Source organism: Brachycentrus maculatus, unplaced genomic scaffold (genome assembly GCF_059751285.1).
Source record: "Brachycentrus maculatus isolate JH-2025_06_01 unplaced genomic scaffold, ASM5975128v1 h1tg000026l, whole genome shotgun sequence".
Lineage (NCBI taxonomy): Eukaryota > Metazoa > Arthropoda > Insecta > Trichoptera > Brachycentridae > Brachycentrus > Brachycentrus maculatus.
This window is the reverse complement of record NW_028280780.1, coordinates 2,441,697-2,507,500: the sequence shown is the minus strand read 5'-3', so window position 1 is coordinate 2,507,500 and position 65,804 is coordinate 2,441,697. Positions and strand designations below refer to the sequence as shown.

The window sequence follows — 65,804 nt, the reverse complement described above, 5'->3', positions numbered from 1 at the left end:
CTAGGAAAAACTAAGGCCATTGTTAACTTTGGTTGCCTCGAGATAGTACAAAGTATTGAAAAATCTGATATTAATTTATTTCCGAGAAGAATACACATTTAAACGCTTGTTACTACTTTCACCTAATTTAACTTTTACTTTCTACGTATATCGTAAAATTTTCTTTATTAAGTTTATTCAGACTTAATAATAATAATAATAATTATGATTTGTATCTGACATTATTTCTATGAGATAGTTTCATATATAGGGTCAACCATGGTTGAATCAATTTAAATAAATATATTTACAACATTTTGAGTGTGTCCAAATACTTGTTCACAAAATCTGGATTATCTCCAATTACAGGAGTTATTTATTTATTAATAACTCCTGTAATTGGAGATAATCCAGATTTTGTGAACAAGTATTTGGACACACTCAAAATGTTGTAAATAAATTATCTGGTCAAATTGTAGGCTTAAATAATAAAAATGAAAATGGTATTTTCTGGCGTTTCTCATGTGTGTGATTATAATCCAGAATTCGGACCTCACATACTAATATAAGAGTTTCTGCTTAGTAAAAAAAAAGCTTCTTTACATCTCACCAATAGATGTCTCTAGTGAAGTTCTAGTGATTCAAGAACAAGGTTTCTAAATTGGTTCATGTATAAAGAACTTCCAAGAATTTGAGTAGTGTGGTTGTCTATAATGGGTAGAATTGGTGAATGTTACACGTGTGTAAAGTGATCACTTAAACCAGCCGATAACGGTCGTCAGCCCCGTAAATGCCCAGTATTCCATATTCTTCTTCATCTTTGATGAGATGTCAAATTTTTTTTTTAAAAATAAATATGTTGTTATATACTAAGTTCGTGAAAGATGTTTTGACTTTGGTTTGTTATTCTTCTTATCCTTATCCTCACCCAATGGTGCGTAAATCACTACCTCATATTGACGCAGTGTTATCTTGATCGTTACTTATCCTGGCAATCGAGTCAGGGACCTCCAGCCATAACGGAGGCGGACTTATTACGGATTGGTTTATTATAATCAAGCATTTCTAGGTTGCTCTAAGTAAGTGACTGGTTTCTAGGAGATACAAATCTACAATCCGCTTGCTAGACTATGCTGGTTGCGACATTGCTTAGCACTGGACTGATCAGTTTTACTTTATGGAATTAACGAGCAAGATAATACTGCATCAATGGGTGTAAATAAGGGTTTGAAGAAAATCTTTCTAGTTCTATTGTAACATAAAGTATACTTACCAACTTAAATTTTTACAAACCCAGTTATTCATGAGTTCTTAACAAGTATTTTTTGTTTATGTTTTTTTTTTTATAAAAATAGTATTTAATTTACATACTTTTTTACGTAAGAGCATCAGTGTCTTGCGTGCATTGTGGATAAGGGTTAGAATAAAAAAAGAATAATACGTTTTTTTCCTTATGCATTCTCTGATAAAAAATACTATGGACGCCAATGACTGCGGGATGTGTTGATAAATACTGATGACGATTTCATGTGCATTATAATACTTGAATCGTTTTATAAACTTATTTAAAAAAATCATTCAAAATAATGATCATTTGTGGTAAAGAAATGAAGTCTCACTTCTTTGGGCTAATTAATCCGGATTTTAATTTCCGGTTCCGTCTGCAATCATCTCCAAAATGGCAAAAGTCGTGTGCGGTGTATAAATTGAAGGGTCACAATAATCATTAAAGCCTGATCATGATGATGTGCTGATTCCATTAAATTTCCAACCTTGAGCGATCGGTAAACTCAACAAAGATCAGGCAAAAAAGGCGAGATGTGTAATAGTTTGTTTAATATAACATATGAACTATACGTATATAACAATACCCGGATAAGCTCGCTAAAGTTATCATTAATAACGTTTATACAGAGCGATTACAAGGAAAAATCAGACAAGTAATTATAGATCAGTTTACTGCGTTCAAGCACGTATTATAGGTTTTTAAGGAGTTTATCTATTTAAAAGGAATCCTATTATCTTTTCATTACTATTATTCAAGTTCCTATATTGTTTAAAGTGCAATTATGTGTAAGCTTCAAAACACAAACGGTGAACATAATTTCATACAAAAAATATTATATTTATTAATATTGTAGTAGAGATTCTGGGTTCGAACCCACTCTATCACAATTAAATACAAAATATTAATAATGAGCCGCTTAGGCTCACAAAAATAGTATTAAATTCAGGTATTTTTGTGAATAATAAAAAAACAACAAATATTTCTCTTTTATAAAAAGTAATATAATAATAATTATTTTTAATATAATTATAATTACAATTAAATGCCTGTTTTTTTTATAATGAGCCACTTAGGCTCACAAAAATAGTACGAAATTGATGTAATTTTGCATATAATAAAAACACAAATATCTCTCTTTTGTAAAAATATTTAATTTTTATTTATATAATTATAATTACAATTGAATACTAGTTTTTAATAATGAGCCGCTTCGGCTCACAAAAATAGTACGAAATTGATGTAATTTTGTATATAGTAAAAACACATATATCTCTCTTTTGTAAAAATATTAAATTATTATTTATATAATTATAATTACAATTGAACACCAGTTTTTAATAATGAGCCACTTAGGCTCACAAAAATAGTACGAAATTGATGTAATTTTGCATATAATAAAAACACATATATCTCTCTTTTGTAAAAATATTAAATTATTATTTATATAATTATAATTACAATTGAATACCAGTTTTAATAATGAGCCACTTAGGCTCACAAAAATAGTACGAAATTGATGTAATTTTGTATATAATAAAAACACATATATCACTCTTTTGTATAAATATTAAATTGTTATTTATGTAATTATAATTACAATTGAATACCAGTTTTTAATAATGAGCCGCTTAGGCTCACAAAAATAGTACGAAATTGATGTAATTTTATAAATAATAAAAACACAAATATCTCTCTTTTGTAAAAATATTAAATTATTATTTATAATATTATTTTTTGACATCTTATCAAAGATGAAGAAGAATATGGAAGTCTGGGCATTTACGGGGCTTACGACCGTCATAGAATGGGTAGAATTGGTGAATGTTACACGTGTGAAAAGTGATCACTTAAACCAGCCTATGACGGTCGTAAGCCCCGTAAATGCCCAGACTTCCATATTCTTCTTCATCTTTGATAAGATGTCAAAAAATAATATGAAAATAACTCCTGTAATTAAAGATAATCCAGATTTTGTGAACAAGTATTTGTACACACTCAAAATGTTGTATTATTTATAAAATTATAATTACAATTGAATACCAGTTTTTAATAATGAGCCACTTAGGCTCACAAAAATAGTACGAAATTGTTGTAATTTTGTATATAATAAAAACAAATATCTCTCTTTTGTTAAAATATTAAATTATTATTTATATAATTATAATTACAATTGAATACCAGTTTTTAATAATGAGCCACTTAGGCTCACAAAAATAGTACGAAATTGTTGTAATTTTGTAAATAATAAAAACACAAATATCTCTCTTTTATTAAAAAAATTTATTACATATAATTTATATAATGTGTGTATCATTCTATTCATGATTAAAACCACACTACCGAAATTTTGTGAAAAATACACTAATGAAGTCATAGATATATGACATGACGTTCCATGATTGAGTTCACATCATCCATCTTTCATAAGATATAGAGAGCCTTATGAAGTAGAGACCCTTTAATTTGTATTCATCTTTGTTGAGATGCAAAAAAAGATTTTTGAATTAAGAAATATTTGGATACACTCAAAATGTTGAGAATATTATTTACTTTTCATTATTATTATTCAAGTTTCCACATTCCTCGAAGCGTTATTTGCAGGCTTCAAACCACAAACGATGTATTTATATACATATGTTATCATATTTTACAATGATTCAATTCATATTGTAGGCGTCTCAATTCGAGACGATGCATCAATAGTTTTAAGGAGCTTAAAACGTGACCTGTTATCTTTTCATTACTAGTATTTAAGTTCTTAATTGTTATGCTTTGTTGAGATGTCGAATTATTAAATTCTCACTTTTATATAAAATTATTTTTTATCAGTAATAAATACAAATGATAACACATTATGACGTATTATAAATTCAAAAATACTAGTATATCAATCATTATAACAATGACCGTTCACTACCGATTATTTACCGCCCACTAAATGTTTTTTTCCGATGTTGTTACGACATGCTTCATTTTTTGAATGGACCAAAAACGTAACTCGGACGAAAAAAGGTGTGATTATCTCATAGATTGAATAAAACGTAGTTTTCTTTGTTTCTACGTAAGTTTGAGGTCATTGTCTAAGTCAAACCTAATTATTTACGTATCTTTTTACACATTTCGTTCTCAGGCTTTTTGGCTGAAAACAGCAAGGCCGTGTAGTGAGACCCTTATATTGAGGTTAAATATTTAATTTAAGAAAATAATATTTACTTATGAATTTTTTTACAAAAATGTTAATAGTATTAGTAGATAACCACTCACTGATATTTTTATGCCCACCGGTTTCGAGATGTAACCGTCTCTTCGTCAGGACAATCACTACCACAGCATGCAAACAATACCACCCTTCATCACCAGAGCACCATTTACACACTTAAAAGTACACAAAATGTTTATCACATGCGATTTTCGGTCGACCCGAAGACCAACATGCACTAAATGTTTCAGCACAAATAAGCGATACGAGCCGAGGTTAAACATGCACTATACTAAAATTATTAATATTTTTGTAAAAAAAAAATTACTAACCACAAAGTAAATGCTTTTAATATTAATAATATTTAGAATGAAATCATATTTTTTATTTAAAATTTCAAACATAAATTTAAAAAAATATTTTTTTTTAATAAAAAAAAATTCAAAAGAACTATTTGACAAATATGTACATATACCACGTTCACCTCATGAATTTCTTTTACCGTTCTTTCTTCACTCGATCGATGCACATGACCAAACCATCTTGTATCAGCAATCGAACATCTATCATGCATAGTTTTAACGCACATTAGTATGAGAGATCGCATATCAACTACAATTCAATCTGCTTTATCTTTCTTTTGCCAAATCCATGCTTCATATCCATGTATAAGGGTTGGAATCAGGACTCCATTGTGAACTGCCAGTTTAGTTTTCGCAGAAAGATTTGCTATAATTGATTTCAGTTTAAGGTACCCCTTTTATGTATTCTTATAGTGAAATTTAAATTATATTATTTTTCTTATAACCCTTATCTCTAATCACCCAATGGTTAATCACCCAATGGTGCATAACGCACTCATCGTTTTGACGTAGTGTTATCTTAATCGTTTCTTATATGAAGGCAAGGTGATCTTTCCTGTGCTCCAGATATCAGTCCAGGGTCAAGAAAAAAACTATATAAAAATTAACTTGCGTAATAAAAAACTTCTTTTCATCTCACCAATAGATGTCTCTAGTGAAGTTCTAGTGATTCAAGAATAATGTTTCAATGTTGGTTTATATACAATATATATAGAATTTCCAAGAATTTGAGTAGTATGGTTGTTATTAATGGGTGGAATTGGTGATTGTTAAAGTGATCACATAAACCAGCCTATGACGGTCGTCAGCTCCGTAAATGCCCAGACTTCTATATTCTTTTTCATCTTTGATTAGATGTCAAAAAATAATATGAAAATAACTCCTGTAATTGGAGACTATCCAGATTTTGTAAGTTGTAAGGACACACTCAAAATGTGGTAAAGAAAAAAACGCTTATTTTTATTTTAACCCCCCTAGGAATCGAACTAAACGCGCTCATCACTACACCACAGAGGCGGACTGTATAAATTTATATTAGCAGTCAAATAAATCACGTACGTAGAAAAGATATTAACGCATGGGTAGGCATGAAAATAATGAATCAAATAATTAAAAGTATTATCACAAACGGAATTGGATTTCTTTCCGTATAATTATGAGAAAATTCATATTTATTTATGTATTTCTCCAATTTATGTGCTTTTACAAATAATTATTAATCAGAAACTAAAACTTCGTATTTACAACATTTTTAGTGAAGGTCTAGTGATTCAAGAACAAGGTTTCTAAATTGGTTCATTTATATATATAGAGCTTTGTTAAACTTTGAACTTTGTTTTTTAAATTGGTTCATATATATGAGGAATTCGAGTAGTGTATTTGTGAATAATGGAAAGAATTGGTGAATGTTACACGTGTGTAAAGTGATCACTTAAACCAGCTTATGACGGTCGTCAGCCCCGTAAATGCCCAAACTTCCATATTCTTCTTCATTTTTGATGAGATGTCAAAAAATAATATTATGAGTGTGTTCAAATACTTGTTGAAAAAATCTGGATTATCTCCAATCACAGGAGTTATTTTCATACTATTTTTTGAAAAAAAAAAGTGTAAATTGATCACTTAAACCAGGTTATGACGGTCGTCAGCCCTGTAAATGTCCAGACTTTCATATTCTTCTTTATCTTTGATGAGATGTCAAAAAATAATATAAAACTTCGTATTTTGGTCACATAATGAGTGGTGAAAAGTATTCCTACAACTGGTCATAAAAGGGACAATTTAGGGTCGCAGAGGCGTTGGAAGCAGGCAGCTTTCTTGGCTTCGGAACATCCCACAGTGGACCGGGATGAGAGGTCTGGAGGAGCTGTTTCCAGCTGCCCAGGACAGACAAGGTTTCTCCCGAGTGATCAACGTCGGGGGGAACCGGCAGGATACATGAAGAAGAATACAATGTCTTTATAAAATCAATTAACTTTGTTTTCACCACTTTTTTTATTAATTCAATTCAACCTACCGGTTTCAACAATAAATTGTCATTATAATATAAAAAAATAAACTCATTGTATAATTTAGAGATTTTGGAAATTAAAAAAGCCATAAAATAAAATTTAAATATTATTTATTTTTTTAAACAAGTTAACCGTTACTTCAATGTTGTGAACGCGTACAAAAAATAAATTTAATGTATTGGGTATTTAAGGTTCTATACAGATAATTTTAAAGAGCACGTTCTGAGACTATTCGATTTGAAAAAATCTACATCGCAGATACGAGAAGCACGATTAGTGCAAAAAAATAATATTTATTTAAAATTGAGACCAGGAGATCATAAGACTAATAGGGTGACCCTAAAAAGATGGGTAGCTGATGTAATTCCAGTCATAGGAATGAATTTGTCAAGAAAAGGGCAAGATAAGAAGGAATGGATAAGATCGGAAGAGGCATATAACGAACAGTGGTGAGATGACTGAAGAAGAAAATTCAGAAGAAAACTATTTTAACATCTCAACATACATGATGAATATTATAGAGGTCTGAGTATTTACATGGTTTATTAAGCTGGTTAAGTTATCATTTTACATACGGGCGACATTCACCATTGTACCCGTAATTGACAACTACACTAATCAAATTTTCGGAACGCCTATATGTATTGATCAATCTCATGACACAGTACATACGAGTTCACAACTGCCATCTATGTTGACTGAAGAAAAGCATATATTTAGCAGAGATTCTTTCATTTGTATGCAAAATCCGAACCTTGGATTATTTTTAGATACCTACTGGGAAAGGCCTAAAACCCGAAAGGTCATAAGCATAAGAAAGTACATAACCCAGACTTTCCTTTTTCATCTATGGAGAGATGTAAAAATGTTAAAATAAGTACGATGTGGAGAAAACCCAGATTTGTAAATAAGTATTAGGGAATACTCAAAAAAGTTCAGAAGAAAAAAACTGAAAAAAAACGATGGATCCGTTCAGAGCTATCAAGATTATGTAGTACTTTGTAAATAAATACAAACATGCAACATGTAAGACATGGAATGTATGTGAGTATGAAATAGTAATCACATTAGCCTTGAAATATAGAGAAAAATATTTCTCATATTACGAGGCATTACTCAAGACACAATTACCTTTAAAAGAAATAGTCTATATTCTTATATTCCTCTCAATCCATCACCGAAAGCATGATATTTAGTGTCCATAATATGTGTTTACCTATTGCGAGAGTTCTCACAGAATCAAAGTGCACAGGCGATGAGAAAAAATGCCGTAATGTTTTATTCGTAAAAAGACAATCACCAGTGTTGAGCTGTGGAGTATCTGAAAGTTCTCCAAAACGCATGCACAAATTATTCGCAATATTCTGCTTACAGAAAAATATGACCAATATTAATATTAATACAAAAATAAAGCCTTTTATTTTTGTATTAATATTAATATTTTTACAATTATTAATATTTTTAACGAATTCATGTCATGATTGTAATTATGAATTCTATACAGTACTTTACAAAAATGGCACCATATAAAGTAAGCAAATTTATAATTATTATTATTATTAAATAAAATTACAAATGTATAGTTTTTACACATACCTATACTTTATTTGACCAGTTACCCGGTTCAGTTGTTAGCGATAACATTAGACTTAAGGGATAGATAAAATTAAAACAATGTTTAAAACCATGATTTTACATGAATTTTCTGACAAAATTAAATAAATTGAATGAATATAAGCAGTTTATCAAAAAAATAATAATTGCATATACGTATAAGTAATGGCGAAGGTTTGATTTTTTATAATTTTATTTGTAGAAATAGATTTTTGTATGTAAATTATATATGGGTGATTCTTGAACCGTTGGTTTACAGCTCTTTCTACCACCCATTGTTATAGGGAATCCTGTAAACATTTATATATACATATATACATAAAAAATATATATATATATATATATATATATATATATATATATATATATATATATATATATATATATATATATATATATATATATATATATATATATATATATATATATATATATATATATATATATATATATATATATATATATATATATATATAAATTTACATATATAAATGTAAATAAATGTCTACATTTGTATATTATTTTTGACATCTCATCAAAGGTGAAAAAGAATATGGAAGTCTGGGTATTTACGGGGCTGACGACCGTCTTAGGCTGGTTTAAGTGATCACTTTACACACGTGTAACGTTTACCAATTCTTAACATTATTGACAACCACACTACTATATTCTTGGAAGTTCAATTTCTATTCACCTATTTTGAAACATTATTCTTGAATTACTAGAACTTCACTAGAGACATCTATTAGTGAAAAAGGAAGCTTTTTATTGATGATATGTCAAAAATAATGTGAAAAATAACTCTTATAATTGGAGGTAATCCAGATTTGTATTTGGACACACTCAAAATGTTGTAAAAAAGTTTACATTTGTACTTATAAATCAGATTTAGTAGGGTTTTTCATAGTGCTTTATTTATTACATGTCATAATTCTATGGTTTAGAATCACACAAAAGTAATTGTACATAGTTTACTCAATATTTTAATGGATCTAGCATCCGAAGACCTTGAACAGTATTCCACTTCAGTTATAAGGTAGTCTTTATTCTATGCCACAGTTAACGCCAATATAGGAACGGTATGAAAGGTATAAACTGATCGTTATCCTGTTTCTCAAAATGTGAGTCGTGTAATTAATACAAAGTATTCCAATAAGTACTGATTGGTGCGGATCTGGAGAAAAATGCGAGGTATTTATTGCGAAAGTATCGAATATGATAACTAGTAATTTTCGTGAAGTAAAACTTCAGAGCAGATTAATTTTTTCATTCCATTGTAATGCTGTGTTAAAATTAGGTCATATATTTCCCAAAGAGGTGGTCTTATTTCGAGAAAGAGATTCGTTAAGAATTTTTCTTGTTGTTATGTCACAATTTCATAAATTATTGAATAAAAACATATCACGTCTTGTGCTTTGGAAATATTATAATGTTACGAACTTTCTTTAAATATGTAATGTTTTAATTGTTTGTTAAATGATGATGGTCGATACAAATTTAAATCAGCTAGTTTACTGTATTAAAAAAAAACTTTATTTTCCTTTCAGTTTATTTTTTTAATGTATGGATTTACGCTTGGATGGCTTGACTCTGGCCAATACCTGTACCCGACGGATTCTCCAGTTCTTTGGACACGTTGCGCATGGCAACGAGGATAGCCTGGAATGACTAGTTGTGATCGGTAGTCTGGAGGGAAAGAGAGGGAGAGGAAGATCCCCACACGATGGACCGATCAAATTAAGGCAGCAGCAGGCACCTAAGTGGTTGTAGCGCTACGTGCAGCGCAGTCAAGGGATAACTGGAGAAGAGTCATTGCTTCTGGAAGGGCCACAACCCTCAGCAATGAGGAAGAAGACGGAGAAGAAGAATGGATTTAATACTAGTAAAAAACCTGTTGATAAGTTAAGTTAAGTTTTAAGAACTCATTTTGTCGTTGTCGTGTTTACATTAATAAACTCAAAATTTGGTATTTTGTAATATTGAAATCTTAATGTGTTTTTCCACAAATTAGATATTTACTTAAAAATAATATTATTGTAGATATATTCTATCATCTTTTATCTTCTGCTTTTAATTGAATTCGAAAAAGGTTAAATTTTCCAACACTGTTTAAAATCTCCTTGCTTGTCGTTAGTGAATATAAACACAAATGTATGATTTTTTTTTGTAAAATACATATTTAATTTCAGTGGCGACTACTTATTTGAAACATGATAGGCATACAAGAGACAGACGATGAAAATGAAAACGAAGTTTAAAAATATATACGAGGAAAAAAACCGTTAAGACTGTAAAAAAATTAGAGTTTATGAAAAGAGAAAAAAAATCTTATCACAAAATTTGCCTTTCGCTTAACGAGATGATTTTAGTTTTAAAAATGTGTATTTGTGTGTCCGCCTCCATAGTGAAATGGTCAGCACACTCGGCTACCGTTCTGGGTGTCCCGGGTTCAATTCCCAGGGGGGGTCATATAATATAAGTGATTTTTTCACTGTAATATTTATTTAATATTACCCTGGACTGGTACCTGAAGCGGAGGGCTGATCACCTTTCCTTAATGTGTAAACGATCAAGATAACACTGCGTTTATATAAAACAGTGCCCTATGTACCATTGTGGTTTTATTATTATTGTATTTAGTAAATTTTAGTTTATACACATACAATTTGAAGTACACTATATCGCTTACATTAGTGATGGTCGCCTTACAACCACTTTCCCGAATTGATATTCAAAGTCGCTATTATGCTTTCCTGTCTATCATCTGAAGGTGTTAAATAAACATTGAATTATTTCAATTTAAAATCCATATATTTAAATCGTTTCCGTTACAAAAAAAAACATTATTTAGTTCATTAGTAAAATGAAATCGATTTTCCATAAGATAGTATTATTCATAGTTTCAATCTGCAGTTTATAGCACGCACTACAGTTTCGTGTTCTGTAGCGGTCAATGTAGAATATCCGCTTCGTACTTTGTCTTCTTTGTATATGAAATTCAGAAAATACCAGCAAAGTAATATGCAATTAATATATGTATATTAACCCTTAAAAATCTAAGTCACTCGTAAACGCTAAGAAAAGGCTTAGTAAAGTAAAAAAATCCTTAATTGTATTTTTGAAAATAATTATCAAAGTAAGTTTAAAATTTATGCAGGTTTTATAGGGTTTCACAGAAAAGCGGTATTTTGAAGGCATTTTTTAGGAATTTCGGAAACTCCTCATATTTGGTTCAATTGTATTTGAGTGAGTAAAATATAGGATTGTAACATTTTTATGATTATAAATTACATGTACACGTAAAACATTTTTTTAATTCCATGTCATAAAAAAGTACTGAAACTACAACATTTTGAGTGTGTCCAAATACTTGTTAACAAAATCTGGATTATCTCCAATTACAGGAGTTATTTTCATATTATTTTTTCACCAATAGATGTCTCTAGTGAAGTTCTAGTGATTCAAGAACAAGGTTTCTAAATTGGTTCATATATATAGAGCTTCCAAGAATTTAAGTAGTGTGGTTGTCAATAATGGGTAGAATTGGTGAATGTTACACGTGTGTAAAGTGATCACTTAAACCAGCCTATGACGGTCGTCAGCCCCGTAAATGCCCAGACTCCCATATTCTTCTTCATCTTTGATGAGATGTCAAAAAATAATATAGTAATTAAACTAGTGTTTCTCACATAAATGTATATAATGATAAATAATATATGTGGAAAAACTATATCGTTGTTATTGTATTACATAAAATGCCCTTCTACTAAATAATATCATTATAGAACTTGAATTTCTTTATTCCGATATGACAAAACAGTGCAATGAATATAAATAGTATTTTAATTTAATGAACGAATAATAAAACTAATAGAAACAAACAGGTTTTAAAACAAAATTTTTTAAAGGAAAATTTTAAAACACTCTGGGCACAATGGTACTTCGTTATATCGTTTGAAAACGTAACGAGTTGCATTCGGATCAAGCAACTTTTAAAGCAATTATTTTTCTGTCAACAAATTTGTGAGATAAGTACTTTTTAAAAACAATAAAATGGCATTAAAACTAGAATCTGAATCCTATGCTTTAGTTCAGGCAGGGCTATTAGTTTATTAAATTGATTTAAACGGGAGCTAAATTAAAATTATATAAATTTTTATCCCTCTAAGAATCGAACCCGGGACCTCCGGCGTGGTAACTAATGCATGCTAACAACTATACTTTGGAGGCGGATAAATAAATAAAACAGTCATAATAATGGATAAATTATATTGCGTTTTAGTGAAAAATCATGGGGCTTCACAATTTCAAGTAATTTTAATCATTAAAATGATATACATGCGGAACTATTTTTTACGTCTATTAACATAAACATTTCATATCATGATTTTTTAATCCTTTACTCGTTTTGGTTATAAAAGTACAAAAAGACATAAGACGAGGTAAAAACGGTAACAATAAGTAACCGATAGAGGAAAATATTAATGAAATTGATCGATCTACATTAATCAAATCCTATTAAAATGTGGTCAACAAAAGTAATTAAAAAGTAAGTACCTAAAATGTAGCCATTAAGTGAGGATCGTTTATACGTTTACATATTTTATTTATTGTTTCAGCATTAACTTTGTGGTAAGACATGTTACAATGATTAAAGAAAACACTTATTTTTTACCACTTGAGTTTTATTATAGACTACATGTTTCAGAAGTTAAACTTCCATCATTCAGGTCTGTATAGTAACAAATAAATAAATAAATGTTAAATAATAAATAATAAATTTGTAAATAATAAATGTATAAATGTTATTATACAGACCTGAATGATGGAAGTTTAACTTCTGAAACATGTAGTCTATAATAAAACTCAAGTGGTAAATAACAAGTGTTTTCTTTTATCATTATACGTTTACATTTAATTACATACATATTTTATTAAAATTAAACACTTGAATTTACAACTTTAATGAGTTTTATTTTTATTTACGACTAGTTTCGAAAACGACAGATGTTTTCATCTTCTGGTACAAATTAAAACTCTCAATTGTATTTTTCTCTCAGTTTTAATTTGTACCAGAAGATGAAAACATCTGTCGTTTTCGAAACTAGTCGTAAATAAAAATAAAACTCACTAAATTGGTATATTCAAGTGTTTAATTTTAATACAATAATCATGTCATTCCACAAAGTAAATGCCGAATCAATAAATAATATAATAACATACATATAAACATACACACAAACATAAACAAAAAATTAACTCTTAGCAAATAAAAATTAAATTATATAAATTTATGTAAATGTATTAAAATATAAGCTCACAAAATAAACAAAAATTCATTATATTATTATTTTTAAAGTCGGTAAAGGTTCCAGTTAAGGCGTTTATTCACAATACACAGCACCTACTCCCCTTTCTCTTGTATAAAATTGGAGGGGGCACACGAGTGATATAGCCTTAAAAGCTTTTCACAACTACGGAACTATTCATAAATGGTTGGATATTTGCCGGCCGCACATAGCCGACACATAAAAATGTAAATATACCTCACAAATGCATGCATGCCTTAAAATTCATAATATTTGAGCTTAAAATTGAGAGTGTTAGAAATTGGTATATTTTGTGTTGGTTAAAAATGTGATGGTTCATTTTAAAATCAGTGCCATCGGCAGTAATTATTAATTCATTATTTTTCTGTTGCAGTTCGAATAATTCTTTGGCGAAGGGTAGTGTTCAAAAAAGTGCATCTTGTGATTTTAATACGGAATTAAAATGAAATTTTTACTTGGGGCGTGTATTATACTTGGTAAGTATTTTTTTGTTGTTGATATGTGTAAGGTTATAATTGAATAATATAGTACCACATGAAAATTCCATAATATAAGATGAATAAAGATATTCATAAAAGATACAACCCTTGAAATCTTCTAAATTTTCTCCATGAGATATAAGAACCACAAAAATATAAAAATTTTAATAAGTTATTTTTTAACTTTTTTACTATTGTAATTTCTGAACAACGATAAAATAATGGATGTCATAGTGAATTTATTTTGTATGTCAAAAGCATTGTTAACTTCGTGGTATGGTAATATATCATTCACTCATCTTATCATTTATAGTTTACTTTGTGTAAAACTACTAAAAACACTACTTTATGACTACCGGTTTCAGAGTAATCATTCCATCATCAGGTCAAATGCAGACTTATCTAGATTTGACCTGACGATAGAATGATAATATTGACACCGGTAGTCATGGAGCAGTATTTTTTAGCGGTGTTACACAAAGTGAACAATGAATGATTAGCAGAGTGTTGATAATTAATTTCTTATATTATTTACTGATTTGGTAATAACATTGTAGAATAACACGATCATTTGAAAATAAAATTAAAATACTTGTAAAAGACCACCTTAACTTTATTAATGTAACGACTAGTTTCGAGAACTACAGATGTTCTCATCAACATGTGAAAATAAAAACTCGAACTGATTTTATTTATATTTTTGACATCTCAACATAGACGGAGAAGAAAATGGAAGCCTGGGTATTTGCAGGGCTTCTCTTTACATAGGCTGTTTTTGTGCACACTTTACACACGTGTAACATTCCCCATACTACCCATGATTGACAACAACTACTTATTGTTTTTAAACTCATACATACCATATATCATAAATCTAATGGCGCTTTATGTGTGAGTTCACTGGAGCTATCTACCGTCAGATTGAAAAAGCTTTGTAAAATTTAAACCCCGGATTATTTTACATACCGAAAACATGATTTAATTTTTTTATACAGCTTATAATTTGACCAGTTATTTTATCCTTAGTGGATCTGTGAACAAGTACTTGGACACACTAAAAAATATTAAGATTGTACTAATGTTTTTGTTATCATTTGAAGTTCTCGATACTAGTCGTGTTGTATTAATAATCTCAAAAGTGGTCTTAAATAAGCATTTTATTTTTATATTTACATTTATTCTGATAAACTTAGATAGAAGGATGTATTGTGTAAAAAAAAGTGTTACACAAAATTAAAATCAATTATAATTAATTCGATGAAAAATAATAATTTGCACTCATTCAAGTTTTTTATACATATGTAAATCTATACGATTTAGTCATTTGTCCTTGTGCTTGTAGTTTAATATTCAGGCAACTATCATGAATGTTAATAAAACTAAAGTAAATCAATTTTGATTATAGGTGTATGCACATGTTTAATACATAAAGGGAATTAGTATTTTATCAGTACACTTAAAAAAATACCTTCAAAACAGAACAATGTCACAAATTCAAACGTTAATATTCAATTTGAGCTGCAGAAAAATAAATTGACAAATTATAAAACGTAAGAAAACGTAATTTTTTTTTATTAATTTGGTAATTTTATTAATTTTATACTGTTATTGACCTAATATTGCATAAGGGACTTCTTGCTGTACCAAGCGTTGCTGTGGCCCAGTCTGGTTAAATAAAAAATAAAGAAAACAAATGGCACACACTTTTAAAAACGTTTTTCATCACAATGCTTGTGAAGAAATGGAAATAATAAAAATCTATAAAACAATTTGATCAAATATTTGAAATAACATTGAAAATGCTAAATGAGAGAATCAGTCAAGAAGCACGTTGTCGCCATGAACAATGTTTTTTTTTTAATATAGTTTGTTGATGTTACGTTTAACAGATGGTGCTACCACTAAGGTATCAACATTAAATAAAACTGTTTTAAAAATAAATAACTTGTTTGTCACAGGTATATTACCTCATTATACGTTCGTTCCACGTGGCCATACCTTCAAGACACATCAAGAAATTTAATATTTTCAACTATGATTCCTTTCTTAAATCTTCAATTTTAATTCTATAATACAAACATTTTCCATACATTCGTCTGAGGGAACAAGTTAACTCTGCTTTCATCCTTTTTTGACTATTCCATGTTTCGCTTACATACATCAGTGTCAGTACTAGCTCAAAGCTTTTATTTTTAGTATCTATGTATTATGAAAAAAAAAAAATAATAATAATAAAAAAATAAAAAAATAAATAAAATAAAAAATTTTAAAGAAAAGAATTTGAGTAGTGTGGTTGGTTGTCAATCACAGATAGAATTGTTGAATGTTACATGTGTGTAAAGCAATCACTTAAACCAGCATATGACGGTCGTAAGACCCGTAAAAGCCTAGTCTTCTAGTATTCTTCTTCATCTTTGTTGAGATATCGAAAAATACTGCATTAATCTATCGCTCATAGTCCATTCCAAAATTTGACAATGATAATACATAAATACATTTCATTAAAATTTACTATGAATATGTATTATTATTTATTTATTCAATCCTGTATTATAAAATACTCTATCTCAATTTAGTCTTAAAGGATTATTTTGTTTCAGTAATAATCCATAGAGAATAATTGAAAGAGGGAAAGATCTTTGTTGAGATGTCAAAAAATAATATTAAATATAAATCGTAATTAGAGATAATCCAGATTTGTGAAGAAGTATTTAGAACCACTAAAAATTTTAAAAGTTCTAAAACCCACCAGTTAGGTAAATATAGTTTTTTTTTAATACGTTTACTCAAAATGAGTAAACGTATTAAAAAAAACTATATTTACCTAACTGGTGGGTTTTATTGCCGCCTCTGCCGCCTCCGTAGTGTAATGGTCAGCACGCTCGGCTACCGTTCTGGAGGTCCCGGGTTCGATTCCCAGGGGGGGTCAAATAAATATAAGTGATTTTTTCACTGTCATATTTATTCAATATTACCCTGGACTGGTGCCTGAAGCGGAAGGCTGATCACCTTTCTTCCTTCGTGTGTAAACGATCAAGATAACACTGTGTTCAAATTAAGCAGTGCCCTATGCACCATTGGGGCGCGGATGAGGGTTTTATTATTATTATATTATTTATTACTCAAAATAATCTAAATCTCAAATGCATAAACGTGCCTTAGGTAAACAGGAACATAATATCTTACAAAATGGCCTTCATCATGTAATCGACTAGAGATTGCCTACCATAATCGCCGGCGGATACAATATTGCAAATCTAGTTTATACGGAGTTTATACATTTATCAATAGAATTATCTAAAGGTACAGTCAACGTTACAAACAAATCGATAGAAATTTAATCATATATTTGATTTTAATAGCTGTATTGATTAGCACTGAAAATCAAGAGAGCCAACAGTCTTTAAATAAATTATTTTATTGAATATAAATAGTTCTATAAACTCAACAGTGTGAGGTATTTTTACCTATGAAACGTACATATTGTTTTATTTTTAAATACACTTTTTTTTAATATATTTGAGCTCGCAATGGCAGCGCCGTCTGTTGTATGTATCAAAAACACATCCAAAATTAAACATTGATTTTAGCGGACAGCGTGCTTCTTGACAGCTACTGTCACTCAGCATTTTCAATGTTTTCGATTGAATTGTTTTTGCATAGATTTTTAATATTTATTTTAAATATTGAATAAGTATTACAAAAAAATCATTGAAAATATTGAAAAAATCAGTTTATTTATTTTACATTTATTTGACCCCCCTTGGGAATTGAACCCGGGACCTCCAGAACCGTAGTTGAGCGTGCTGACCATTACACTACGGAGGCGGACATTTTCTGGGTTAACAGATGTAAATATATAAATACATATTACAATAATTAAAGAAAACACTTCGTTTTTTACCACTTGAGTTTAATTATAGACTACATGTTTCAGAAGCTAAACTTCCATCATTCAGGTCTGTATAATAACTAGTGTTTTCTTTAATTATTGTAATGATGGAAGTTTAGCTTCTGAAACATGTAGTCTATAATTAAACTCAAGTGGTAAAAAACGAAGTGTTTTCTTTAATTATTGTAACATGTCTTACCACAAAGTTAATGCCGAAACAATAAATAAAATATCAGTTATTATACAGACCTGAATGATGGAAGTTTAGCTTCTGAAACATGTAGTCTATAATTAAACTCAAGTGGTAAAAAACGAAGTGTTTTCTTTAATTATTGTAACATGTCTTACCACAAAGTTAATGCCGAAACAATAAATAAAATAAATACATATTTATAAAAAAATAAAAGTTTCTCAATAACTAAGGTTATGCTTGATGTATCCATAAAACTCTTATATTAATATGAAACAAACGATACGAGTGTGGGAGAACAATGACCATTAATCTAAAGTTTTACAATATCCAAGTATGAGAAAATCATTTGTCATAATTTTTTCAAATAACAATCGGTGCTTTGGACAAAAGTAACATTGATATTGTGTTACCCGGCCATAATAACTGCGGTAACATTACCTTTATATGTCGTTTTTTACAAGTTTGTTAACATGGTCATTGCGCAAAGTAATCAGTCACACACCGCTGTAACGAAAATAAATATGGAAAAGTGAAAACGATTTCGAAATACATTTTTCCAATGTCAATGGAATTTGAAGAGAGAATATTAAAGAAATACATATTAATCCAATAAAATAGCTTTCGAGATGTGCAGGTTTAACCTAGCCAGATTTAATAGGGGGATTGACATCCCCCATACATAAATTTTAATTTGATAACTTTAGTATAATATAATAAGAGCTACTTGCTCCATATTTTTAACAATCGTATAAATAATATTAAGACAAGTTTGTCCGTTTTAATTTTATTATAAAATCATTAAATGTTTCAAAATACTGTTTTTGATAAAATGCACAATCAGTGCTGCGAGATTTATGTACTTATAAATCAGAACGTTTGTTTTGTCTGCTAGCGACATGTAATTTCCTTCACTCTAATAAATATGGTACTACCATAACGAGAGAGCGAGATAACTAAATTACTCGGCTTTCGTTAGATTAAGTGACCTGCTTCCTGCACTCAGTCGCCGCATGACGGCACGTTAGCACGGACGTGGTTTCCTAAGACTCAGATGTGTACTACGATTTCCATACAAATATGAATTGGGTACTCCCAATACCCCCATTCGGATCACGTGTATTGTATGCTCAGAAAGGAAAAGGTTAAATAACATGTATACAGATTAATGGCATTGCAGACAAATTACTGCAGCATTTGATTAATTATAAAAAAGCTATTATCCTTAGTTCCATTAGTGTATGCATGTACTGTATGAATTTCATGATTATGTTGGATGAAAACCTGATTTATTTTACAAAATGAGATGCAATCATAATTAAAACATTCCCACGAGAAAGGAAAATTGAATGCAGTTGATGAACAATAATTGCATATTGCGATGCACTTTATCGTGTACAGTGTTGTATGCACTTCGTTATATATTAAAGTTATTTAAAATAACAGTACCCTACTATTGCGGAGATCATCGGATTAAATTATTTGTACAGGAACAGCTCATAAAACTGGATACAAAATTTAACCATTTTTTCATCCGATTTTCAGTGATATCATTTTTGACATTGAAAATCACAATTTGTTTTTTCTATATTTTTGCATACTCATATACGGAAAATAAAATCAATACAAATTTTATAATCCAGTTTTTTTTACTAAACTTTCTAGTTGAAACTGCATTTTATACAATAAAAAACAACAACCATGTAATTTTTCCACCTTCATTTTATTTAATAAGTGACCGGTTTCATCGTTACCGATATCTGATGTCCAATGATGTCAGTAACGATTCATTAAGTTTAAAGTCGGTAACTGGTCAAATCAAATAAAAGTGAAATAAGCTCTATAGGTACTTGTTGTTGAATTACATATATAATCTAGAAATACCGATAGCAACAAAAAAAAAACCCTTTGTGTAAAGTGATTTACGTGGACATCTTTGCACTTAACTATTGATAGCTGCCATGTTTAAATGTCGTTGTCATTCAGATCATATTTTTGAAAAATCATTAATCATCAACAAAACTTAAATATCAGTTTATCATACAACAATTAATTGTTTGTCGTAATCAACCTGCAATGCATTAAAAACTAAGCGTTTTGTCGTTTTAAGTATGTATTACGTCAAAGCTGTTTGTAAGTATAATTTATATATAGGCTGACAGATGCCAGTCTATCAAACTATCACCGTGGATATTCAAACGAAACCGGATATGCTTCGGTTATAATTATATAAACATATTATTTTTGTAGGACTAAATTAGGTCATAAATTGTGGGTTTAGCTTATTTTTTAAATGAAAGAAAAAAAAATAAACCTTGAAAATAAAAATTAATTTTCTTTAGACTCTATTTAATAACCCACGAGTACTTTATGATTACAATAATTTTACTTTTTTTGTACTCGGACTGATTATTACATAGCAAAGAACGTACATATTGATTATCTGCAGAAATTTTTAATTAAAAATAGGATATGTCAAAACATTGATTGTAAAAATTGAATTGTATGCATTAAACTTTATAAAAAATATGTAAGAATATTTATTTTTTATGAAAAAATGCACAAAAGAGGAATATAACACAAAGGAAGAAAAAAAAGAAAAAATGTCGACATTTATTTTACAGTTTTATTTGGATCAAGGAATCAAGGATAAAGTAGACATTGATCAAAATTATAATTCAAATTAACTAACTAACTAATAAATCATCCCGCTGCTTCTCCGTAGGGGTAGGCAGAAGGAATAGAACGCCAAACCAATCTGTCTTTGCAAACAATCTTCGCCTCTTACACATTGATGCATCTTTTTTTATACATACCCGCTGATTATTCCGACTCCTCATCTGATCACTTTCAAATATTTGTAATATTTGACCATGCCAAGTTTTCCTTGGTTTTCATCTGCTTGTATTACCAATCACATTTGCTTCATAAATTTATTTTCCTATTATTTCTTCGGTCATTCGATTCACATGTCCGAACCATCTCAACACACTTTCTTAATTTTATCGATAATGCTTATCTCAGCCTAGCATTCTTTCCTTATATTACCATCCGATAATTATTGTTTGAATTGTTACGTTATTACTTTAAGCATATTAAAAAAAAATCAAATAAAACATCGTGTGGGTCGGTCAAAGGAGTCTGTGCCTTGCATACAAACTCATATAATATATCATAATACCTACATAGAGGATTATCCATTAGTTAGATCAAAATAGGATCAGCATTATCTATATGGTCTTATAAAGTAGGAGGTAAATGTTAGATCCATTCACTTTGTTCATAACTCCAGTATAGAAGTGCTATATTTGTAGACAAGACAAGGGTCATCTACGAATACTAAAATATTATTAATGGACAATTATAATATAACATAAAAGAAGTCTATTAAAAAATGTTTATACAATGAGTGTACTATTAATATAAATATCTTCCAACTTTTATTTGTTATAATTAAGTTATTTGTTTATCCACAATATTTTGAATGTATCCAAGTACTTTTACAAATTATGTTTTAAGGTTTAAATACATAAATTATTGTATAAAAATTCATTAAAAAAAATAACGTACGTTAGTCAGATATATGATATTCCCGATGAGTAATTTCCATTTCTCATTTTGGGACATAGGATTAAGTCTAACAAGACTGAAAAACAGATAAGAAATTAACAAACAAGAAAGCACACGGCAAAATGTTGAATAAATCGAAAAAAGTTATCGTAAAAAGACATATAAAAATCATTACTTTAGAAGCATGTTTAAAGGAAACAAATAAAAAAAATCACTTACACAAATATCTTTTCGAAAAGTATTTTCTAAGTATTTTTTTTAATACCACATTTTTTGAAATGCTACAAGTTTAATCTAACAATCTAGTGTGACACGTGTTTTGATGCATTCCGCATCATTTTCATTTACGATATTTGAAAATAATTGTGAAAACAAAAAACAAAACACGTGTCAAATTAGATTTTAAGAAATAATGGTATTATAATGATCAAATAGAACATAAATAAAAAATAAATCTTTACTTGTACATATTGTATAGATTCCATAGTTTTTACAGCGTTATCGTTCTCGACTGATTTTATTACAGATTGGTCGTTTCCTTGAATAAATTAAATATTTCCTTTCATTTATAGAAACGTTTAATAATTAAAACATTCTTATTAACCTGTTGCCAGTAACATAGCACCATTCACCGGTTAAATCGATACTGCGTTATTCGTTCAGACGAAACTTGTCAAAGTGAACGTACGTTTTGTGCTCGCATTTCTTAACTGGCTGTCACGAGGAATCTGGATATTACTTAACGATCCGTATCTTATTAGGCAGCGAGATACCCCGATATTGCGAAATATTCGGCGCAAGCTAAATGTAACAAATTGTTATATTGTCATCAAGGAAGATGACAATGATGTTCGGAATTATTATTTTGCGCAATACTTAATTCCATTGTTTAGTCAACATGCCCCAGATTTTTTAATTAAGGCTGGAAGTTCGCAAACTTAAAGAAGATTTGTACAGTAATTTAATTACATATTTCACAATTTTGAAATACATAAATTTAACAAAAACAAACATATTTATTTTTAAAAAAACACCAAAATATTTCTTAAGGGTTTAATAAAACAGCTATAATATTTAATAAAAAAATATAACTGCTTTATGGTGGAAGCCTGGGTGTAACAGTCATCAGTAGTAAGGCAAAGGAAAGCCAATTGAGATGGAATGGGCATACAGGACACAGAGAATTTTATCATATTGTGAACCAAGCAATCGCCATGGATGTTCTTCATGTATAAATTTTATTTCACATTTAATAATACTAATAAATTGAAATAATTTATACGGCGCTATTTTCGTGAAAAACTTTATTTTTAAATTTTAAATTTATTTCTTCTATGTATTTATTTTATATTACGTCATGTATACAAACGCTGCAATACATTGCTGTATTAAATTATTTATTTATATTTTGCATTTAAAAGCCTTTCAGGCGTGTGAACCAATAAATAAAATGAATAAATAAATACATCTAGACTCTAGATTCTAGAGGAAGACAAGGAAATAAATTGATGCTTCAGAAAGATAACAGGATTGGAAAGCGTGGCCTAGGTGACGTTGTCAATTATAAAAGGACCTACTACCTTTAGTAAGTAAATAAAACACAAAGTATCTGCGAAAATAACAATAAGAAATTTTAGTAAAATTTTCAAACAAATAATCAAATAAAAATATTTTAAATACTATAAAATTATTTAAAAAATTATAAAACAATAATTTGTACAATAGTACGATTTTGTTTTTGGTTTTTTTTTACAATTTTATGAGGGTTATGACAATTTTCATGTTTTCTGTACCGTAAAATTACATTACATCGAAATTTAATTTATTCTGTTGAACGAGTTTTATAAATCCGGTATTAATTTTCTCTTAACGCCCACGGTATTTACCAAGATATAACGATTATAATATAAGATTATGAATTGATTTTAATTGGTTTTCAATAAGGTATATGGTGCAAACACGTTATTATCAATTTATGTACTATTTATCTAAAAAAAACAACAAATATATAGTTTTTTCCACATTATTTTATTTGACCAGTGACCGGGTTTCATTGTTACTGTTCAAATTTAATATAAATGGAAATTTTTCGTATATCCTCGCCAATTATTTCGACTCCTGACCTGACCATGACCGAATATTCGAAATACAAACTTGGTAATAAAATAATGTTTCGGTAATCAATTTCTGAAAAGAAGAATGTTACACTAGATCTCTCAATTTATCTGAAATACAAAGATAAGCACGTAAATGGACGTTTAAATATAAAAGGGGTACTCGCAAATATATAATTCAGTACACGACTATATTTAGACTATATTGGTTTAAAATATATTAAAAAAAAATTTTTTAATTTTTTTTTCACTCGTATGGATACTATATCATTCAATAAGCCTTTAATTTTCAAAACCCTGTTTATTTCGAAAAAAAAAATTGTCAGTTCGAAAACGGTGTTTCAAGCAAAAAATTCAATTACGTTATATGTTACCTAGGTGTAAAGCAAATAAAATTTAAACAGGATATTGCCATCCCACCTTTAAACCCAATTTACACATATTTTAATGGTTACATTTTTTTGATATTTAATGATACTTTGATCATTATTCTACTCGCTTTTATGCTTCAAAGAGAACTTTCACCTTCACCTGTAAAATATTGTGTAGAAAAGTTTGCTACACTAACACAAATCATTTATCTTAGTGACAGATGACACAACAAATAATTTGTTCATTAGTTCAAATATTTATCTATTGTACCAGTATATTCGTATTCATCGACAAATTTTAGTCTCAAATTGGCTAGTCATTAATAATTATTGATTTATCGTTTTTGATATGAAAAAAGAGTATATTTTTATTATGTAATGATTATAACGATGTTAAAAAATATCACCGATTGGTATTTAACAATCTCGCACAAATAAAAAAAAAGAGTTTAAAAAAATCTCTTGTGCGGAATTTTTGTATGTAATTTGAAACAGGGGCATTTTTAGAAAGGTATTTATATGTTAAGAGTTCTCCTCAAGGACCCTTACCTTCTCCCCTTCTCTCCCTTCTTAAGGGCTTCGTTAGTTTGATCAAATCTCAAATCTACTTAACCCAATCACCAATTAATTAAATATTTTGACACAACCTTCCCCTTTTTTCTTCTTTTCCATTCAACCAGACTAAGCCTTATGATGCCGTGGCTAGGTGTAGCTAATTAAAATAATCTGAAATAATAAAAGAAATGTATATAAATTAATACAAAAAATTAATAGTGACCTGTCAAATGTGTTTTTTACTTCGGCAGATAAAAATATTCATTTTTGGAAAAACAGTATTTTAAGACAATGGCAGCGCCACCTATTAAACGAATAATCAAAAAAACATGCTATTGCATTGTTAAGGCAGACAGCGTGATTTTTGACAGCTGCAAAAATATTGTATAAATTGTGAAATAAAACATATTAGAAATGTGTGCTGTGTCTATTCTTTCTATTTTATTATACCAGAACGAGCCACCATAACGCGTGGTTGCATACAGTTAGTTGGAGAATAAAATATTCATGAATTTCGTGAGAGTAATCAAGGTAGCTTGTACTTTTTCAATTAAGAGTAAATTTTCATATAATTTTTATATTATTTCTTCTTTCATCCCACCATAGATGTCTCCCGTGAAATTGTATTGAATTCAAGCACTTTGTTTCGAATTTGAATAACAAACATAGCTTCCTTTCATTTCACTAATAGATGTCTCTAGTGAAGTTCTAGTAATTCAAGAATAATGTTTCAAAATATGTAGGTTCATAGAAATAGATAATCCAAGAATTTGAGTAGTGTGGTTTTCAATCATGGGTAGAATTGCTGAATGTTACACGTATGTAAAGTGATTAGTTAAATCAGCCTGTGACGGTCGTAAGCCCTGTAAATGCCCAGACTTCCATATTATTTTTCATCTTTGTTGAGATTTCAAGAAAATAATATTAAAAATAACTCCTAATTGGAGATAATCCAGTTTTGTAAACAAGGAATAGGAACACTCAAAATGTTGTATACTAAAATGTTTTAGAGTATTTATCTTGCAAATAAGTATTATTGAGCGAGTAAAAATATTTTAAAATTGTTTTATTTTTTATTATTAAATTTTAACAATTATCGGGTACAAACACAATTTTTGTTTTGAAATAATTTTGTATGTATAAATATCATTGTGTATTAAAATTACTATGCATTTAATAAAAATAATATAAACTCTTTTCACACGAGATACTTAGTGTATTTCTTGAATTTCTCACTTCGAAGATAGGAAGATATTACTAGAAATTGTTTTAATCTAGGAAGTTATATTGTGAATTTTTATTATTGGCAAAGGAAATAACAGCGATGCTTTGAACAGAAGTTTAATTAGGCGTGTCTTCGTGCAGAGCGCTGTACTCGACATTTGTTGTTCATCGTCGGAATAATAATTGTAAATGAAATAATTAAATTAACAACATTAGAACGAACAACAAAAACTATTCATTAGTTATTATTCGTATAAGTGCTGTCTTGACGATCTAATTTATTGATGTTCAAATGATGATGAATTATGGTGTTTTATTGCAAATACAGGAAATGTGTGATTTAGTAAAAATGTAAGGTTTTTTAACCTACTTTTTAAAAAATATTAATTAATTGATTAATTTTCTATATATTAATTGTTACAAAAATTGAGACATATTTTTGGGATGTCTACTTTTTTTGACGATGCACCCAAAATCATACATAATGAATTTTCATATCATATTAAAATAAAAATAATTTTAAAGTTATTTCTACTTTTTTTTTTGGTCGACCAGTAAGCCGGTTTTATCGTTACCACCTTCATTTGACTGGAAAACCAGTCTTATGTTGTCAGTAACAACGAAGCCCGCTCAATGGTCAAATAAAAAATGTAGTAAAATAATATAATTGTTATTTAATAAAATTCGACTAGTTTCGAGAACTAATAACAATGTTGTCATCTAACAAAAACTACTAACTAATCATCATACTACTTTCCCGCAGGGGTAGGCAATGAGTATACAGCGCCAACCAATCTGTCTTTGCACACTATTTTTGCCACTTCACATTCATTCATCTCATCATTGATATCATGCCTAGTTTTCTTCGTCTTTCTCTGCTTCTATTACCAACCATATTAGCCTCATATTTTTTACTATCCTTTCTTCACTCGTTCGATTCATAATTCGAATGATATCATCAATAGGTGAAAATACAGATGAGTTTTTATATTCACCTTTTTGTATTTACATTAATAAACTCAATAGTAGTTTTATACTAGTGTTTATTAAACATTTAAATTAAAATAAAAACGATAACAAGGATTCCATTCAACATTTATTATAATCTATTTATTCTTGTCCGCCTCCGTGGTGTAATGGTCAGCACGATCGGCTACCGTTCTGGAGGTCCTGGGTTCGATTCCCAAGGGGGGTAAATAAATATAAGTGATTTTTTCACTGTAATATTTATTTAATATTACCATGGACTGGTACCTGAAGCGGAGGGCTGATCACCTTTCCTTCATGTGTAAAAACGATCAAGATAACACTGCGTTTATACGATGCAGTGCCCTATGCACCATTCGGGAGCGGATAAGGGTTTTATTTATTTTATTTTATATTCTTAAGTATGAAACAAGAAATAACACTAAAAAGTAAAATTCTAGTTTCATTTCTTAGATATGAAATTTAGCTTAAGTATATAAATGCAAAACTACGCTTTTCTTGATATTGGTATGCGGAATGTGAGCATTGATATGATGTTCAGAATAAGGAACGAAAGAAGATTCCAGATTAACTTTCTAGACGTTATTTGATGACAGTTTGAACATACTAATGTCATCATATTTACATTTGCGGTCAGTAACATCGTTGAAATACGGAATAACTTTAGCGACAATGAATATTTATACTGTAACGTGGTAATATAACAATGTCATTGAAATATTTTCTTGGCTGGAATTTACGTACTTAGGCTACTTACTGCTACTACCATCACCCCGTTTCCCACAGACGTAGGCAGAGAGAATGGGATGCCACACTCTTTTGTCCTAACATACACCTCTAGCTTCTTTCCATCTATTCATACATGCCCTCCGATTATTCGCAAGGGTAGGCAAAGAGAATGTAACGCATACTTTTCTGTCCTAACATACACTCCTAGGATCCGTCACATTCATACATTTAATTATACATGCCTTCGGTTTATATAGATTTTTGACACAACCAGATTTACGGCTCCGATTGATCTGTTCATCTGTTCATCTGTTCATGCCAAGTCTTTTTCGTCCTTCTTTTCGTTCTGTTCCCGCTCACATTCGCCAAATATACTTTCTTAGTCATTCTTTCGTTATCCATTCGTTCCACGTGTCCAACCACCTTAATCAAATTTCCTTATGTTTTCAATGATCCCTAATTTAGCCTTACATTCCATTATAATATTTTCGTTGTTAATTCTGTCATACACGATTTTGCACACATTCGTCTGAGGGAGCGCATTTCAACAGCGTTCGCTCTAATTTCAAACCTTTGCCGGTTATATGTTTTGCTTCTATGTTAGGCAGTAAATTTTAAATTGTGCATATACTCATGTTATTTATATGCATGTAATATACATGTCAGCTGCTAAAAATCCGATGCATTTAATAATTTTTTAGCCAATAAAAGGTATTGATTTTAAATTAGTAATTATATCATACGGCGGAAATATGAAAAATGTAATGTTGTTTTTTAAATTTTTTAATCAATATTGAGAAGCAGATGTTTTTCAGATAAAATGTTGCGTTTCCTATATGAGGTAAGAAAAGTAATTATAAATAAATATCGAAATACATCGAATATACAAAATTTCGATGCATTCCTATTATATTCGATGAATACATGATATTTCCATGAACTTTATAGAATGTTGCAACATTTTTTATTAGATGAAATTATTTCCGTCTTCTTACATTGCTGAACTTTTTTAATAATTTTATAACAGATGCACTTCGAAAAACGTTAAACATTATTTAATTTAAATAATTATTTCACGTTTTTTAACTCCAACATTTTAATGTGTGAATTTGTAAAACTTCCATCTGACTCTCTTTTTTATCTCTCTGTAATTACATATTAATTACATATTAAAAATTATTAATTACATATTAAAAATAATCTGTAATTACATATTAAAAACCTTTCAGCGGAAGCTAAACTGGCAGTGCACAACGGAGTCCTGGTTTCAACTCTAATGTATAGAAGTGAAACATGGAGTTGGCAAAAGAAGGATGAAAGTAGACTGAATGCAGTCGAAATGCGATCTCTCAGAAGAATGTGCGACAAAACGATGTATGATAGATGTACGAATGGTGAAATAAGGAAGGAATGCAAAGCTGAGATATGCATTATCGATAAAATTAAGAAAGGTGTGTTGAGATGGTTTGGACATGTGGAGCGAATGAGTGATGAAAGAACGGTAAAACAAATTTATGAGGCGAAATTTAGCGGGAAAAGAAGCAGAGGAAGACCGAGAAAAACATGTCACGATCAGGTATGCCAAATACTTGAAAGTGGTCAGGTTAGGAGTCGTAACAATCGGCGGGTATGTATGAGGAGATGCATGAACGTGGAAGAGGCGAAGAATGTTTGCAAGGACAGAGTGGTGTGGCGCTCTATTATAAGCGGCGTGATGGTTAGTTAGTTAAAAAAAAAAGAATCAACAAAAAAAGCAAATCGAACTAAACCAAAATGAATTCATTATAAAAATATAAACATGAAGTGCATATTGAAAAGAAAAATACAACACAAAAAAGAATAGTAACATAAATAAAAAAATAATAAAAATTATAAATAAAAAAATTTTGATTTTCATGAGATCGTGTTTAAGTTTAAAAATATAATACAATGTAATAAAAATAAATATCAAGCCACTTATTGAACTTTTTACTATGCAACAGATATTTTAGTTTTTTCTCCATTTGAAAAATATTTAGTTAATTTAAAAAAAAAATTATTAAACAAAACCTTCAAAATGCAAAAACAGCACTTTCTGCCCTGTAGCGGGCAAATATTAAGTTAAAAATATGTCGCTTTTGGTGGGATATAGAACTATTGGGCATTCCGAAATATGCACAACTGAAAATTGTCGATTTTTGATATATGACGTTCTTGAAAGGAGTGAGCGATATATTCAACGTTTAAAAAATAATAATTCAACAACCCTATAATTACAAGGTTAAATACTACGTAATTCTTGACAAACATAATTCTTTTGACCGGATTTTCACTTGGACGATAAAGTTTGATTGCCGATTAAGACATAATAAATGAACGTGATATATCAAACTATACTTTTGCGTTTAATGAACACTTGAACTAGAAATATGTCCTTACCCATTTTTCTTACATCCCACCCTTTCACTGATTACTGGTGTAATTTTTCTTTTCTTCTTAGTAACCTTCTCCAAATTTGTAACACTTTAAATTCCTAATGACTAAATTCACGTAGTTTAATTTACGAACTACTTGTGTTACGTGCGCGTAGCACAAGACAAGAAACGAAAGTTATTTTCTGTAAATAGCTTAACTAAATGGAGTCAATGCATCAACACGATAGTTCCAGTAACTTATGAGAGATTTCCGGTTTGATAAAGAATAACGAGTTTTTAATTTCCATACGGAGCTAATTAATGATTTACGGATATTTGTTTTATTTTGATTTTTAATTTGTAACATAGTAAATCTTACTTGATATCATACCAAATGATCAATCAATCAAACAAGTATTTATAATTCGTAACAGATACACTTAAATTAATGGACAATACAAAACAGTAAATTAATAAGTGCTGAATTTAAATCCATATGTTTTTAATATTTTTTTCTTTCTTTCGCTTTCTTGCACCCTGCTTATAAATGCAAGGTCATGCTACGGGTAAGGGGTTTTTACACTTTTACTTTAATGTTTTCCAGTTTGTATTATGTGGGAGAAGAAAAAGAGAGTAGAGCAGCGTTCAGCCGCTTAACTCCACTACATTTAGCTCCGTAAATATTGGTCATAGTTGTTCTACAATTCCCGGCTCCGACGTCAATCCTCCTTCATTGTAGTTTTTCATCTCCACAACTATACTTTCCAGGTAGTCCATGCACAACTTGGTGACGTCTCTACTTCTTAGCATCTCCTGTGGGTTCAGGGAGTCGATATTGTGAGCATCACACTCCAGTTGGAGAATCCACCTGTTTCACTCAAACATTAGGCAAGATCTCAGTACATGTTCCACAAACTGAGCAGTGGTGCCATCATAATGTTAATATTACTTATTAAATCTATCATTGGATTTTTCACTCTACGGATGAGATGTCTTTTTTTTTAAAAGTGTTTCAACTTGATATGAAACATGTATATAGAAGTCTGAACATCCTAAGCCTGACATTTGGCTGACTTAAGCGATTGCTTTATACACTTGTGTAACGTTCACAATTCTGCCCATTGTTGAATATGCGTATATGTATTTTACTAATTCTTGAAACCTGTATAAATACATAAATGTATAATTGCATAAATGCAATGATCTTAGATTCTCCCGCATGCCGGTGAGGTTTGTGATACATTCATGAATTAAGGTCGATTGCTACGACATTAGTTGAGCAATTTGTGAGTTGTTTATAGATTTGGCGTATAATTTGTAGAACTCCATTTAAAATTATATATCTAATGATAAAATCAAACACTGATATTTTAAGTCTACTAAATTAGTTTGACATTAGTTTGAAAATGCCATAACAAGACAATACAACTGTCGCAAATTTTATTTTTATGGGTTTTTAACAATAATAATAATAATAAAACCCTTATCCGCACCCCAATGGTGCATAGGGCACTGCGTCATATAAACGCAGTGTTATCATGATCGTTTTACTTATGAAGGAAAGGTAATCAGCCCTCCGCTTCAGGTTCCAGTCCATGGTAATATTGAATAAATATTACAGTGAAAAAATCACTTATATTTATTTTTACCCCCCTTGGGAATCGAACCCGGGACCTCCAGAACGGTAGCCGAGCGTGCTGACCATTACACTACGGAGGCGGACAATAAAATACAATTTATCTATTTGACTCCAAAATTTTTATACATTTTATAACATTATTGAAGAATCAATAATATATATATATATATATATATATATATATATATATATATATATATATATATATATATATATATATATATATATATATATATATATATATATATATATATATATATATATATATATATATATATATATATATATATATATATATATATATATATATATATATATATATATATATATATATATTTATTTATATATATATATATACATATATATATATATATATATATATATATATATATATATATATATATATATATATATATATATATATATATATATATATATATATATATATATATATATATATATATATATATATAAATAATATACATATATATATATATATATATATATATATATATATATAAATAAAATAATCATGATTTTTATTTCCTAAGAGGTGTTCGCCAACACTAAAAAAAAACCCAGAGATATGATAGAAGAACTCTTTCATTTTCGATTCAGCCATGTATGCTATATGCAGTTAGTAACGGTCAAACAATTTGCTACTCGATAATGTTGCGGTTGATGAACGAAAAATAAAAAAGCGAAAAATGTGAATACGAAACGGATGTTTGTAGAAACTGAACCAAATTATGCATCATACGTTCATACATACTTTCTTATACGCCCATTAATAGCAATCACTGAATGGAGGCGGTGATCAATTTTGTGCTCGAAGATATTAATCCCATGGTGTTGAAAAAGCCATGGTGCTAATTGAGTTAAATGACTATTATTGACGATAATTTCCCTTAAAAGAAAGCATCCAATCTCACAAATCGCTCACTCCTTTCAAGAACGTCATAAATCAAAAAACTTGATTTATCAGGAGAACGTTTTTAATGTTTGAAAATATAATACAATTTATTGAAAATAAATATCAAGCCACTTATTGAACTTTTTACTGTGTAACACATCTTTTTAGGTAAAACCTGAATGTTTTTTCTCCATTTGAAAAATATTTAGATTATTCAACAAAAATAATTAAACAATACCTTTTCTTCGAAATTCAAAAACAACACTTTTTGCCCTGTAGCGGGTAAATATTAAGTTAAAAATAAGCCTCTTTTGCTGGGATATAGTACATTTTCTGGGCATTCAGAAAACATGCACAGCTGAAAATTGACGATTTTTGATTTATGACGTTCTTGAAAGGAGTGAACGAAATGTGTTTTTATTAATTAATTGCATATGGTGCAAACTAGGTTTTTAGAGACGATATAAAGTTATTTTGTAAATTAAAAGCACTTTTTTTAAAGAGAAATATTTGTGTTTTTATGATAAACACAAATATTTCAATTTCATGTTACTGTAAGTCTAAGCGGCTCATTGTTAGAAATAGGCATTAAATTCTTATAGAATGGATTCGAACCGAGAAACTCTGACTAAGAGTCCGCGACACTAACCACGGGACTACAACCTGACACAATGTAACACTCTCCTTATCATTCATCGTTCACATTGTGTTATACCACTTTAATAAACACTAATTCTTGAATACCGGCTTATGAATAATCATTCCATCATCAGGTCATTAATAAACATATTACGGTCTAAAATTTGTACAAAATTAAAATTTTGAAAGAGAGAAAGAAGACAAATTATAAGATAAATCGTGTTTATTTAAGTGGTATTACACAAAGTGAACGATGAACGATAAGGAGAGTGTTACAATATAAAGAGTTCACGCATTCGTAGAAGTCTTGGTGTAACTGACATCAATAATTCTTCTTCTTCATATTATTACTCATTACTGAGAGTTGTGACCCTTGACGAAGCAAGGACTCTTATCCAGTTATACCTTGACTGCGCTGCACGCAGCGCTCCAACCGCAGAGGTGCCTGCTGCTGCCTTAACTTGATCGGTCCATCGTGTGGGGATTTCTCTCTCCCTCTCTTCCCCTTCATGCTACCGATCACAACCAGTCGTTCCAGGTTATCTTCGAATTGTCCAAAGAACTGACGAATCCGTCGTGTACAGACATTGGCCAGAGTCAGAAGTGAGATAGAAAAAAAGCAATTGAGATAGTATAGGCATATAGGACGTAGAGAACCTGAACATTTTGTAAATCAGACGATCGCAATGGATCTTCCTCGAAAGACATGTAGAGGAAGACCAAAACATTTATGGATGCTACAGAAACATAAAATCAATCTAAAGCATTGCCTAGGTAGCGTTGTATGTGATATAAGGACCTACAACCTGAGGACGAGGAGATCTGATCCCAACAGTTTACAGAATAGCCCGGAAAAAGATATATAATATAAAACCCTTATCCGCACCCCAATGGTGCATAGGGCACTGCTTCATATAAACGCAGTGTTATCTTGATCGTTTAGACATGAAGGAAAGGTGATCAGCCCTCCGCTTCAGGTACCATTCCAGGATAATATTGAATGAATATTGCAGTGAAAAATCACTTAATTTATTACTTATATCCCTGGGAATCGAACTCGGGACCTCCAATATGGCAGCCAAGCGTGCTGACCATTACACTACATATAGGGTGTGCAAACCAGGTTGAGCATAAGGGAACGTTTGTGATTTATTTGAACCCCGAACCCGGGACCTCCAGAACGGTAGCCAAACGTGCTGACCATTACACTACGGAGGTGGACATATACATACATATTAAGATACATATTAAGCTCAGTCTAGGGCGTTAAGGATGTGAAGAAAGCGAGAAATGTAGTCAGAACACAAGATTTCGGCGTTCCATCCTCTCTTCCTACCCCTGCGGAGAAACGGCGTAATGATAATAGTGATAGTAGTATTATGAAGATGTCGCGGTTAATTTCTTAGAAAAAATCAAATATAGTTTTGCGGTTAGAAAACCACAACAAAAACGTAAGTTAAAAGTTTCCATTAGTTTCAAAACATATGTAAGTACTAAATAACATCGGAAGTAATACAGGAACCATTAAATATATTATTGTGTTTATAAAATTCACTTATGTTACCTGAATGTGAGTAAAAAGAAACGTATTATATTTTGCCACAAGACTAGTTCAATTTAATTTCATCGCGGTTAGAAAGCTGTTACGTTTTTACGTTATTAAAAGGCAACCTTTTTTATTTCATAATTTTGATATTACCTAATACATTGTCATAACATATTGTTATAATGACGGAAGGCCACTGTGGGAAATGGCCTTAACCACCTAATGCATCTAATCGTACGACAGTCAACTGTTGCGTAATATATTTTTAATATGATTAGAAAGATAATAGCAACTTAGATAATTTATTTATTCAATACAAAAATAATATGAATTATCATAATAGTATTAAAAGTAACAACTGTTTTTTCCGGCACGATTAAGCTATGGGTGTAATACTTGGACATTCATATTTCGTTTCGAAAAATAATACTATCGATAAGTTAATGAAATTTTTTAAAAATAATTATTTAAATTACAAAAAATAATTATATGAATAAAAAATATACGTAGAAAGTGAAACATTTTTTTAATATTTGAGTAGAATTTTTCTCTTTTTGGGAAAACGTTGCACATATTATGTAAAACATTTATAAACATTGTAATAAACATAAATATATTTCGTTGTATAGAATTTTTGGAAAATATTGATTGAGAAACTATAGTATTATCTCGGTTGGAATTACAGGCAAAAGTTGACGATTTTATTATTTAGTGTAGATAAATCCAACTTCAATTTACTAGTTTATAGTCCGACTCCGTGGTGTATTGGTTAACGTGTTTTGCTACCGTGCAGGAGATCGAATCCCAGGGGTGGGGGGGGGGGGTTCAAATAAATATTAGTGATTTTACATTCTCATATTTATTTAATATTACCCTGGACAGGTCCCTGAAGTGCAGGAGTAACGATCATGAAAATATTGCGTCATTACGATGCAGTGCCCGATGCACGTTTAAGGGTTGAAGAATGAAGGATAATTTAATCACGTTAATACATTTTTATGCAAGGTCCTGTGAACAGTGCCTCGAATCTTAATTTGTGGAATATATTCAAATGAATACAAATGAAGTAAACGAAGGAGTCTAGGATGTAGGACTTTACTTTAAAAATAAGGGGGAAAGGATAAGAGAAAAAAAAATAATTAAAAAAAATTAAAATACGTTTTAATTCATGAGTTCGTTCAATCGTTTGAAATCTTTCATCAAACTTTTTTAATCATCATCAAAATCCATTTCTGCATCCATTTATTGTTAATTTAATTTTAAAAATCAAAGTATAATCAAATTTTACTAATGAACGTGTGATGCTACTGTGTTCATGAACTACATATTCTCTCATCTAATGTCATCTTCTGAAACTAAAGAAAATTGTGATCTTGGGCCAAATAAGCCAGATGACCGGTAATGGAGTTATTATCATTGCAACACATTTATAAATTATTAAGCAGAATCGTTGTATTCTTCTTAATGTGGTTGGCATATAACTTTTTTAAGCAAAATTCGTAAAAAAAATAATTAACGCAATTACTTCAAATTTTTCACGGTAATATATTACGTAAAAATATATGTTTTGTACATAAGCAAATTATTAAAAAAATACACTTAAAGTCGTAATTTTCTATATTAAGTATAAAAATATTTATTATAATCAAAATGTGATGTTATATTTAGTTTCATAAAAAAAACCGGTTTGCGGTAATTAAAAAACATTAAATATTTTTAATTTCTGAATCTTCATACTGATATTTTACATGTACATTAAAAAACAATCAAATTAACAGATAGATAATCAATCTGATACAGTAATCTTTGCATGATAATATTTAGTTTTGAATATATTATTGATTAACAGGTAGAAAAAAGGCACAGCAATGAATTTACAAAACTTACTAACAAAATAATAAATATTAATAAATTATTTTATATTTATTCATTCAATGTAACAATAAAACAATATACAAGACCACTTTTTAGTGTATAAACTACTAGTTTTGAGAGCTACAAGTATTTTCATAAGCGAGAGAAAATACAAACTGTTTACTCAAAATAACTAAAATTCTTCTCTCATACATATAAGGATATACTTATGTATAGCTCATACAACGAAAACTATGCGTTTTTTCGGTCAATTTTTTTTCACGAAAATTCACAACTTAATAAATGCAGTTGAAATGCGATCTCTCAGCGTCAAAACAATGTATGATAGATATTCAAATGGTAAAGTAAGGAAATTATACATGGCTGCAATAAGCATAATCGATAAAAATTAAGAAAGGTGCTTAGAGATGATGGTTGGGAGATGCGGAACGAATGGGTGAGGAAAGAAAAGTAAAACGAAATGTATGTGGTGACATATCGCTCATTCCTTTCAACAACGTCATAAATCGAAAATCGTCAATTTTCAGTTGTGCATGTTTGCGGAATGCCCAGAAAATATACTTTATCCCAGATATATTTTTAACTAAATATTTACCCGCTACGGGCAGAAAGTGCTATTTTTGCAGTTTGAAGAAAAGGTATTGTTTAATCATTTGTTTTAAAAATACTAAATATTTTTCAAATGCTGAAAAAACATTCAGGTTTTACCTTAAAAGATCTGTTGTATGGTGAAATATTCAATGAGTGGCTTGAGATTTATTTTTTATAAATTTGATTATATTTTTAAACTTTAAAAACGATCTCCTACAATATCTAGTTTTTTTGATATATGATGTTGTTGAAAGGAGTGAAAAGGGAAACTTGGCATAATCAATGTTTTAAATACTTGAGAGTATGAGGAGACGTATTAATGTGGAAGAGGTTTGCAAAGGCAGAGAAGTGTGGCTTTCTTATCTCTCCACCCATGTGGAAGCTGTGAGACAGTTAGTCAGTTAGTAAATTTAACTAATTAACTATCAACTAACTTAAAGTGATTTTACATGTAAAGAATTGCAAATATTTATGTTATTATCCGTTTATAATAGAGTAGGTAATATCTGTGTCACATTCTGTAATCATTACAACATAATTTGTCAACTGGAATTGTCACGCACGGCAAATAGCAAAGAAAATGTACTGACAGGAAATGTCTTTCCTTCGTTTCGAAATTGTGCACTTTCAATGCATACGTCTTCTACGGTCATATTGACTAATAAAGGATGCATTTGTCGTTAATCTGATTGATTAATAACATATTATATTAAACTATGCATTTACTGGTTCTCAAACTATCAATTAGGTAAACCACGTAAGTGAATTTGTAAATTACAGCTAAATTAGACACATATGTTAATTTGTGATGATCATTTTGTCAATTAATTTCTTGAATTAGTACAAAACATGGTACGAGTCAAAAACATTTATGAAATCTGATGATTTTAGTTTGGCTGTGCCTCTCCAAAAAAAAGACTGAGCTCTTGTGCTTGGAGAGGGACTTACACTCTAGGTTTATTGTTTTATTGGATTAACGGTAAAAATAGTATTTTTCTCTTTTTTATATATTTTTTTAAGATATACTCGTACATGTGATGGGCATTCATTAAAAAGAATTTTTTATCTTCTAATTTTTTTTATTTCTTAAGGGAGTTCATTTAAGTATTTAATTCCTGAATATTTGAAATTTTGTTGAAGTTGTTTAGTATTACATTTTTGAGTAGCAAAATTGCTTAGGATCTCGAAGATAAACTGTTTTTTAATTTCAATTATTTTTCACCCATTAAAAATTGAAAAATTGCTATCCGTCAGCAACTGTCTTTCTACTCTTGCTCTTTGGATCACATTCATGTTGCTGACAATACAGCTCTATGGAATGCGTAGCATTCTACGATGTAGCTACATTTCGATTGAAATTCGTTCAAACCCTTATCCGCACCCCAATGGTGCATAAAGCACTACATCATATAAAAGCAGTGTTATCTTGATCGTTAACACATGAAGAAAAGGTGATCAGCCCTCCGCTTCCGGTACCAGTCCAAGGTAATATTGAATAAGTATAAGAGTGAGAAAATTACTTTTATTTATTTGACCCCCCCTGGAAATCAAACCCGGGACCTCCAGTACGGTAGCTGAGCGTGCTGACCATTACACTACGGAGGCGGACAATTACTCGATTGAATCGATTGAAATTAGTCATTCTTTAAAATATACTTATTATCTTTCTTCTCTGTTTTATTTCTAGCTATCCTCGCGGTATGTTTATGCGAGGATATAGCAGCGGAGCCCCAGGAAGACAGCGGCAAGGATGGTATCATCATGGTGGAGATGGAGACGGAGAGTGACCACGGGAAGCTGAAGAGGCAGACGGCGGAAGGAAGAGTGGTGGGAGGAACTCAGCACTTCCAGTATGGAGCCTCGCCTGGACACTATCTGCTGACAACTAAGGATGCCAGTACAGAGGTAAGACACCTCGCCTTCATATCCTTTATTATATTTAAGGATCATATTGACATAGATGTGGTGCCCTGTGTACCATTGAGTGCCGATAAGGGTCAGAAGACGAAGAAGATTTTGCTGATATTAAAGGGAGTTGAATTAAATTTCTGAACTAATTAACTTTATTATGCCTTTTTATCTGTTAACTACTTCGTCCGGCTCCATAATAAAGTGGTAAGCACAATTCGCTACCGTGTTGGAGGTCCCGGGTTCAACTTTCTGGGGGGCCAAAATGAAATAAAAGTGTTTTTTTTTCACTCTTATATTTATTTAATATTATCTTAGACTGGTACCTGAAGCGTAAAACTGATCATCTTGCCTACATATAATTAACGATCAATTTCACATTGCATCAATTTGATGCAGTGCCCTATGCACCATTGGGTGCAGATATGGGTTAGTAGAAGAATAAGATTTTGCAGATATTAAAAGCACTTTAAATAAATTTCTGAACTATCTAACTGCTTAACTCGGTCTTCCTTTGCTTCTATTACCATCTACATTCGCCTTTTGTTTTGTTTACTATTCTTTCGTCATTTATTATACTAGCAAAAAGTTTTGAAAATATGGAAAAGTAGTTAAGTAAAATATGAAACCATAGTGAATTTAAGACATGTGAGAATATAAATAAGTAGAGTTATCGATTATATAATTAATTAATATCATAATTGTTTTAAAATTTGGTGATAGCTGTTATGTAAGTGCCAAAAAAAATTCAAGTATTTCAGCGCAAAATTCGTTAGTGTTCAATAAAGTTGAATTCCTGTTAGTGTTCAATAAAGTGGAAATTGGGTTGTCTGAAATAACGCGATATAATATAATAATACAAAAACAGCTTTATTGTTTTTATCCAATCTAATTTAATGTCGATAACGAGGAAACCAGGTTACTGGTCAGATAAAGAAAATAAAATAAAATACATATCCTTGTTGTTTTCTTATATCATTTTTTTAAAACTGGCTATGACCAAGAAAATTTTTATTTTTATTTACTATACACATTAAGATTGCCCTCTATGATATTTGTAGCTAATAAAACTATATTTAGTTTTTTTTAATTGATTGTAAATAAATAATTATTTTCACTATTGACTCACGATTTATCAAAGGCTTCGTATAAATTGACCTTGAATTATTACTATCGATAAATTTGTTATTAAACTAATAAAATATAATAACCTTTCGTTTTATGTGAAAGAGATCTGGTATTAGTTTAAAAAAATTATTTTGATGTATTACGTATTGATCAAAATTGAATATAATTATAAATTGGATATGGACCATGTATCATGTATGGAATTAGATTTTTTTTTTCAAAAGCAGTTGAACTTACAAAAAAAGATGTAAGTAAAATATTGATTTTAAACAGAGTTATCTATTACTTTACAATGGAGAACCACAAAATTTATCACAATATTTTGAGTATGTCCAAATTTTTCTTCAGCAATTCTGGATTATTTTCAGGCATCTCTTAGTATGTTAAATAATTCGGGAAAGAATTATGCTTATATATTTTAACTACTTTTAATGATGATGTCGCTGGCGAAGTAACATGCATCAGATCTTTTTAATTTTATCCTAAATACAACTTACGAAAAATTGAGTAACACGTTTGTCAATCATGGGTAGAATGGTGAATGTTACACAGTGTATAAAGTGATCACTCCAGACCAGTTCCTACTCATTATTTTATTCCTTGTTTTCATAAGTACTCGTATACATTTTTAAATCATTTATTGTGCTTTTACTGATAATTTTGTTTTTCCAATTTCTCTTCTTATTCATTAATTTCAAAGACCTTTACTATGGACAAACATTAATCACTATCACTAGTCTGTTTGTGGCCGATTGGAAGATATTGCTTCATAGCAAAAAGCTTACCAATGAATAAAAAATATATAAATAAATAAGTTAGTAAATTATTCAGCTTAAAAGAATTATGAAAATCTCTTAAGCTACATAATAAAACGCATTTGAATTATTATATCATTTTACTATATTATATCATAATAAAATAAGAAAGTGTCAATACCTATTAAACATTGCACCAATATGTTACAAAGTAATTTTAATTCCCCTTTATTAGTGTCAGTGATTTTGATTGACATATCCTATAGCAATATTTTTTTCGTATTTATACCCACACGCGCATTCTCAATTTTTTTACATGCGAGGTTGTACTGTATTTTAATTCTAATATAGTATTTGTGTCAAATTATTCAATTACTCACTCTCAAACATCGTTGAATCAAACACTGCCAGTTCAGTAAATTAAAATATAAATTAATAATTGTTTTAAATACTATGCAATACTTAATTATTTGTTATGCGTATCTCCATTGAGAAGAAGCATCTATTGTTTTTTATACGAATGAAGTATGACCATTTTTTTTAAGTATGAGCATTTTAGAGCCTTCCACCTTGCTGACTTAAATGTTCACTTTTTGCACTTGTATAACGTAAAGATACTTAAAATATAAATCTTGATATATCATTTGTTGGGTGAAAAATCCAGTGTCTGATAAATAATAGGATAATCTATTTCAAAACACTCTCCTTACCATGCATTGTTTACTATGTGTAAAACCACTTTAAAAAAAATGGTACTACAAAAAGTAAACAATGGATAGTAAGGAGAGTGTTTTATAACCATACCACAAAGTTATCAATGCTTTTAATATACAAAATGTAATGTATTTTATGATTTAATTGGAAAATATAATATTTCTCAAAGTTTTTAAATGCGAAATATATCTTGAAGGATTTTTTTAAGAAAAAATGTATTCTGACATATAATTTATGTATTTCACTCTTAAATTACGTGATTAAAATAAATTTATTTATGTAAAACGTATATTTTAACACATTTTAAAGTATACGCGTTCAGGATAATAAGTATATATGGCCATTTATCTAATTTAATATATTATGCACTTATAAATTGACCCTCGACCACAGAAATCATGGCGAAAGGAGGATATTGTGGTTGAGGAATATCATCAATTATTTATATTACTATGTTGGTGCTAATCTGGGAAATATTATGTAACTTATCTCGATAAAGTTTATCTAGATTTTTTAATATGTACCAGTTTATCTTTTGAAATCATAAGGAAGTACTTACAAGTCATAAAAAATAGTACTCCCTAATTAGTTTTTTTTTAAATATATTCCTTCTAAAGTATTGGAGTATAATCGTCCTTAAAATGAACTAAATAATAATTCACTAACCTATCATAACACCCCTTCCTCGCAGAGGTATGTAGGTAAAAATAATATAGCGCCCGCCACACCATACTTTTTTTGCAAATATTTTTGTTTCTTCCACATTCATGTATCTCCTTATACATATCTGCCGATTATTCTAACTCCTGACCTGATAACTTTCAAGCATGTGAAATACTTAATTATGACAACTTTTATTCGGTTTTCCTCTGTTCCTATTTCTGACTAAATGAGCCTCATAAATCTCTATAACTGTTATTTCCTCACTTATTCGCACCACATGTCCGAACCATCTAAACACACCATTCTTTATTGTATCAATAATGATTACCTCAGGCTTGCAATACTGCCTTATTTCACAATTCCAACATCCATCATATGTATCATTTTGCCGCACATTCGTCTATGGGATCGCAATCCAGTATACTTTCTTCCTTCTATTTCCAACTCCATGCGTCACAACCAAACATTAGTGTATGTTACCAAAACTACGTTGTGCACTCCCAGTTACGCTTTCGCTGTAAGGCTTTTATTTTAATTTGCATTTGAAAGTTTATGGTTAAGAAAAAATATTCTATTTAAAAAAAAAACTTATAAAAAGTCGAGGAAACGTTTATTTTATTATGCAATAAACAAATAATATTTCCGGCAGTATTTTTTATAAGCTTGTTAAAGTCTTTATTTCCTTACTGATGATTAGTTCGTTTCCTCAAAAGAACATTTTCTTTGATTCACGCATAAGCAAAATTATATGTACAAACTAATCTCTACATATCACACTGTCTTATTATAATGTAGCAAAAGTGATGACCACTTTTCCTTTACCCGGAAACAATTTTCCTTTGCGTAATTGTATAAATCAGCAGAAAGGAGATAGAAGTAATCTATTGCAGTAAATCGATTATTTATTCAAAGTTATGAATGAATTAGATTGTAAATATATGGTGGATTAATCGTATACGGAAGACTAATGTTATAATGAGAGATAATTACATCCCTAATTTTTACCACTGGAAACATATTACGTGTAATCAAATATACTCGTAGTTAAAAGTTGATATATTCGTAAAATACTTTACTCAAACCAAACATTATCGCTACAGCATCTGTGGATGGTTTTAGAAAGCTTTTATTTAGCAGAGACCCTTTTATTTAGATGTTTGCCAGATCCTAACCGGATTTTATTAATATATTCTGGGAGATGCATGAAAACATAATTTTCAACGAGTTATTTATTGATTCGGCATTAACTTTGTGGAATGACATGATTATTTAATTAAAATTAAACACTTGAATAATCCACTTTATCCAGTTTTATTTTTATTTACGACTAGTTTCGAAAACAACAATTGTTTTCATCTTCTGGTACAAATTTAAACTAACGAGTAATTAATTTTAGTGAGTTATTATTTATATTTTTTAATTAAAAAGAGAAACGTTTTTCACTACAAAATTGTAATATATATAAGAACCTGCGTATTTTTTTTATTTTGTGGTACTTGTATCAAGAAAATGAATATATTTTAAAATTACATATTGACATCTCAACATAGATGAAGAAGAATTTGGAAGTCTAAGTTTTTACTAGGCTTATTACCTGTGATAGGTTAGTTAAGTGATTACTTTACTCAGGTGCAACATTCATCATTCTACCCATGATTGACAACCACACTAATCAAATTTTCGGAAATCCTAGATATATTGATCAATCTCATGACACAGTACATATGAGTTCACAACAGCCATCTATGTGGGTTTGAGAAACATTTTATTGAGCAGAGACCCTTTATGGTAATTTTTATACATGATCCAAACTCCGGATTATTTTCACATAGTAAGAAACGCATTTTTTTATGCACCTTAAAATTTGACTAGTTATTTTTATTCAAAATATTTGGCACACAAGTATTTGGACATACTTTAAATGTTGTGAATATTTCGGGTTTAGTACATATCTAATATTCAAACCCTTATCGGCACCTCAATGGTGCATAGGGCACTGCATTATATAAACGCAGTGTTATCTTGATCGTTAACGCATGGAAAGGTGATCAGCCTTCCGCTTCAGGTACCAGCCCAGGGTAATATTAAATAAATAATAGATTCCATATTATTTTTTGACATCTCATCAAAGATGAAGACGAATATGGAAGTCTGGGCAGACTTCCATATAATCCAGATTTGTCAACAAGTATTTGGACTCTCAAAATGTTGTATAAAAATATCGGATTGCTTAGGAAATATCTTATGTACCGATCTTTTATTTGTTTTTTGCGTTGTTTTCGTAGAAAGTTGTAAGAAAATCTCACGTATTCACTGGACTGTACGCGTCATGCGTTAAACGTTGTTAAACAACGTGTCGACACATTTTTGTTGTAAAACCAATAAATAAAAGTAAAAATGCGATGTACAGTGAATGCGTAGCAATATGGTGTTAAATTAGCTCTCCGTCGGCGTCGCTACGTTATTCATGAACATATTACATGACTGGCACTTATATAGAAATTGTTAGAGTTGTTTTTCCAATAAATAATAACGATAATAAAAATAAACAACCATAAATAATAACGATACCAAAAATAAACAACGGTATTTTTTTGTAAAAGTCAAATTCTGCATTAATAAATGTATACGTTCTAGCTGTCAATCATGATAACCATTTTTATTATTATTTTAATGTTACTAACTAACCGTCACGCCGCTTCCCCGCAGAGGTAGGCAGAGAGATTAGAACGCCAAACCACCCTATCTTTGCAAACGTTTTTCGCCTCTTTCACATTCATGCATCTCGTCAAAAGTATTTAAGTATGCATCTTGTTTTAAGTATTTGATATACCCGATCATGCCAAGTTTTCCTCGGTCTTCCTTTGCTTCTTATTACAACTACATTTGCCTCGTAAATTTGTTTAACCGTAATTTCCTCACTCACCTAACCAAACCATCTCAACATACCTTTCTTAATTTTTTCGATAATGCTTATCTTAACCTAGCATTATTATCTTATTTTACCATTCGAACATTTACCATACATCGTCTGATTAAAAATCACGCCGATTACTATACTTTAAAAGCATTTTACCTTTGCAGAATGAATTGCTATTGTAATGTAAACAAAAGTGATAAATTTTTCATCAATTGATTCGGTAGTCACTTTGTGGTAAAATCTATCCATTTTTAATTTAAGTATTACTAAGTAAATACCACTATTTCTTAAAATCTACTCTGACACGTGTTTCGATGCATTCCGCATCATTTTCATATAGTATTTGAAACATGTGTCAGTAGATTTGAAGAAATAGTGATATTTACTAAGTAAAACTTCAATTTAAATAGTGATTCGGCTATACTATCTTTATTTATTGTAATTGCAGACAGTTCGTAGAATTCCATATTGAATTGTTGGGTAATATATCCAAAATAAAACACGGTTTTTTGGATTGAATTCTACATTTTTTTAAGTATACAACAATTTGAGTGTGTCCAAATACTTGTTCACAAAATCTGGATTATCTCCAATTACAGGAGTTATTTTCATATTGTTTTTTGACATCTCATCAAAGATGAAGAAGAATATGGAAGTCTGGGCATTTACGGGGCTTACGACAGTCATAGGCTGGTTTAAGTGATCACTTTACACACGTGTAACATTCACCAATTCTACCCATTATTGACAACCACACGACTCAAATTCTTGGAAGTTCTGTATATATGAACCAATTTAGAAACCTTGTTCTTGAATCACTATGACGGTCGTCAGCCCCGTAAATGCCCAGACTTCCATATTCTTTTTCATCTTTGATGAGATGTCAAAAAATAATATGTATGTATATGTTAATACGTAACGCGTTTAGTCTTCTTAGGACATTATCAAACACTGTCTAAAAATATATTTACAAAATGTCCTTATATACTAACAATAATTGCTATTTTTAGGTCTAGGAGTACATATAATACCGAAATACCCACCATTATATGTACTCCTAGACCTAATAATACCAATTATTGTTAGTAAAGGACATTTTATAAATATGTTTTTAGTCAGTGTTTGATAATGTCCTAAGAAGACGAATCGCGTAACGTTTTAACGTACTTATACATAAATACATGTAGAATTCAATCCAAAAAACCGTGTTTTATTTTTGATATATTACCCAACAATAAACTATCCTTTTTCAATAAAATGGACGAAATCAAACACTTTATGTGTAAGTATGCCTTCGAAACAGCGTTTAAACGGAACGGTTGAGATTAGAAGGCAAGCTCTGCAGTGACACCCATATACTGGAAGTATTACCCAACATTCACATATATCGTGACCAGACTTCGTGTTTAGTGGAACTTCAGGCACTAACTACAGCCTTTTACTCCGCATTCACAGTCGGTAAATTATGGTAAAAGAGACACCTAAGTACTATTCGGATACTGAATAAAATAGCAGTTTACATAATAAACTATTTCAAAAATTGATATAGTTAGAATTTAAAAATACAAACGAGTGTAACGTTTTTTTATTATTTTTTTTATTTACATGAATTGTATACATTTATTAAAACAACAATTATTAACATTATTAAGGAAACACTTGTTTTTATACCACTTGAGTTTATTAATGACTACTTGTTTCAGAAGCTAAACTTCCACAGTTATTATTCAGATCTGACGATGGAAATTTGGCTTCCGAAACTAGTAGTCATTAATAAACTCAAGTGTTATAAAAACAATTGTTTCCTTAATAATTTTAATCATTGATATGTGAACCTTGTTTATTTTTTTATTTTTCTAAATAACCGATTGCGAATTCTCTTTCGATAACTAAGATAACAAATCAACAGTTATTACAACAACATCATACACGATTTCGACATTACAAATAAAAATAAAAACAATAAAGAAATCACGTTTCACACATCATAAAAAAACCACATAACTTGCTTTAAAGCAAAACACACAAAAAAATAGGGGATTGTATGTATAGATTCTGAATACAGTAGTTGGTTACTTCTGACATAATAGAGAATTCACTTTCCGGAAAACGAGTTCGTTCGAAAACTAACAAAAATGCCAGGGCGTTTAAACGTGGGAACCTTGGGAGAAAATAATGATTGCTGCCAATTTCTCAGATTTATTTCGCCAATTTTTCATCCCATAGGAAGCTGAGAATACTGTTGCGTCTCGAAAAAATAATTGATAAAAGGTATTGATAGTAAATTTGTACACTGTATACAGTTATACAGCATTCCTTTCATTTTGTCTTGTTCAGGTCTGCCAACTTTGAAAGTTTTCCAATCACTTCGAACAATTGAAATTTTGTTTCCCATCTCTTTTGTTTCATCTAATTACATGAACGTATGTATGTATTCTAATTACTTAAATTGTGATGAACAATCTTCATATAATTATCAAATTATTCTCTGAAAGCAAATAATTATTGTATAATTTAGGACAACCAGTTTATAATTAATAGTACAAATTTATAATTATTACCTAATTTCAAACTTTATTAAACCATGGTTTGTTGGATGAATGCCTTACTGAGAAACTAACTTCGTTGATTGGGTACTCAAAAAAATAATAAAGTTTATAATTGAGGGAAATATTTTCTATTGTTTTTTTTACATAACATAAATTTCTATTGATAATAAAGTAGAACCTCGATGTAACGAATTTTTATAATAAAATTTCCTTGAAATAGCCATTGTATTCAATGAAAAATATACCTTTACATAACGAATAGAGCGTGTTTATAAACCTCAATGTAACGAAAGTAGGTATGATTAAGATTATGCTAATATTTTTATGGATATGTTATTTCAGTACTTAACTTATGTAATATTTGATATGTACGAGTAAAATGACTTACTAATAGTATGCACAAATTTCAACTTTAATTTTTGTAATACCATACATGTAATAAAATACCTAGGTACCTACCTATACATTTTATTACTTACAAATACTTAAATTTAAGTACTTACAAATAGTACCTACATAAAACAGTTCTACCACCAGATGTCCCATGCGTCGCACAGAATAAAACAAAAGACATCCGATAGAAAAAATATAATATTCTGAACTGTCAGAATCAGATAGATAGATAGAAAATTATTATAAAGATAAATTAGAATAAACTTTAATTATAAACTTTAATTACAAAGCAACACATTGTTTATTTTATTATTATACACCCACTTTACATATTATTTACACCCAATTTACAAAGAAAAATATTACCACGTTATATACATATCAATCATTTTAGAGAGATGAAGTTCCAATTAATTTTTTATATCAACAAATAAATGAGTGAAAATCAATAACAAATCACTCGATATATCGATTTTTTAAAACTCCCTGAAATTCATCATATCAAGGTTTTACTGTATAATAAAAGGTCTAAAATTAGTTTTATTATGAAATATTGTAAAGTGTGTATTATTTTTTTTATTTATTTTACTTTAGTAATTGATTCAAATAATGTCGAGCCAAACTCGACAAAGGTGAATATAGGGGTGAATTTTCGACATGTACATCAAACAGCCGTTTGTTATAGGGTTTCGTTGTAAATTTAATTTATTTTAAAGAGATAACTAGTAAAACTTTTACCTTAGAGGCTTGTCTGCAGATAAATTTATAGCACAATTAAAAATAAGTACTTCTTGAATTCGAAAATTAGATGTATTGTGTAAATTATAAACAAAATATTAGACTCATCGCATACATCTGATAATATTTATTATGCAAACAAAATATATATTTATATGAATCACATTCTTATAAGATACAAGTGTAAATTATGTTATTTTATTGTCTAACGGGTAATTCCATACAATCTGCAAACCCATTTGTCACTTCTCGAGAGAAATACTGTAAAACAAACGGTTAGACCTCTCGAACAAGACGCCAAAGCACATCGTGACTCGAAAACTAAACTTATTGAGAAACGAAACAAAAGCAAGTCATCAAGGTGCAATGTTCAAGTCGTAGTTAATGTATTCTATGCTCTGCTTTCGCCGTTACGAAACGGACGCAAAACAAGAATTTCGATTTTATTTTTCTTTTAATTGCCTTCAATCCTTTTTGGCACTCCAAATCGGTACACGGCCTTACGTAATAACATATTGTATCGAATAAAAAAGGAGCAAATATTTACTTATCAAATCGATGCAAGATTTATGATGTAACTTTGATTTTTATCTATTGAAGACTTGAGTGTTTCAATAAAAAGTGTTTGATCGATGAATAATAATGAGATGCTTCGAGTATGCCAGATAGCGAGAGTGAACGATGGGTATAATATAATATACTTTCTCAAATCTATATATATATATATAAATATATATAAATATATATAAATATATATAAATATATATATATATATATATATATATATATATATATATATATATATATATATATATATATATATATATATACATATATATATATATATATATATATATATATATATATATATATATATATAAATATATATATATATATATATATATATATATATATATATATATATATATATATATATATATATATATATATATATATATATATATATATATATATATATATATATATATATATATATATATATATATATATATATATATATATATATATATATATATATATATATATATATATATATATATATATATATATATATATATATATATATATATATATATATATATATATATATATATATATATATATATATATATATATATATATATATATATATATATAGCCTAAATTATGTAAATTATAAAGTGCCCTTGAGGTAATTTTTACGAAAACAGCCCTAAACATTTTTTTTTTCATAAATATTTTTTTGCTGATACTTTGTGGAATATTATACACTAAATTTAGTTTCAACTGGTTTCTATAAGCACGTTTTCTTCTTCAAGGATGGAATCAATCCCTGAAGATTTTAAAATTGGCCTTGTTTTTAATTTTTATCTTAGAAGAGATAATGAGTGATATAATTAATAATTTATGAAATCTTAGAAAACAATCGCACTGATTAAAAATATTTTGAAAATTAAGTAGTGATTAGTATGTCATTCATAGAAGAGTCAAATTATCAAACGATTTACTTCAATGTTATAATTATTATTATCACCCTTAACTGATGACAAGCGCAGGATAACCTTAATAACCTTACTTCTATGTAAGTAACGATCAAGATGGCACTGCGGCGATGTTATGCAATGCCATCTATACATTGGGGTCTGATAAGTATCACAAGTCTATTTAATTAAAATTGTGGAACAATTATTTAAACAGTACAATTGTTTTTTCTTTACAGCCGGATATTGGATACTTGACCCTGGTGAAACAATACGAACCCACCCAACAAGCCACTCAGTCTGCTAGGTCAACTCAGCAGCAATACATCGTGAGGTACGAGTATATTTATTTACTATCAATAGTTTCTTGACGAGATGTGCCATTCTTTGAAACTGACTCTTATCTGGAAAGATTGACGGGAAACGTGCCATCGTTAGAAGATAACAGTCCTGGCTTCAGAATGTTTGTGACTGGACAGGAATCTGAAGTGTTTAAGAATTGTTCCAGATAGAGCAGAACAAAGGAACAGAAACGCATTTGAAGACTCATCATCATCAAGACTCATCAGACTGAACACGCATTTGAAGCAAATGATCATTAGTCGAATTAAAGATTTTTTTGAAAAACTGAAATATATATTAAATAAACTATGTCTGTATTTTATGCAGTATGTTGAACGTTAGATAAAGTATTAGAAAGATGTCGAATCGATTCTGTTCCTCAGTTATACAGCTCTGTTCCTCAGTTCATACCCAAGCATACGAAAAGTTTCCTATTCAATTATTTTAAATCCGAAGAGTAAAAAGATCGTTGGTTTTTAATGAATTATTTTATTTAAGACTTTTAATAAACAGTAAACATATTGTTGTAAGATTTAAAATGAAAATAATTATTTTTTATTTATAAGCACTTGACGACGTAACTGGCGTCACAGGCTCGATTTTAAACAGCTGCAAAAGATTAGATATAATGAAAAAAAATTAATACTTTTATCCTCCACAATTCCCTTTTTGGGAGTCTATTAAAATAAGTTTTCTTAACAAAAATATCCAATTTGCAGTCTACATGTAAAATCTTGTATCATTATATTTATTGAAATATTTTGTTTTTGTTTTTCAGGCAACAGCACCCAGAATACTCACCTCAAGAGTTTGTAAGAGAACCTAAAAACATTCAGCTTCAGTCTGCAAAGCGACCAGTATATCAGCAAAACCAACTATTTTATCAGCAAGCGTATCAAAGCCCTCGACCGCTTCCACGACCAGTTCAGCAAGCGAAACCCATTCAAGGATATTACTCAAACCAAGGTTTTGTAGAAGCTTCCAATGGTCAATCTCTTCACGAAGCAAGAGTACAAGCTGCTCTTGCGATAGCGGAAGAAAAACCAACCAGCTATAATGCTGTTCAACCTGCTGTACAGTACTCTCCCAGACCCTCTCCTCTGGGAGACTCTTCTTTCGAGAAAGAACTAGCACAACTTGTTGCTGCAAATCGAGCTGCCGAGTTAAAAGCTAGACCCCAACTACAGCAACAGCCTCAGCCACAGCTACATCCACAACAACAATCTCAATATTATCAGAACTACCAATTCCCACAGAAACAATCTTACGTTTCAGAACAGCCACAAAAACTAAATGAGTATTCTTTTATAAGACCCCAAACTCAACAAGGAAAGTATGTTGCTCCAGCTCTTCAAAGAATCAAGGCACAACAGCCTCAACAGCTGCAACAGGCTCAACAGCTGCAACAGCAACTGCCCCAACAATATTTGATCGAAACCACGAAACCCCAACCCGTCCAAACTAAACCGATTCCCCAAAAAGTAAGACAACAGTACATCCAGGTTCCAGAGGAAGAACCCAAATATTTTTCATACCAGACATTCCCAGAAAGTGTTAACGCAATGAAAATCGTAAGCCCCCCTCAGTTACAGCGAATTCCACAAGCGGTCCGTCAGCAGCAAATTCAATATAAACCTCTAGCCCAGAAGAACTCTGATGATCAAATCGCTCCTGCGTATCTACAATATTATCAAACTCTTCAACCACAAACAGAAGAACCTTCACGTGACTCAAAATTGCAATATTACAGATTACCCAGTAATCAAAAAGCTCAAGCGCAGGCAAGTACACCGAGTACATACGCGGAACAACCAGAATACGTAGATAACTATGAAACTCAGACAAAAATCGAAGAGTCTCAAAAATATGTCCCGTACGCATCACCGAAACCTCAAGTCATATCTCAATTTACCGCAGAAGATGACAGATTAATTCAGTCTCTTCTGGCTCAATCTCTTCAAAAATCCCATCAAGGATTATCAAGTTTTGCGACAGATAAAACTGCAAGTCCCGAATTGAAACAAAAACCTGCTCCGATCACAACAACGTCGCATTCGTCTATCTTCGTATCTAAATCTCTCGCTCCCAAAAAACACAGTCATTCTGTAACGATTGAATCTTCACCACCACCGAGTTCTGAGCCAGAAGAAGAAGTCCAAACAGTCAGACTTCCACCACCCAAGAATAATAAAGTGTATACCCAAGAAGAGTTTCAAGCCTTAGTTGATGCAGGGTATTCAGTTACTCCTGTGCCAGTAAGAGACGATGATGACTACACGCCCAGCTTCAGCCCGGCACCAGTGAACTACCCGGGACACAGCCAGTATCAGGCATACCCATCTGCCGCGCCTGAAGAGCAAGAACGCAAGAAACCCATACAGCATGCTTCAAGCGCCACGCAAACGCAAGCAGCGAAGACCAACTGTCCGTCCTCAGTACCATTACGCCCAAGATGTCCACCAAGAAAGTGAATCTCAAGCAAAAGCAACTTATATTTCTGCGGAGCCCGAAGAAGTAGCCATCAATTATGGAACCAGGAAGCAATCAAGAGTAAGAGGACACCCAAGTCACAGCGAGTCACACATCGATGATTCGCAGTTGTAAATGTGTAGTCATCTCTTCATAAAAACATCTTTATTTTGTATATAGGATATCATCAATATAAAGCTCGTACATTGCCACAGATAAGAGATTATTTAATATTATACTTTAGGTTCGGTAGTTACTTTGTTGTAATTTGTATTTTGTTTTTAACTTTTACTAGGTAAATGCTACTTATAATAAGGAAAAATCAAACGTTTAATGAAGACAATGGTAAATTCCTAAAAATAATTGGTACTGAGCATATTAAACTTCAACTTTTTTAAACTTGAGAATTTTTTTTAAATGTAAATACTTATAAATAAATCAGTTGTTAAGAACTTGGCAATAACTAAGGCATCAAGTGTTCATGTTCTTACTGAAGAATAAAAGAAGACACAACTCCCAAAGTAACACTACATTTAACATGCAGTGTTTGATAATGATATTAAATGCGTCGAAACACGTGTCATATAAGATCGTTAAATAAAAAGTGGTATTTATCAGGAAATGTTAAAAAATAACTTTATTTATAATGATTTGACCGGCAAAGATGTGCTAAAAGTTAGCTAAAATAAAAGAGCTTGAATTTGTATGTGTGTGCGAAAGGTAAGTGAGAAAAATTGTCTCAAAATACTGTTATATTTAAGATAATTTTACTTTGTGTAGTTGTAAGTTGAATATGTGTAAAATGAAACGAAAATGACAGGAACATACTGTAAAATAAATTAACTTATCCAAATCTAAATTTGCGTGTTCTTCATTCAGATATTCACATTCATATTTTGTAAACATAGTTCTAGAATACATGGAAAACCGAGAAAAACTCGTATGAGACAATGTGAAAAAAGCGAAGAATGTTTGCAACGACAGATTGGTGTGGCGTATTATTCTCTCTGCCTACCCCAACAGCAGGTGGCGTCATGGTTAGTTAATCTGTTAGTGATCAGTTTTACCATATAAATAACATCTACAACTTTTTGAGTGTGTCTAAATACTTGTTCACAAATCAGGATTATCTCCAATTAGGAGTTATTTTTAACATTATTTTTTGACACCTCAACATAGATGAAGAATAATAATATGGTCAATGTTACACGTGTGTAAAGTGATCACTTAAACCAGTCTCTGACGGCCCTGTAAATCCTGAGACTTCTATATTCTTCTCCATCTACGTTGAGGTGTCAAAAAATCATAAATAAATAACATTTATTATTTATCTATATATTCAAGCCATTCAATAATAAATTCGTATACCATTTGACATCATTGATCATACGTCACGGTGACAGTGCATTTTGTAAAAAAACGCTACTGCCAATGTGATATATAAATAACCAACAAAATGTTAGACTCATCGCACACATTCGATAATATTTACTATGCAAACATATCGATCAGCATGACTTTCCAGCAGAATCGTTCTATAGACTGTAACAAAACCATCTGATAAATTTTGGCCAAAGTCCAGCTGAGATTACGAAACCATTCGCAGTATATTTTTAGCATAATCACTACAAACAGAATACGTTAAAATCAGATAATTACATAATATATATACACATCTCCTGATTGACAAGCATTAGTAAGCATTGCGCGTTGGGACTTGGAGCATCGCACAGTTCCTCGGTGGTTTTCTCCAACACGCTGTTGTGAAAATGGCGGAGGTTAATTATAAGGAAGCGAAGTCAATTTACGATTTCACAGTGAAAGACATAAAAGGAAATGAAGTCAGTATGGAAAAGTATAAAGGTCACGTGTGCATTATAGTTAACATAGCTTCCAAGTGTGGGTTGACGGCGACAAATAACAAGGAATTGACAGAACTTAAAAACAAGTATTACGAATCAAAAGGTAAGGTGAAATATTTAAAGTGAATTTAAGAATTTTGACATACCTACTCAATATATTGTGTATAAACTGGTATCAATTACAGATGTGTCTAATAAGATTCTGTTGTGTTTTCGGTTGCCAGATGGAAAAGTATTTTTTTGTTTTTTTTTTAAACTGACGATTCTTTTATAAAATTTTCCAGTATATTAGAAGTTAGAACATTGCAACATACAACCAAATTTGTGCACTGATCAGAATGATTTAATTAAGTAATATAATAAGAAAACTGAATTCCGTAACGACTTATTTTAATAAGGGTTTTTGTTTTAATATTTATTTAATATAACTCTAGACTGTTAACTGAAACGCAGAACTGTTCGTTTTGCTTTTAAACAATTGAAGATTAAGGTAACACTCTATCGAAACGATGCAGTGCCCTATGAACCATTGAGTGCGGATATAGTTATAGAGAAATAATTTTTAGTTTATTAGAATTCAAAGAAGAAAAGGGCAAGAAACTGTTATATTAGATGATAGTAAAAATGTAATGAATTTAATGAAATAAATTAAAACTGCACTGTTATCAACTCGGCTATATCTTGATAGGTGTTATCGTCCTTAACGATACTGAAGATATAGCATGTGTTATCAGTAAGCTTATTGAATATTGTTTACATAACATGGAGATAAAATTTAATATTAAAGATACTATATCCAAAAATATTAAGGTAACTAACGGCGTGAATTATCGTAAAACAATTATTTAGCTCGCAAATTTAAGTAATATTAGTTAAATTATGTTTGAGAATATTGAAATTTATTACTGAATAGAAATATGAGTGAATTTGTGTAAATTAAGAAATGAATCAATAAGTAAGACAGTCATAATTGACTGCTAAAATACAAACAAAGCCTATGAACAATTTCATATGATTTTAAACATGTACTATTGTATATGATTGAAATACAGAATTAAATAACAGTGAAAAAATAATAAAGTTGTAACCAAATGCATGGTAAAATAATGAAGGGTTCAATCATAATATTATAAAATATTCTGGGTCATTATACCGTGTGTCGATCGTACTTACAGTCGACATTTTGGCCACTAATATGGGGTCATCTTTAGGGCTTATTGGTGGTAAATTATGTGATGAAACGCTCGCATAAAAATTTAAAATCATGTTTTCACTTATAAATATTTTCATATTTGTACAAAGATGAAGAAGAATATGTTATTCTGGGTAAATAAAATAATCTGGTCCAATTATAAGCTTGTAAAATTTTTAAATCATATTTTCAGGCGTCTCTCAGTAAGAAAAATAATCTGGTTAGGAGCTTTAATACATAAAAGGGTATCTGCAAAATAAAAGCTTTCTTAGATCAACTATAGATGGTTCCCGTGAATTCCAACATGAAGCATCATGATATGTATGATATATGTATGAGCTTTATTGATTTGTTTAAATTAATTGAGTAGTGTGGTTGTCAATCATGGGTAGTATGGTGAATGTTACACGTATGTAAAGTAATCACTTAACCTGCCTTTGATAATAGGTCATAAGCCCTGTAAAAACCCAGACTTCTTTCCTCTATTTTATCCTTATTGAGATGTCAAAAAATATAAATAAATTGATTTTAATTTTATATGATTTTTTTTCTAGGACTAAGGATATTAGGATTTCCTTGTAACCAGTTTAATGGCCAAGAGCCAGGAACTGGTGAGGAAATAGTCTGCCATCTTCTATCTTCCAAGACGGAATTCGGCGACATCTTCGAGAAGGGTGATGTCAACGGAGACAACGCACAGCCCTTGTGGAAGTACCTAAAGCACAAGCAAAGCGGAAGTCTAGGGAGCTTTATCAAGTGGAATTATACCAAATTCATCATCGACAAGAATGGACAACCGGTTGAAAGGCATGGACCAAATACAGATCCCAGTGCCTTAGAAAAACGGCTTGAAAAATATTGGTGATATTAAAAAATTGTGACCATCAGTGAAAAAACTTTTATTATGTAATATTTACAAAAAATACTTGAGTCGTTTTATCTCCCAAAGCAATATTGTGAGTTATCATAACTTATTTCTTAAATATAAAAAAATACAAACAGTTTGTATTTTCACATATTGATGAGAACTATTCGTGTTTATTTTAATAAACTCTAAAAGTATTTATATTTTGTTTGTATTTTTATATTGAAATCAGATAAATAAATAAAATATTAAAAATGAATATAAAATAAAATGCATTTTTGGAAATCATTTTTAAAATACAATGTGTGAAAGCCAATACAATTAAAATTTAATAAAAAAACTTTTTGAACACATCCTTTTAAAACATTTTTATTTATTGTTAATATATTGCAGTCCTATTTTAATACAATAAAGAGTTTTAAAATCAAGTTTTTTAATATTTTTTACCGATACTTTATACCACTTTTATTTTTAGTACATTTTTCAACTGGTTTCGACAAACACATTGCCATCTTCAGGTATGGATGCATATCCATTGTATTTGTTTGGTAAAAGCTGTTCTAAATTTGCAGAGAATGCAAAATTTAGAATAATAAAAAAATACCACAATATTGATAAACAATAATGATAAATAAAATGATTTAGTTTTAAAATAGGTGAATTATCATTTCAATTACTTTCTTTTAAATATCATTAAATATTATAAAGTTGTGTAAATTTTTGACTTGAATAATACACCGAAAAATCAATTAACAGTAAATTTATAAAATAAAACACTATTTAAGATAATCAATATTTGTGCTATCGTCAAATTCACAACATATGTATACAAACTAGTATATCAGTGTTATGTAGGTAAGTATAAATATTAATAACCGTTTTTACAACAAATAACTTATCAATCATTTATATCAAATAAAAATATTATAAACTATCGTTTTGACTGATATAAATGGCCTCTATTATACTATATGAAGCTCTTATATTTAATTTTCTTTAATCAAAAGCTATAATTTATGGTACATTTTATAATTTAATTCATCATTATTGGGCGCAGCTTGACTGACTGTATAATTTTATACGGTTAATTTGTCACGTTAAAATTATTTTCACGCTACGAATATCAAGTCGTGACGTGTAAATGTCACATTATTACCCGCATTTATATTTGGTCACAATTATTTAGTAGCGAATAAAAGAGAACTGTCGCACAATCACTTTTGATTTTGTCGCAGATCCGACAAAAAAATGTTTGTTTTTGAATTGCATGCAATATTTATTCTTCTTTTTAGTGAAAAGTAAGTACAATGCAAGTTTAAAAATATTTTTAAATAAATAAGTATGTAATGATTCTCCTAACCTGTCATTTTTTATTGACTCTCAATATAAATGAGAAAAAAATATATTTTAACTAAATTTTTAATAAAGTATACAAAAAATTATATGTCTTTTTGATGGAATAGACCATTAAGGACTGTAGTTATAAATAATCAGACCAGCGAAACAACATGTCAAGTTATCGAATATATTTAAAACGATTTGTATAATTAAAAAAATCTCTTTTTCATGTTTCAATAATAAACATGGTAGTAAATTTATTGGAGTATAAAGCAGGCTGGAAAATTGTATATTAATTTAAAGTATACAAGAACGTTTAAGCTTTGCAATTAACATAAAAAATGCTGTACATTTTGATATATTAATATAGTATAAATTGTTTTACGAGAGAAATTGTCTAAAATAATAAAATCCTTAAATGAAATATACCAATTTATATGGTTGGATATACGACAAATATATTAACATAAAAAAAATGTTTTAAACATTGAAGATGAGCAAGGCAATGTTCATTTTGATCTTGAAATAACGAGTACGCCTAAAAGGAACAATAATGGAAACTGCAATGGGTACAATCCATATTCCTTGTAAAAGTGTGCCGAAACTATTGCATTCTATATTGTCTCCACTATGAAGGTAAATTGAATGGAAAAGGTTTTTACAGGCCTTCATACTGTTGTTATATTTCTGATCAATAGTTTACTATAAACTCAGCAGGTCTGACGACAAACATATGAGAATCCAAAATATACGCGACGACAATGACTCAATATCGCATTATCAAAAGTGAACATGCGAGCTAGGATTAATAAATTATCTCTGAGACATTTTATCATCGAGGTGGTAAATGCATTATGGGCGGTAATAGAGCGCAATTCCCAATGTCCTTGATTTTAATGAAAGTTCAAAATAAGGATATTAAGTCTACGTTTGGTGTTATTAGGCTAGCAATAAGCAGGACTTGGGTCAATGGTAGCTATTACCGCGGTCAATGAAATATTACTACCTATAATTTTATGTGAATGTAACGTAACCGTTCTGGGAATCTGTGACTCAGTCCAGGAAGCAAGCGTGGACTGCAGAGGGTGTTTCACAATACCTATAATAACTGAACCAATCTTTTTTGAAATTTCTAAATTCAGTCACACGACCTCACTACTTCACTTACTGCTTAGTTAAAGCTTTACTGAAAAAAAATAAAAAAGCAACTATATTTATCACTTTTTTCCATGTATTTTTTTTTATCACATTTCCTGGAAAGCTTGAATATGAACACTATTTGTGTATAAATCAATACGTTAATATAGCTCCAGAGTATTAAAAAGAGCTATGTTTTCCATACGAATTGGTTGATAGACGTCTCACGCTCCGATCAGTTATGGCCGAAGTGATTTCGCAATCAGCGCATTTAATTTGGCGAGCCTGCTTTTGCTGTTGCGGGCTTGATGGCACAAAATGCTCTTCCATCAGCAGTTAGAAAAAGTAAGAGTGAGATGATCTTGAAAAATAAACTGAAAACGCATTTGTTTACAAAATCATTTCCACTATATCCTTTTCCCCAATTTAATCACAGTGAAGCGCCCTTGAGGTAGTTTTACGAAAATGGTGCTTTGTAAATTAGCAAAATTTATTATGATTTTTATTAACTACAAATTGCTTAAGAAAATTAAAGGTTTTATGGATATTTTGTTCTAAAAAAATAAAAAATAAAAAAATAAATTCAATGATTAGTATGTAATGAATCATATATTATATAGACAATTGTATTTATCATTCCCCCATGTGGGAAGTACAAAGCTTTTTTCATCACACCATAGATGTCTGTAGTGAAATTCTAGTGAATTCAAGCAATATGTTTCAATTTTGAACAATATAATATATCGATGTTCCACGAATTTGAGTATTGTAGTTGTCAATCATGGGTAGAATTGGTGAACGTCACACGTGTGTAAAGCCTATGACGACCGTAAGCCCCGTAAATGCCCATACTTCCATATTCATCTTCATTTGTAATGAGACTTCTTAAAAAATAATATTAAAAAATAACTCCTAATTGGAGATAATCCAGATTTGTGAACAAGGATTTGGAACACTCAAAATGTTGTATACATTAAAGGTAATATAAGTTTTTAAAGTATTTATCTTGTATGTAAGTACCTATGATCAAGTATTTTTTTAATAGATATGTTTTTTGTGTTAAATGTTTGGTAGGTATGGATATAAAATTTTAAGTAATTATCTGGAACAAACACTACATTTGTATTGAAATAATTATGTATGCTAGATTGACCATATATCATTTTGTATTAAAATTACTATGAATTAAGTAACGATTTATTTTAAACTGCTTAATTAGGTCTCACATCTGGTGTAGAGCTTTAGACCAGTATTTAAATTATGAATTATAACTACATAACTCAAATCTATCAAGTTATTTGTTCATTATGAATATTACTTATTTATATTGCATATAAGAAAAATAATTTTTTGTTTTTTTTAATAGAAAGAACTTTGAATCCTGCTCAGTTTTGTACATTTTTACGGAAAGTATGTGTTTAAGAAATTATATGAGAATTTTATGCGTACGGTGGTGTTACTTAGTGAGGAATGAAGAGATAAAGTGTAGGACGCAGCAAATCTTGGTCACAACTGTCGTCAAGGAAAGGCAATTCGGTTGCCTAAGCCATGTACTCCGCATGTCTCCCTAGAGCCTTAATCAAGCTTGCCTCTTTTACAAGGCATCAGGTTCACGCCGCCCAGGACGACCACTGCTGACAATTCGTTGGCAGTTCTCGTCAAAACTTCGGGACATGGATCTGACTTGGGAGGATGCAAAGCAGCTGACAGCCGACAAAAAAGCTTGGAGACAGTTCGTGGACTCCATATGCTCAACATAAGGAGCGGATATGGTTTGAATAAAAATAATAATAGGAATCTGATTATTATATTATGTTATGTTATGAATTCGTACTTATGCATACATACGTTATAAAACAAAAATTAATTACATATCTCCATATTGCAGACAAAACAACCAATCCGAGCATCGATTGCATAGAAGTTAAAGTTTAAAGTGTGATCATACAAATGTTTTAAAATACTAATCGTCAAACTGTTTCAAAATGCTCGATTAATTTAAAATAACAATCCAAAAGTAAAAGTGTGATCTTCAGTGCGTAGTTAATGCGTTAACTTCCTGAACGTGATCTTAGCCCAGAGCTGGAATTACAGCAAGTTTTTTTTAAATAAGATATATAAACCTTTTTTCCGTCTTATTAAATCTTTTTATTTTTCATAAAAATATGTCTTCTAAATCAGATATCATAAATGTAGGTACTCCTAAAGTTTAAACGAATGTAAGTATTCACCAGAACTTAGAGATTTATATTAGTATATTGTTATGTAACAAATAATTTATGTAGATATTTCAAAGCATAATATAGAACGCGAAGATTAATAAAGATACTTACGATATTACGCACCTATGCATAACTCACAGTGTATTTTAAGTCAACATTACATTAAATTAGACTACGCAGACGTAAACGAGATTATTTTCAAGGCAAACCTACATTAAAATACCATAAATAATTGACCAATAATTTAAATTTTATAGGAATTTAGCCGCCAAAGTCCGCGTTTACATGAGTAATCAATCGGAATAATAATATAGGTGTAGGTATTGACATAAACATTTATAATTTCAAATATTTTTATAATATAACGTAATCCAGAATGATTTCAAATACTTTGTACTGTAAATTATAAGTTGACGTTACTCAATTTAAAATATTAGATCAATAATTGAATATGATAAACGTATATTTTTCTTTGAAATTCATTGCTTCATATTACTAGAATTTTCTTGCTATTATCAAGTATGAAAGTGGATTTTAAAGTCTGTTCAAGATGTTATATTATCTTTGTTACTCCGCGTAAACTTTGATTTTTCGACCTTAATTTCAGGGGTCACATTTTCAGCATCATAGTTTTACAGGATATTGAACCTTGACCGAATAAATAAATTTTTAAGGTATTTTTTTTTAATCTGTTTTTTGGTTTTGGTTTTTATTGTGATATTTCATATGAAATATCATATGTTATATCAAATGTGATATATCATGTGATATATCATATGAGATATATCATATGATAAAAAATATTTCAATTCGTAGATATATAAAAGAAAACTACAATAACATACACTGATCTCTCTTTTAACACAATTTCAAATTAAAATGGAGTAAAAAGAGATAAAAAAATATTAATTTCCTACATCCCTTACATGTACATACTTACTAGTCAGTACTATGCACAAAATAGTAAGCGGAAACATGAAGATTTTTTTACCTTTATTTTACTTTTATAATATTTAAAAAATAATAACTAGTACACTTAAAGTAATGATGAATTTTGTTTGTTACTATCCTGAAATAATTTTTATACAAAGAAACCTATCCACCATTTTTTAAAGATAAGAACTAACTTTTTTTACGATATCGCTTAGAGTATACGAGAATTCAATGCATATTGTATAACAATACATACTATCAAAAAATTATTTGGTAATAACTATTATCAATTAGTATTTTAAAAGTAAACGCCCTTCTATTTTACCTTCCGTATACCTATGAATACGTATGTAATAATATCATGCTTCGACATTCACTGTCATACTTTTATACTTTTTTTTGCGATATAACATACATTGAAAAAAAGCTTTCATGATATCTCCGTTTTCGTTGAAAGCTCTTTTAAATAAATTTTGATGTTTCTTTAAAAAAAATTAACGCTTTTTAATTCCATATGAATAATGTTCTTAGTGAAAACAAATGTTACATGTTTCTTTTTTAAAATTTATGTTTTTAAATCCGAGTTTGATTTAAATGTAAAATTTTAACACTTATACAGTCCATTTTTTTAATTACGAATATTAATAGAAATTACGAATATGTATTGAGAAAATAAATAAATTTTTATTCTTGTTTTATTTTCATTATCAAATCATAGTTTTATTCCACAAAGCAAATGCCGAATCTATAAATTATCATTTCAAGTCTGATTTTCCTTTTTATTATTATTTAACGTTTAATAACCAACATACTAAATTTTAAACATCAGAGCATTCTCATATTTATCGCATAATTTATTCCAATAACATGTTAGAATATTTCGATATAAAAAAATCACCTGGCTAAATAATATAATTCGAGAGGTAATGTCAACATTGAACGCCGAAATTAATGTATGCAAAGCAGCCTGATTAGTTTTTACCTGTAGACAACCTTTACATATATATATCTATGTTACTCACTAAGTGAAAAGTACCAATACACTTGGTCGAGTCAAGGACAATGTGGGTTGTTTAACTAAATTTTGATACAAAAACTATATACGATAATATACGGCGATAGTGTAATACGTTATTAATCATTTTACCTGGTGAGGCTGTCTGTGGTTCTTACAGCCTTATGTCACCCTGGTAGTAATTCATTTTAGGGGGAATTTTTACAAGACCTTATTACCAAGATTACATTCATTGGCATCGATTCTGCTTGCCGACGATTTATTGTTTAATTTGCACTAGTTTTGAAGGACTTTGTTTAATATGCACCCATTTTCTAGGGACTATTTAATTTATAAAATAGATTTTTAGTTTGGTAACATAAAATTAAAAATTAAATGCATACGTAAAGATAACGGTTTTAAGAATAAAAAACGCTCTGATTCCCTTTCATGTATATAAATATATATATATATATATATATATATATATATATATATATACATATATATATATATATATATATATACATATATATATATATATATATATATATATAAATATATATATATATATATATATATATATATATATATACATATATATATATATATATATATATATATATATATATATATATATATATATATATATATATATATATATATATATATATATATAAATATATATATATATATATATATATATATATATATATATATATATATATATATAAATATATGTATATATATATATATATATATATATATATATATATATATATATATATATATACAGCGTTTTTTATTCTTAAAACCATTATCTTTACGTATGCATTTAGTTTCTTTTTTAATTTTAAATAAAACGTGTTTTTTTTAATAAATAATTTACGTTGATTTTATCATAAAATGGCCATAAATTATATTATTTACATTATGACCAACAACCTTTCCCAATAGATGAAATATTTCACTATTATGAAACGGATCTAGAAAAACGGATCTAGAAATATATATTACTATAGCCTTAAGTCTTATAATTATTACGGAAGTATTAAGCGGAAATGTGAGAAAATCTTTAACACGTTTGCTCTAAATTAGACAATATTCCTGAGGTTCTGTAAGATAAAACAAAATAGGTAATGCAATATTACAATGCACTTAGTAACAGATCACCTTAGTGTCGTGTAAGGTTCGTGCAAGTTTTGTTCCGCGATGTGATCTTTACATACAGGGTGACGCAAAACATGAGTTTGCATAAATCATTGTTTGCAAGCAACAACATAAAACAATTTTAGGTATTATCAATATTTTATGAGAATTCTTCTTATACTTATCCGCATCAAATAATGCATAGGGTACTGAATCGATGCGAGTTATATTGAATTTTGATTATAAAAAGGTAAGATGTTCAGTCCTGCACTTCAGTGATTTTTTTTTAAATATTTGTGTTTTTATGATTTTCACAAATATTTCAATTTCATACTATTTCTGTGAGCCTAAGCGGCTCATTATTAGAAATAGGTATCAAATTGCGATAGAGGGGTTCGTACCGAGAAACTCTAAATTAATAGTCCGCGACACTAACTACGGGACCACAACCCGACACAATAAATATTGAAATGAAAATCTCAACAATATTTATGTAACAACATTTTGAGTGTGTCCAAATACTTGTTTCAAGCACTATGTTACGAAATTAAATAATATTTT

General features: G+C 29.6%; 1 protein-coding gene and 1 pseudogene across 2 annotated transcripts; both read left to right on the top strand.

Annotated features, from left to right (window-relative positions):
* The first annotated feature begins 13,942 nt into the window (after window positions 1-13,942).
* LOC148313040 (uncharacterized) lies at window positions 13,943-53,818 on the top strand (annotated as a pseudogene). The gene is made up of 5 exons (XR_015838493.1): window positions 13,943-13,990; window positions 14,158-14,260; window positions 39,179-39,396; window positions 50,980-51,074; window positions 51,861-53,818. The product of XR_015838493.1 is annotated as an uncharacterized LOC148313040 (transcript).
* Window positions 53,819-55,245: 1,427 nt separating this feature from the next.
* Window positions 55,246-57,898, top strand: Gtpx (phospholipid hydroperoxide glutathione peroxidase Gtpx). The gene is made up of 2 exons (XM_088270066.1): window positions 55,246-55,516; window positions 57,160-57,898. The coding sequence occupies exons 1-2, from the start codon at window positions 55,321-55,323 to the stop codon at window positions 57,468-57,470; spliced, it is 507 nt and encodes a 168-aa protein (XP_088126192.1). The 5' UTR covers window positions 55,246-55,320; the 3' UTR covers window positions 57,471-57,898.
* The last annotated feature ends 7,906 nt before the right edge of the window (window positions 57,899-65,804 follow it).

Excerpts from the sequence above, each read along its gene's own strand:
- Gtpx (XM_088270066.1), top strand. The coding sequence starts at position 55,321 with ATGGCGGAGGTTAATTATAAGGAAGCGAAGTCAATTTACGATTTCACA. Across the intron at positions 55,517-57,159 it reads CAAGTATTACGAATCAAAAG|GACTAAGGATATTAGGATTT; the intron begins GTAAGGTGAAAT and ends TTTTTTTTCTAG.